General features: G+C 48.0%; 1 protein-coding gene across 2 annotated transcripts; it reads left to right on the top strand.

Moving 5' to 3' along the window:
- The first annotated feature begins 1,069 nt into the window (after nucleotides 1-1,069).
- LOC8029737 (reticulon-3) lies at nucleotides 1,070-42,203 on the top strand. Of its 2 annotated transcripts, XM_029985457.3 has the most exons (8): nucleotides 1,070-2,084; nucleotides 3,318-3,353; nucleotides 9,615-9,822; nucleotides 19,669-19,807; nucleotides 23,172-23,241; nucleotides 24,908-24,954; nucleotides 26,142-26,200; nucleotides 40,833-42,203. In XM_029985457.3, exons 1-8 carry the CDS (start codon nucleotides 1,520-1,522, stop codon nucleotides 40,876-40,878), a joined length of 1,170 nt encoding a protein of 389 aa, XP_029841317.2. In that variant the 5' UTR covers nucleotides 1,070-1,519; the 3' UTR covers nucleotides 40,879-42,203. The 2 variants fall into 2 exon arrangements, with proteins under 2 accessions (XP_029841317.2, XP_029841318.2); XM_029985458.3 differs by lacking the exon at nucleotides 3,318-3,353 and having other exon boundaries at nucleotides 1,149-2,084.
- The last annotated feature ends 19,495 nt before the right edge of the window (nucleotides 42,204-61,698 follow it).

The raw sequence follows: 61,698 nt of genomic DNA, 5'->3' as shown, positions 1-61,698 counted from the left end.
GGGACATTACAGGCAACTGATATCGCTTTTCAAGAGCGCCGATATCGTTCAAGCGTCTTGCGACTGCCGTTACCAGGGTTATTTTATTTCTCCGGTAAAACTCGTGGCGAGGTAATAATGTGTCTTAAGGATTACAAAATGTGTCAATATTTGTAAGGCGTGAGCCCCATAGTCGCTATCCTTTCGGCGCATTTGTATCGAGATCCGTGTGTGCCAGTCCTTTGATCATATTTTATGCGTGACGCGATAAGTTATCTAAACAAAAAAACAAAAAAAAAAAAACGATATTTTTCGTTTTCGTCTTTTTCGTGGTACTTCAGCATGCAACTAAAAAGGGCCAAGCTGTCATCGATCTACTTATCGAACTAGATGACGTGTTGATATAAAATTCTGTAGCAGGGCATTTTTTTATTCAATATTTTAATGAGTTTCAAGCGTAAATATAAATTTTGCAGGTTGAGCTGAACATGCCAGCACATAGCTGGCCTGCTCTTACACTATGCGACAGTGTAAAGGTCTGTTTTTCGTGACAACGGCTTGACGTCCCGCCTCTTTGCTGCCCTGCTGTACCGTGCAAGCAAACTCGGTGTGGAGACAGGTGTCGGGAATGACTAGCTTGCACGGAGTATAACGGGAATCTCCTGAGCTCAAACAAATATGATTGAACTAACCTCCAATGAAGTGGACACCGCAAACACGCGAGTTCGCAGATAGCTGCCAAGGCGTCCCGTCAGAGTTCTGGCGTCGCAGCGCTTGAATCCATTTTTCTTTCTTCTTGAGGTGCGCGGTAGCTTTCGGGAATCTAAAGAAGCTCACGTTCGGCGTGTTTTTTTTTTATGTTTGTACATCCAACAGCCGCGCAGAGGCATCGCAACAGTGCCGGACAGACGCGCCTAGCAATGCGAGCGAAGCCAGGCAGCGTGCGACGAGAGCCCGCAAAGATGGCGCCTTTCCCTTTCCCACTCTCACCTCTAGTTCGGGCATGCGCACAAAATTCTCCGAAAAAGGTCAATTCAACATGGTTGATTTGATTGCCTTTTTCTTTTTTTTTCCCCTGCCGCGTAAAGAAAATAAGAAAAGTAGGGATATTCGGGATCGGAGAAAATAGGCGGGGGACACGCCCTCAGCGTGAGCTCACGGCGGGTAGCGCATAGCCATAGCGGCCATAGTTCTCCCGGTTCTCCTCCGCGCGCGCGCGCGTAAGCCAGCCCCCCCCCCCCCAACGCCCCCTCCCTCCCCTCCCCTCCCCCCTTATCCGAGGCCGATCGTCTTCTACCGAAATCGTCGGCGTACGGGCAGGGCCTCCTAGACGAACCTTGGAACTAGAACCTAGAACCCCGAGAAAACCCGAGCCTCGCTTCGCCAGTTCCCACGTGACCCTCACCGAAGGCGGCAAAAAACAAAAGCGGCGCCGGCGTGAGTCACGGCCGAGTGGCCGAGTGCGGCGCTAGGAGAGGAGTGAGCCGTCATTGAGGCGGCGACTGCGGAACTCGGCAGAGCTTCTCCCGCACGGGCCGAGATGGACTTCCTCAGCGACGACAACCTAGCCCTGGGCGACCAGCAGGACGTGGTCAGGGCGTCGCGAGTCGGTGCCGGTGACGCCAAGGCGACCGCCGAGCACGCGAGCCCACGCTCCTTGCTGGACGACGAGGATTACGACCAAGCGTCCGATCTCTTATCGGGGCTCCAACGGCCGACCGCGCCGGCCCCGCCGGAGCGGTCCAGGGACCGTACCCCGACCCCCGATAGCAGCGGCAGCGCGAGTCCTCCGCCAGTGGGACCCAGCAGCGCATCGTCGAAGCCGGCGGTGGCACGCGACTTGGACGGCACTTCCTCCCTGGCCGACTTCCTCGGTGGTGACAGCGCGCCGCAGCCCAGCGCTCCGTCGGTGGACAAGGTCGCTCCAGCGCCGCCGCCAGCCGAAGAAGCCGCACCCGATTTAGAAGCTGCCAAAAAGAAGCCGCCGCCCAGACCGGACCAAAGCAGGGAACCCGCCGTTGAGCCCCGGGCTAGGCCTAAAGTCGAGATGGAGGCCGAGAAAGCGTCGTCCACCACGGGCGAAAAAGTGGGCTGCTGCTTCACAGGTGAGTCAGACGGTCGTGGTCACACCCACCGATTGTTTGGCCGGCTTTGGCGACCGTCGGGACGCTGTGTTGCGCAAACGGATTTTGAGGCTGGCAACGCGCAACGCTTCGACGTCGCTTTCTTTGACTTGCGTTCATAGTCGGCTCCCCACGCGAGGTCGTTACTGCCGCAATGCCCATTTCTCGTTTGCGATAAATCTTACTACCTCTGCGCTGCTGTAGAATTTGCTTGGAAGTCAGCAAGGTCGCTTTTGTTGCCTTTCTTCGTTCCGGCAGCGACCCGCCCGCCCGTCTTCCTCGCGTGGAGAACGAAGAACGAAAGTCGACGTAAACGCGAGACACAAAATAAGAAACAAATAGACCACAGTCGACGTAAAGAAAAACGACGTTTTTGCCCTTCGTCTTCCCTCGGACGGAGGTGAATGAACGGTTCTGTGAGTGGCAAGGGCGTTGAATAACCTTTTTGTGTGTTACGCCAAATCTTTGTTGTGCACGGACGCGTGCCCGTAATGCGGACATTGCGTCGTCTCAAACCGCATGAATTGCTCACGCTCACGCATGATTAGTTGGTCGGTTGCCCAAGCGGCACAGATGTCTCGTATGTGCAGCCAGAGATGTATTAATGGCTGATCCGATAGAGCGCTTCCCTTTGCATGCTGCATGCTGCTGTGCGCTCGTAGCGATACGGCAAGCGCAACAGCCTTCCTTTGAGGAGCTTCGTTGAGGGCCGCTGGTACTAGGTTCGAATCCCAGCAGTTACACAGCCACATTACTTGGGGACGCATTCCAACTGACCACGCTCACGTCGTCTGCTTCTGTTCGTGGTCCAAGGCAATGCAACATCAAGCGGGCTGCGATGGCGGTCCTACGCAAGGATACCATGCCCTCTGCGTGGCTATAGCAGTCCCACATTTTTTTTTTTTGTACCTTTACTTTGTTGTTTTTATTTCCTCGAAGCTACTAGGGCGAGCAGTTGACATTGACCTTGTCGTAAGGGGCCGCGGTGGGTTGGTCGTATAAGCTTTTCCTTCTGGAGCTAGGTCAGGGGCCCACTTCCAGTGTGTGGGCTTGTCTTTTATTGTATTTTCTTTTTACTGTTTTATTGGCGTAACTGGCCCCAAAACAAGTGTGAGAGCCTGCCTCGCGGTCAGCTTGATTGCAGTACTAATAAAGCTTGCGTGGTTGATGTGTGGCTGTACTAATCCGCTGCATCACTAACTTGCTTCTTTACAGGAGGCTGGTGGAATCCAGCATGCCTGCATCCAGCCGGTAAGCTTCAAATGCACGTTAATAGGATAAAAGGCACAACAGCAATAACATAGACCAAGGACACAGTTCCAGCGCCGCATGTGTGCTCTATGTCCTTCGTCTATTTTAACCCTGTTCTGGCTTTTTTTTATCTTTTTTTTTTGTACGAATTCGCACTTTCGCGTCCGTCGATCGGTGTAGCAGGCGGCACGTACTCTTACATTATATGCCTGGTTCAATTATGCGTTGGGGGGGGGGGGGTAATAGATGAAACAAAGGTGACACGATATATTAGCTTTGGAACGGCAAATAATACAGTTACCAAGGGTCCTGTTATGTCTTGTTAAGCTACGACAAAAGTTGTCTAATGAAACAGCGGCTAAAGTACAGGCGAGCTGGTGAAACTTACACATGATTGAAACCTGTGATTGTGGTTTGAAATACCGCAAGTCCTGAAGGAGGAACAAAAGGGGACAGACAACGTCTCAACAACGTTGTCTGTCCCTTTTTCTTCCTTCACGAGTTTCCGTTTTTCAACCCAGTCTCAGGTTTCAGTCTACATGCTAAAGTTGTTTGATCGCGGGTGGTCCGTCCCATAGAGTTATTATAATGTACGCTAGAGGTTCAAGTGGCGCTAGTGTGCTGACGCAAATCCGCAAATTGAAGCAGACAGCAACCAGTCGAAAATTGACTTCCGGTAATGCATTTCTATGGGAAAAAGTGAGTGCATTTTCTCCCTGCGCTCGATCATAAGAGCAAATATCCCAAATAATTCGTACGTACCAGGTAGTTTGGAACATTTCTCAGTCAGGCCGACGAAAGAATTGGTCAGTTACGGCGTTTTTCTCTCGAATTCATCGCACTAAAAACGGTGTTAAAATGGCTTCGTACGTGTATTTATGTGCACTGTCGGACACTGTTAGTGCGAACGCGGCGTCGGTGATTTCCAGCATGGGGGATATACATGCCAAACGAACGGACGACATCTGGAAAATGAAGAGCGGCGGCGAGAACTACGCAGCAACACCGGATCAGTAACGCGCAGTGCATGTACGATCCAAATAAATTGAAGGCCACGTAATCTATTCCGATTTTAAATAAGTGAGTACCGCTTTAATCTTTGTGTCCAGAGCGGAGCTGCGTGTTCTACGTTCAAAATATCACCCGCGCGCTAAACATCTTTGAGAACAAGTCCGTGATAAAAGCTGTCCGGCAAAGAAAACAATACGAAGAGACACCTTTCATATCCCATTGACTTTATTCTCTACGTTGAAGGTTTTTATCCGCTCATGCACGACGGGATCATTTTCATATGGTGACAGGACTGGCATATTACCAATATACAAGCGTCACTGGAATGCTGGCGAGCCTTGAACACACATTATATTCGTTTCGATCGTAATTTTGCTTTGAATCGTCGCTTGTTTTTATACACTTGCTGCGGAACACACGTTTGGGACTGAAATGCAGCGAAGTTAAACATCGCTCACTGATGAAGAAAAATGCGCTAACTAAAGCAATTACACTTTTACAATGTTAATTAAGACACATACTATACGGTACGACCGAAATAACCAAAGTGTTCCATGTTATTTTCTGGCGAAGAGGCAAAATGCACGCGCGTTTTCCCATAGCAATGCACAGGAGCACCGCAAAAGTAGACTGGTTGCTGTCTGCTTCAATTTGCGTCACGGAAGTCGCATAGACACTAGCGCCAGTTGAACCTCTAGCGTACATTATAATAACTCTATGGTCCGTCCGCGGGAAGTAGGCAGTTCTATTAGAAAATTGTGAATTCGTGTTGAATGTGATATTACGCAGTACAAGACAGGTCAAAATGCTGTCGCGTTTCAACAACTTCAACTTATTGTGTTGTTTAACGCGTTCTAACTCGCGTACCCCGACTACGCTCGCCGTGCCCTTTGAGCGATACGGTTAATCCGTGCCTGTACGCCGATTCGCCGTGGACATTTCACGCTGCAAATGGGATGCGGTCAGCTCGTGGCAAAGGGGCGTTGCGGAATAATTTCGTTCCGCGAATCTTTCCCCTTCACAGACAGAATCGTTAAAGTTTGACCGTTTCTCCTTTATCTGCGACTAGAAATAGATAAGAGGTCTATTTTTGCAGTCGGGAGTAGATACCGCACCATCAGTCTCCACCCCCGAGAATATTGTACGAGCGACCCGTCGTCTGCTACCGTAGCAACCGTCCGTTTGTCGCCGTGCTCGTGCGTTCGGGTGCTTTGTCCTGGCTGTTGGCGTCAGGCGCTGCCCCTCCGCTTCTTTCGGGCAAGACTGCTCATGCTGATGTTTGTGCTCGGGGACGCCTGACTAAAGGCCGTCGGAGTCTTGGCCACCGCATTGCCCCCCCAGTTTCCAAGCGGAAAAAAAGCGGCAGGGATTCCCCCTCGTCACGCATGCGCGTCCGCCGGTTCTGCCCTCTCCAGCGGCGGCGGTCGTCGTAGTCGAAAGCGGCCGTGTGCGTGCGGTGGTAGCGAGCGTTCGTGGGGCTTCGGCCGATGTGAGCGATTTTGGGCGATTATTCGGGCCAACTGCGCGGAATGGAGGCGGATAGCAGCAGCGGCGCTGGAAAAGCGGACCAGCAGCCTCCGGCGGCGTGCGGCTGCATCTTCAAACGTCTTTTCACCGTGCCACAAGGTGAGAGGAGGAGGCTGCCCGCCTGCCGAGGCAGTCTTGTTTTTCTCCGTCGCTTTTAGCGGGCGGTTAGGCCTAAAAGGGAGCGTTCAAGGTTGGCTGCCGTTCGTCCGTCAGTCGCTCCTCGCGTGTGCAGAAGAGAACGTCGTCGCCTAGGGAGGCCGCCCGAGAAAACAGCAACATGGGACGGAAACGCGATGTAGCCGCGTCTTCCGAGACGCCCGCCGCCGTGGAAAAGATGGACGAGTCACTGCGTAAGATCAACACTGCTCCCCTCTTCTAGCGAAAGTGTTCGAGTTTGCAACTCGAGCGAGCGCAGTATCCCCCACGAAGATTGTTTTGACGTCTGGCCCTTTCGGAGACGAAAGCTGTCCGAAGGTTCGGATGCACTTTCGACGAAAATATCGATTTGTATATCCGTCCGCATGTGTAGTGGTTCTTTTTTTCTTTTTCGTGCGAGGCGCTGGCCGCTGTGGAGCTGCTCGGAATCGATGGAAGCGTTTTGAGCGCCTCCCTTATGGTCGCGGGTCAGCCGTTCGCAGCCCCTCCGCGTGCAGTTTGACCCGTACTTTTTCCCCGTTCTGCCCATTGCGTTATTTGCGGCTTATTTCCCGGTCGCGTTTCTCGAAGGCGGCAACTCTGTGAAGAATGCGTGAAAGGCACCTAGCAGACGCTGCACGTGTGCCACGTTGGAGGTGATGTGGTCAGTCGGCTCGGTGCGTTGGCTCGCTGTGCCCTCAGTCTAGCCGACCAAGCAAATTTTTTAAACGCTAACTTTTTTTTTTTTTCTTCGGTTTTTATCGCCGGGTTACCGTTATATTTGGCTATGCAAGTGGGAGCTGCAACGCCTTTTCTTTGATTTTGGCAAACGACGCAGCTGGTTCAAGTGCGTTTGTCAGATGAAGTGGTTAACAGCTTTGCTTCGGAATGTTTGGATAGCCTACTTAGACTGACTGGATCTGCTTTGTTTATTGTATTAAATGGTGTGAGAGTTTTTTTGTTTTTTTTTCGGGGGAGAGGGGGGGGGGGGGGCGCATGTGCACAGTTGGTTTGGTGGGAAAGGGGGGTGTTTCCTTTTACCACCCGCGTTGTATCTGGGTCGCCTTGCTGGTTTCCTCTTGCAAGTGGAGCGACCCTGGGACAACCTCACCTGGGCTCCGAGGGTCGACCTCTGCAACACTGCTCGTTGCGAGAACAGCCTCTATCTAATGAGGGTAGGCAGGCTTGGGACAACTTGTGACAGAGCTTATGGAGGCAGCCGCGTGTGTGGGATATGATGCCGTACTCCCTGCTTTGGCGTTTCTTAAAGGGGCGATGTAACAATTTTTGTACTTTGCACAAATACCGCTTAGAATGGATTTCTGACGTTAATGACCTATGAAACACGCATTTGTTTTTCACCCCACGCAACAGAAGTCCCAGAAAAAAAAATAAAGAATTCACCCCCTCAACTCGCAGCCAGAACAAGCGGCCACGTGATCTGGAGCCGATTATATGCCGCCAATGTTGATCATAGCCACGCGCTGGGGTTGGCAAAGCACAGGACACGCGCTGAGTTCCAGACATTGTTATGGCTCGGCTATTGTCGTCGTTGCAGCAGTTGGATACGTGCCACTACCCGAATGCTTCTCGAGCTAGTAATTATCACGAGCCCAAATCGAGTGCCCACGCAATGCTCGGGTCCAATCTATGAACCGCATTCAAATATCGTAATTGGGGTGTACTGCGATCCCCACGTTACGTCATCAAAATTTGCAAAGGACAGATTGAATGAAAATGATTACTTTTGTCCTTGAAATTACACCGCAGCAAAGGAGTTTCTTGGACGGTGACATTGCGTGCGAGTATCCTCGAGTCCCACTAGTGCCAGTAAGCTCGTGTAAAGTGCAAAACATTCCAATGGAATATTGTTGCACCGCCCTTTAAAGTTTTGAACAAAAATATGCTGAAACTGAAGAGCAATGTTTTAAATTCAAATTTTGCATTGGAAGACGTGCAGCAGAGGCTGTTCTGTTTGACTGGTCAGTTTCTATGCTGAGCGCAAGTTTGTCTGCTGCTTGCTCAGAGGTTATGATCACGTCGGAATGCCAAGTTCTTATTGGCTGATTGGACAAAATAGTGGGTATGCCTCAAGGCATCTAGCATTGAGGTCTACCCACTATCCTTTCAATTAGAGCCAATCCGAGCTCGGCATCGTTGACGTCACCGTAACTCCTGCGCAAGAAGCAGATGACTTGCTGTCTGAATTGGCTTGTCAAATTTTGAGAGGAGAAACAATCGTCATATGGTGACCACATACATTAAAAGTTTGTACTCATTAATAACGGAAGTTTTGCATCTTTAGTTACATTCGCAAAAAAATTCAATAATAGACTGGAGGTTTTCACTACTGTAAAACCCTTTATTTTCGCGGCCCCTACTTTTCGTGAATCAGTCATGGAGGACATAATCATGGCCACCAAATTTCGGGACTTTAGACGCCTGAATTGAAAATCTTAAAAAATATAAACTTCGGCGTGCCCTTAAATTTCGCAAAATTTTCAATTTGTGAAAATTAAGGGCCTGCGAACACTAAGGGTTTTACACTATTCTCCCGAGTCAAAAAGTCTATAGAAAGTACTACTAAGAGTGCCAAGCCATTATGAAAGTTAGAAGCTGCATGCCAACTGGCAATAATAATCCCTGCAGAAGGGGAACAAAGACAAATCTCCAAACACAGCTATAGGTGACTGGGGCGCGACTGAAAGAATCCGCCTGGTCCGGGCATCGAATCCGGGACCTCTCCATTTCCAGTGGAGCACTCTACCAACTGAGGTAACCAGGGGTTGGATGCTGGTGGAGCAAACAGGTTCTATCAGCTGCCATACACCAACAAGGGTGAATGGCCTTCATTTTTAAGGTTATGATTAGGATGCACTTAATGCAAAGGTGCAAGCAAGCTGGTCAAGAGTGCAATAATAATTGTGCCAATCTTGTCTAGCTCGCTTGCACCTTTGCATTAATTGCATCTTAATCATGCCAACTGGGTTTTGAAAACTCTAGGAAAAGCTTTTCATTGTCCCTTTAAGGCCACTTCACACATACAGCCCTGCACTAAGCCACTGCTAATTCGTTGCTGGAAACGGTGCTGGCTTAAGCATTGATGTAGCACTTGCGCTCTAAGAGTGCCGATATACCGATAGCGAATTTCAGTGGCGCCCTTTTATGTATCGTACACGAGACTTGTGCGAGGGTGCATTGCAGTGCTCATATTTTTTGTTGCCTACTCTTGTTTGAGGCCAACATGTTTGATGGTGCGCGCAAATATCGCTGTCAAAACGCCGAGCTTGCCCGAATACCGTAGATCTCGCCTTTCTAGAACTAAGTGATCTCACCGCAACAGCAGACAGATGGCGCTCTTGGTCCCAAGAGCACTTCAATCACCAGCGCGCGATCTCTGGACGTTGCTCTTGTTGCGGCGAACTACTTGACGGTATTGCAAGGTTGGACAAGGAAACATCAGCACGGAGAAGGTGAAGTGCATTAAAAAATTGGCTCCGACTCTGTGCCCCACTACGCACACGAACCAGCCTTTAACGTGCCTCGCTGCCACAAGCGTGCCCTGAGCGTGCCGGTCCATTCTCGCAGTGGAGGAGCTGATCTACTGGCGCCAGGTGAAGAAGAGCGGCCTGGTGTTTGGGGCGGTGCTGGCGGTGCTGCTGTCGCTGACCTGCTTCTCCCTGATCAGCGTGGTGGCCTACCTGGCCCTGGGGGCCCTGACGGTGGCCATCGCCTTCCGGGTCTACCGCAACGTGCTCCAGGCCGTGCAGAAGTCCTCCGAGGGACATCCCTTCAAGTGAGCCTTCGGTCTCTATTCCAGGCTTGCTGTCTCTCTGTTTCCAAGGGACCGCAAGCATAGAATGCATCTTCGACCAGTGTGCTTAACACCTGATAATATTGTACAAGTGTCTCACTGTCCCAGCAAGTAAAGGTGAAAAAACAGTGAGTGCACAGGCGAGCTGGTGGATGTTGATCATAATGTAGAAAACCCGAGAGTGTGGTAAAAGCAGGGAAACTTGGTCGAAGAAGAAGGGCAGGGGAAGACATTCTTTTCCCCTGTCCTTCTTCTTCGACCAAGTTTCCCTGCTTTTACTACAGTCTCGGGTTTTCTACATCATGAAGTAAAGGTGGATACGTCAAATGGCTGTCCTGCTGTAGGTCGCTCCACCATAGGTCGGCATTTTAGGACCCACTGACTCACCATCACATCACCGAAATTGGCAGCCCATCAAAGTCATTCGCAATCACATCACAAAGTACACCGCCATTCAAAAGTCACAGCCCTTCACATCACAGAGTTCAACCGTGCCAAAGACTCATAGCCAATCACATCACGCCCCCTCAAACTCGCCCCCATCATGGTTACTCACAATCACGAGGAGGTCCCACTCACAGCCAGTCACTCACATCACGGCCCCTCAGAGTCGCCCCCTTCACGGCTACTCACACTCATGAAGAGGAGGCCCCACTCACGACCCCCCATCACGGCTACTCACACTCATGAGGAGCTCACACTCACGGCCAGCCACTCACATCACGGCCCCTCAGAGTCGCCTCCATCACGACTACTCACACTCATGAAGAGGAGGTCCCACTCATGACCCCATCACGGCTACCCACAGTCATGAGGAGGTCACACTCACGGCCAGCCACTCACATCACGGCCCCTTGGAGTCGCCCCCTTCACGGCTACTCACACTCATGAAGAGGAGGCCCCACTCACGACCCCATCACGGCTACTCACACTCATGAGGAGCTCACACTCACGGCCAGCCACTCACATCACGGCCACCCTGACGCTCACAATCACGGTCTCGCATCCCCTCATCGAGGGGCCTCCTCGCTACGAGCCGAGCCAGCCGAGCGGGCCGGCGCCTGCGGCTCTAATGTTTGTTTTGGTTTGTTTTTGTTTGTTCCCAGTTTTCCTTTTTAGTTTTTAACATTGAGCAAGGGGCATCCACGCCACGCAGGCACCACAGCACTACTAAAAAAACTATATATAAAAAAAAAAAAACTCCGAAAGTTTTTTTTTTCCCCTTTTATTTGCACCGAGCGCGAAACCCGCTTTCCCAAGGTCAACCAGATTGGGGACGACAACTTCCTGTTGTCCCCGGCCCCCCATGCCACGGGGAAAACCGCTCCGGGACTAGCAGGGAGCGTGTGTTGCAGCCAGCATGGTTGCAAGCGCTACGGACTCGAAAGTCGAGACCCGAAACTCTTGTCCGCCGTCTTGTTTCCGCCCATCGAACGTCGTTTCTGGGGTGCAGGCCGACCGCAAACTATACGCGTTGAAATTTTACGCGGTACGGACTATCCGCAGGCTTGTTTAGTATCACGAAACGAATTTTGTGAATGAAGGAGTATGTTAATATATATATATATATATATATATATATATATATATATATATATATATTTACACACAGCAAATCGCACCCCCCCCCCCCCTCCCTCTCAATCTTCTTTTTTACGTTTTGTTGAACGCTCATTCTCCCCCAAAAGGCAGCGCTAGAGGTCCGAACCAAGGTAACTAACCGTTATCTTCTTCAAACGTTATTTTTTCTAAAGTGGTCTTGGGAAACTGGGACCCATTTTTGCCCGTTTTCGCTAACTGGCGGCACAGAGCTCCATGTATCCGAGCCATATGCTGAGAAAGTTCGGCAGATGGGTGGAGCTTGTGATCCGCTAAATATAGCTAGAATAAGCCGACCTCGAGATAACACAATAGGGAGATTCGTTTTCGCTTCGCCACTTCGCTCTGAGCGAGCCCACTGAAATTTGAGGTTACAAGGAGCGTTATGGAAACATTTCTCGTTCATCGGTATTCTGTTACGCCTGTAATTCATCACTGTATTAAAAAGAATGAACGCTTTTTATCACTCTCCAAATAACAAGACTTACAAGAAAGCTTTTTTTTTTCGTTTGTTTGTTTTAAAACAAAAGCATGGTTTCTCAATCAAAAAGGGTCAGGCAATTTAGAGCACGTGTTCGCAGTCTCAGCATGGCAAACGCTTTCAGCGGTGTTGAATTGTAGCAGTAGTGGGAACATAGAAAATTAATTTTATAGAAAAAAAGTAGGAATGGAAGACGGTAATATTTTTGGAAATCGTTGCAGATAGGGAAGTCTGAGCAATTGACTGTGTTGAAAGACATGTCACAACGGACATGGAGTGGCCAATTTAGAGTGGGTCATGTTTCAACTGAAAGTATAAGTAATTTTTAACACAATATTTTATAAAAGAGAAAACACGATTAAAAGAGAGCATGACGTCAGCCCCGTAGCTTCCGCAAGCAATTATCTTGTGGAGGAGAGTCCTCTCCTGATATTTTTAATCTCTTCACTTGCGCTGACAGAGCTAGAAGTAGCGGGAATTCGAAATGCGTCGTCTGCTCGCGTTTCTGGTGAGAGTAGACTATCCCTCTATTATTTTTTTTTGGAGCGGGGGGGGGGGGGGGGGGGGGGTGGCAGGTGAGTAGAACTGAAGTACGGCGAGTGATGTACGAGTGCTTTGCAACACATTCCTTTCCACTCTGTCAGCAGTCCGTCCATCACGCTGCACAGAAAAGAAAATAAATTTTTACGGTGTGTTGCGGCTTTGGGCCACTAGGGCCACTGACTCGTGAGCAACGTTACTAAATCAAGCTCAGTTTCGCAGCTCCCTATTCTCGCCTGCAAAGGCGAGTGGCCCAGGTGGCGGTCACGAAAACTAGCGGCGCTGCAGTCGGATCTTGCTTCCTGGTCCCGCGCGTCGTCTACTACCACCGCGTTGAGAGCTTCCTTTTCTTTTTCTTTTCTTCCTTTTATTTTTCACTTACATGTGTATATTAGCAAAAAAAGAGAGAAAAAAAAAAAAGATGAAGTGGAAGTGTAACGCACCACAGAGATCAGAGTCAGCGCATTGTGAGTGTTCTTTGAGTGTTTGAAATTTATTTTTGTGTGCGTCTGTTTCCTTGCGCTGTGAAGTATTAGTATGAATTGCCAACTCGCTCAAGCTCGAGTATTGCTATTGAAGCTTCGCGGGCTAGACGATCCGGAAGCAAGACTCGACTGCAGCGCTGCTAGTTCTCGTGACCGCCACTGAGCCCACGTCGCAGGCGGAGCTGTGAAACTGAGCTTGCTCCAGTAACTTTGCTCAAAAAACATCCACGGGATACTGATGTCAGTGACTCGAAAGTGGAAATGTATGGAATTTGCTTGGGCATTTGCAGATTTTTTTTTTTAATTTTTAGTTTTAGTTTATGTAGTATATTTTTTGTATTTTTCTTTCGTCTGTGATTTATTTTTATATATGTACTCCTTATTATGCTCTGTTCTTTAAAAAAAATTCTAAAAAGTGCATTCTATCTCGCAATCATGGAATGCTCGAAGGAACTACGCAGAAGAGGAGGTGGAGGAAGAAGTATTAAATAGTTGATGGTCAGCTCTGTGTATGTCCTCTCCTGTCTGCGTGTAAGTGTTTAATGTTCAAGCTGTTTCCTCATAGACTGATTTGTACTCACCTCAGACGTGGGCCATTTATTTTTTTCTTCGCCGTGCCAAGAAATGATTCTTCCCTTTTGATTATTCAATATCAGTCACACATATGCGTTTAAATTAAAAGTACCGAAAGACTGAAACTCCAAATCAAATTAAATGCTGTTTTTCAGAATAATATTTGGCGGAAAGGGTTCATACAAATTGAGGCAGCAAGAAATTATGTGATTTAAATAAACTCCTTTTTTTCTTCACCCTGCTTGTAAGTGTGCTGGTTAAAGCCCTTGGATAGAGTTCCTCAATGATGCTGTGCTGGCGCAGCGCACAAGCAACATTGAGGCACTTTAACCCTTGATGTGCTTCATATGTCTTATATTCGAAAAAACAAAAGTGCCAATGAGCAGGTACACGCTTCGCGGGCTCTTAGAAACAAATGGCGGCGCAGCACTGAATTGTATTGGAATGAGCTATCGATCGAGCCACAATGTTTTCGTTCTAGCACGTACTGCCTTTACGTTTCTCGCACGTCTGAAGAACGATGTTTGTCGACTTTTAGGAATCACGAATCGTTATTTATCGAAGGATATAGGCGTATGTGTCGCTGCTTGTACTTCTGGCTCATGTGAGAACTGCATTCGTCCGCGTGCGCTGCCAATGCACAACTCAATCACGCGTCTCAAAGAAAAAAAAATAAAAAAATGACGTTTACGAGTTTGACGAAGGGCTTCTGGTACGCCCCAGCGGAGAGTTGAGGATTAATTTCGACCATCTGGGGATCTTTCGGAATGTCTCCGAATTAAGCCGATCTTACGTTGTGCGATTGTGCATGATATTTGTACTCGTGTGGCATAAAGCCAATAAAGACAGCACGCACTTTAAGTGCCATTCACGGTTTATTATTATTATTTTCTTGCCGCACGAGTGATGTTGCAATCGAAAATTGCAAGTACTATGTGTAAAGGGAATTAAAACCCAAATAATATGATAAGATTTCGCTTGCGATGTCTTAGCTCTAACGTTAAGCACCGTAGCTTCCATCGCACTTTTATGGCCGCACAAGCGACGACGCAACAAAAAAAGCTTACTTAAAATCGTACAACGTGTATCAAACATAAAGGCATGATTGTGCAAAAAAGACACGTGCAAAAAAAGCAACCCCAAATTGCGCGGAAGCCGGAACAGGCGAAAACGGTTTCATGCCACTTTTAAGATAGTAAAGTGTTCGATGCTAGCATATAAAACATATCGTTTTGTCAATAGCTTTTTAGAAGGGAGAAAATACAGCTAGGCGAGTTAGTTAGGAAACGATTGTGAACCCATTATCAGGTTCACAAGTGTGTCGTTAAAAGAATACAGTATGTAACATTTCTGTGCGATAAATATCAGCCTGCAGATCGTCTCGTGCAGACGACCAAGTTTCATCCAAAGCAACTAGCTCGCGCTTTTAGCATTCCCGGTTAACAGTAGTCCATGCTAAGGTTAGACGAAGTATAGCAGCAGGTGTTGAGCGCGGACATCGTTTTATCCGTGGACACGTGCTTGGAAACGTGTTCACCGCGTTCCTTGCTTCTAGCTTTACTGCCGACGGAAACCAAAATAAAGATTAGAGTTACGTCCAAAGTCATTTTACCCCAAGGTTTCGAGTTACGTCCGACGGAATTCGAAATCAAAATTAAAGTTAAAGTAAAAATTAAAGTAGACGGAAATAAAAGTTTAAGTTATGTCCTGTGTAACCTACGCAACCTTATTGAATGTTACACTTTATGGCCTATACATGATGTAAACGAAAACATATCGTGAATTATTACTACGTTACGTCCGATGCAGCATTCGTTAATTGGTTAAAAGCGCTTGGTCCTATCTCGTCTTCCTCGTGTCCTCGTTTTTTAGGCCCTTCACAAGTTAAACATCGACCAACTAGCCCACCTATCCGTTTACCGTAACTTTAATTTTTTTTCGGGCTCCGTCGGACGTAAGTTCACTCTTTATTTCGAATTCGGTCGGACGTAATTTTAATTTTTATTTCGTGTTCGGTCGGACGTAACTTTAATTTTTATTTCGGGCTCCGCAGGACCTAACGCTAGACACTGCGGTAAGCGCGACCTTTCAAGTGCCACCCCCCCCCCCCCCTGCCAGCTTGTGGCAGTGGAAGTAAATATTCTCGCCCGCTATCTTCGATGACTCCATTTCTATAGGTATACAAGCCCCGCTACCGCCGATTTTTGCCCAGCCCGATGTGCGTGATGCACACAGCACTTCAAACGTTCCAAAGGCTGCGCGAACACAACTCGACAATAAACGTGCTTTCAATCAATCACCATGAAATTGCTGGCAAACAAACTTCAGCTCCTTGCACTGCGAACGCCACCTCCCCAGCCCACGACTCTCCTCTTTTACGCGCGGAAGGCGCCGTAATCCATGCCGAGCCGACTACACAAAAACCTCTCTGCAGCTTTGCTTCTGCGACGCCCCCTCAAGCTCATCCATCTGCTCAAGCACGGAAACGCAATGAAAACACAACCAAACACAACAGTCGCACGTTTACAAAAAAAGAAAAAAAGAAACACTTCACCACCCACGCGGTCCGCACCACCCTTGCCATCAATATCCCTCCCCTCCCTCCCTCCCTCCCTCCCCCCCCCCCCCCCCTTTCGCGGCGTTTTACTCAGCTCTCCAAAGTCAAGCCGCACAACTTTCGCAAGAAACGCCAACAGCCAAACTCATTTCAGCGTCTGAATGAACTCATGAACTCACTCACGATCACGAATGTTTTAGAGTTCACAGATTCACTCCCCATCAGATCACGAACCCATCACGCTCACGATACTACTCACAATCCCATCACAAACTCATCACGCTCACGAAGTCATTCACCACCCCATCATGAACTCATCACGCTCACGAAGTCACTCACCGTCTCGTCATGAACTCATCACGCTCATGAAGTCGCTCACGATCACATCATGAGCTGATCCGAGTTCACGAAGTCACTCACAATCACATCATGAACTCTTCAAACTTCACGAACTCGCTCACAGCCACTCACAGTCACGCGGTGAGTGTGAGTGAGCGTGAGTGAGCGAGTTCATGAGTGAGTTTGCCGAGGTATGCGCTCCACAGCTTGACAGTCCACGAGAGCTTTTGCAGTCAGAAGTTGGGTTGCTGCGACGACACTCTTATTCGCTCATACTTTCTGCCAGAGCTTCTGCTAAACTGCCAGGGTCGCCCGACGGGGACGTTCCGGCTCCTACGGCATGGTTTGTTGCTACTTTGGGACCATTTATGCCGGAGTCCCACTAGAGTTCCACCAACTCCAGATCTGGGACCCGATATCCGCAGAGATCGCTCGCATCCCGAGAGGGGCGCGGGAATCTGCTCTGTACGCTCTTGCTCTTTGTCACGGGAAGGGGCTATTAGAGCTTCCTCTCTGGAAAAATTCGGGGATGTAGAATTCCAGCCCTAGACGTGACGGTGGCCATATCATTTAGACCTAATGCACCGGCTTAAATTCTGTTTTGATGTGGCTAATCAATGTTTTGCTTCTGTAAATTGGGCCACCACACTCTTTTAATCTTTATTTGTGTTTTTTTTTTTTTTTTTTTTTTTTTACGAAGAGATGTTTTGGATATTTTATGGATTCTCGATGTTGGCAAGGATAGAATCTAGTTGGTCCCCACCTACGGCTTGGGTGTGAGGTTCGATTTTGAGCTCCTAAATTTTGAAAAACTCGTCTTGGAATGGACAACTTTTTACCAGTCGAGATTTTGGGGGAAATTTGGACTTGCCCTTGGAAACTGCTTGTAACAAGGGCCATTAAACTCTGCCTGCACGACGTGGCTCTTTAGCTGGGTGCAACAGTGAAGAAAGTCACATCTGTCCTCCAGGAATGACGTGCGCACACGGCGGATTCGTTACTCGTGCTGGTGGGCACAGCCCTTAGCTTCCCTAGGGTACTTCTGTCTGGAGCTTGCTGCCAAGTTGATGTCTTGCCAGCCCTGTTCTTGACACCTTGTGACATACTACAGCTACTGTATGACCTCTCGTAGTGCAGTTCATATTGATGTAAAAGAAAGCTTCAGTACATCTGGTCCTTCACCATTTCGGTATATGAACTTCAGAAAAAACGTCCGTAAAACAAAAAGATGGAGAACCCAAACTAGGTCTTGAGAAAATGGCTTTTCCCGATGTCTGGAAAATATCGCTCGGGTGGAATCGGTAAATGTGAAAAACACTCGAGCACTCCTAATCTCTCGCAAACTTCCAGTAGACACGTACAAACTTCAAATGCCTTTGTTTCTTTTTATACCTTCTTCGGTAGTGCCAATGTCTTGCGGGTGTTTTCTGAGGTTTGTTTCCGGCAGTAATAAAATCTTCTGTACTTTTTTGAATTGTAAGGAATGGAGATGTCTGGCAATACTTGTTTCATAGCTTTTCAGATTAAGTATTGTGCGCAATTGTTTGCATTCTCATATAATGAACAACCATATTTTCTATGCTGCGATTAAAATAGTTTCCTAAATTTTTACATAATTTATTCAATAGATATCCCCGCCCAAGTTGAATTCTTTTCAACAGGGTCCCATTAAAATTTCTTTAACTTTGTCAAGCTAACGACCCGAAACAAATGACATATTTACATATCAATCGCTCGTATCTTGTGTTCTGGTAAAAATATTTTTCCGACCACGGTTTGGAATTTCCATGATTGGATAAATATCCTTCCTTAGATGAAGCGGTAGGTTCTAAAGGCCCTCATCCCTCCTACACCGTCTGATTCTTGAGCCACACACACGGGCGCTTTTAGGCATAAGCACCGCTAAAGCTAACTTGTTTTTTTCTCTCGTTTTATTCTGCTTGTCTTACTGAATCCCTATTCATCAACAAACATAAATTACTCGGGACTACTTTATTTCTGATGCAGCATTTGGCTGGGGCTTGCGTTTAGTCGTTGAGGTTCACATTCAGCACGAGCAAGAGAACAGTTATATTTTGGACTCTGGTAACCGCAAAAAAAATTTAGTGCGCAGTCAAGCTGGTTGAAGTTTATCATAATAGTTTAACACGAAAGAGACTGGGGCAGAAGGAGGAAATATTTTTTTCCCTTCTTGCCCCTGTCTCAGGTTAAAAAGCATCGTGGAAAAAATAAATATGTGAGGAAATTTATTAACACGCGCCACGAAATGTGGCTCTGCTAACACATTTAATATCCTGTCCTGTAACAAAGCATATTATACAGCTGCAAATTGTATTGCGACAAAGAAGCTCAAATGATTTTCACTCCCAGTTATATATTTCAAGTTTTAATGACACGTATGTTAATAAATGTGTCTACGTTGAAAACATAAAATCGACTGCAGCAGAACTCAATGCATCAAAAGGAAAGAAGCGGTAAATCTTTTACGGCTTCTTGTTTCCTGTCAATTCTTATTTTTACCAACATTTTTACCAACACAAATTTCAAACTGTATGTTTTCGGTTTTGACCATTGTGAGTTGCAGCCTATTCGGTCTGTGTGGTCGTCTAAAAAAAAAAAAAAGGAGCTTTTTGCATTAATTTTTTTTTGCATTCACACAGAACAATGTGAAAATAATTATAATAATTTATTTTTCAAGTTTTGGTGAGCAATTTTCTCTGGCGGTATTTTGACACCTAGGGAAGAGACAACGGCGCACGCCTGTTAGTTCTCCTGCAAGAACGACGGTTGCTTCCCACAGTGCTTGGATAGAAAATGGTGTACCATCGCGATTCGCGCATTTACCAGCGACCTCCACGCTTCCCCGTGCCCCGTTGTTCAGCAGCACCAGGAGTTGCATAGTGAATTCTACCACAGTGTGAAATGCTGGACATTTTGGAGATTTTGATATTTCTCGTGGGACGCGGGACACGAGCCCTCAATGTGGGACAGTCCCGCGAGTCAAACAACCACCTTTAGTAAGAAGAAACAAGTATTTAATAAGGAGGGTCCAGCTCAGCCGGAACTGGGCTTGCGTGCTCGAAATCCATGCTTCTGAACATGCACCGTGGCCGACGATGCACGGCGGTATCTCCGCTTGGGCACATTTCCAATTTCGGCCACCCGGTGGCAACACAGCTTCCGCTTGAAATGAATAGGTAGTCCCTGGTTAGTGCCCTGGAGAGGTGTCCTTAGCCCCTGTCGTCTTCCTCCAGGGAGTACCTGGACAAGGACCTGAGCGTGCCCAAGGAGAAGGTGCACGAGGCGGCGGACGTCCTGGCCAAGCACGCCGACCAGGTGGTGGCGCGCCTGCGCAGCCTCTTTCTGGTCGAGGACCTCGTCGACTCCCTCAAGGTGCGCCCACCGCAGAGCCCTACGGTCGGGGTAGAGCCGCTAGACGAGACACTTCGACCACGTTGGTACATAGGATCGTGCTGCCAGTGGTCACTAGCTTTTACCAGCGTCTGTGGCCAGGTAGAGCAGTTCCCATTTAACCGTTTGTTACGGTACGGCAGCCCCAGGAGGCGTGGCCCGCTTCTTCGTCACTGACAGGGTGACAACAGCACAAAAGAGCTTCAGGCGTCTCGCCTCCTGCACCAGCTTCCTACCTTGAACAAGGCTTGGGCGTCTGGAGCATGCGCGCAGCCATAGCGCAGCGGAAGGCACGGAGCGCATGCTGGGGGCTGGCCGTTGGAGAGGCACGCCTTGCCCGTCTCACTCTCTTAGTGGCTCTATAGGTTACCAGCTCGCAGATACACGATAGTCTTTTTTGCAGTCACTACGGGACGAATAATCTGGGAACTGCTTTCTAAAACAGTTTGCAACGGAGCGAAGGGATGTTGCAATGATCTAGCTCTGCCTCTTCTGCTCACAAGGTTGCATTTTAGAACCGTAGCTGTCGCAAGCGGAGCCCACGAGCCACTGGCACAAAGACAAACGGTTAAAGCACACGTTCAGTGCTTAGTCAGGTTGGTGCGACCGGATGTATTGCTTGCGCCTTGCTTCTAGAGGGCGTTACGGGATTCATTTTGAGGAGAAAGCTCTGAAGGCGAGCAAAGCTACAGCTAATAAACTCTGCCTCAGATACTGCTCTTTAATGGCTGTCGCTACAGTCTGCCCCGAAGAAGCGGCAGAGTAGGCCCCGAAATGCTGGGTCCCTATTGTTGGACGTCTTCCCTTTAGGATAGGCTGTGGCTGTGTTCCTAGTTACTGCTTTAATGTATCGGTCACATTCCTAACAATTAGAGTGCGGAAGAGGTGGTCAGTCAAACCTTGAAAAAATAAAATTAAAATAAGTACAGTAGAGGCTTGCTTATTGATCAGTTTTTTGTGGTATTTCTAAAATGGATATATTAAGAAAAATTGGTTCCTTCTAACTGTTAACCCTTTCGGAACGGCTTTTTTTTTTCTAAAAACTTGCTAAAAATCTTGAAATTTTTTACTTCTGCAAATGGTTCAGAAAGGTTTATAAACCAGAGCCACGTGTCAAATTTTCGTGAAAAAGGCATGGTTTATTATTAGCATTGCAGAATAACAAAAGGTGGGCTTCACTGCACAACAAAAAATGTGCATAACAAAACGGGGAATAAAAACTGTCTCACAGTTTTCCACAAAAACGGGCAGCTTCTGTGCAAGAAAGAACTAGAGCTTCATAGAAAATTCCAAGTCTGCGCTTGTGTGAAACACACGGAAACATGGTATTGCGCACAAGGCTACGCTGCAATCAGGGCACCGTGTCCTTGTTTCTTCTTCGTGCAAATGACACACCGTCTCGTCGGGTTCGTCTTTTTTTCTGTTGGCGGCAAGTAGTCGGGAAATGTCGTGCTGTAAGCCTTGTCAAGGAGTGGTCAGAGGTCCTACCTCTTCTCTGTGGGCCCACGTTGTCACAGTTTTGCTATATCAGTCACTCCACTAAGCTCAGTCTAAACTCGAGATGGCTGATAGAATTTCCGCTCTTCGTGTGTAATGGAAATGCATTATAAATTACCATGTCCACTAAATGGCGAAACAACTTCTTGTAAAAGGTCTTTCGGCCATCTCGTGCCCTCGGGTAGTAAGAGAGGTTTTGGTCGCTTTTATCCACCCCGCCCATGGTGTTGTTGTAGTCCATGACGATGATCGGCTTTGAAACCACTTCCCCTTTCCGATCGGTGACATCAGTGCTCCCTGCTGAATGTGCAGTGCTCAGGAAAGTCACAAGCTTCTTGTCTTTCCACTGGACACATAGACACTTGCCTCTTTGAAACGCCTCTATCTCACCTTTCCGAAGTCGTTTTGTGTCAAAGTTCGGCATCTCCTTTCGACAAGGTCTGGCTGTGCCGTAGACATCAGTCTTGCGTGCGATGAGCTTGTCAACAAGCTCTGGGGAGTTGTAGTAATTGTCTACTGTAACACAATATCCTTCGTCCAACAGCGGACCCATGAGTGATGTGACCACACGCGTTCCCATGGCTTCGTCTTCGTTACCACCAACAGATCCTTTTCCAGTGTACAACATAATATTCCAAGTGTATCCACTGGAGGCTTCACATAAAACGAAGAACTTTAGGCCAAAAGGAGCACGTTTCAAGGGCATAAATTGTTTCCAGGAAAGTCTTCCTTTGAAACGGAGCAGGCTTCCATCGACGGACACGTCCCGCTCTGGCGTGTAGAGTGCCTGAAATTTGTCAACGAGCCTAGTCGGGACAGGCCATAGCTTCCGAAGTTTCGGATGAGGGTGCTTATCGTCCGGTGACTCGTCCGTGAAGTGCAGAGACTTCATCAGGAGGAAGAACCTATCTCTGCTCATTGTGTCGCCAAAAATTGGTGTGTGGAGGATCTCTCGCGTCGACCTGTAAAATTTCACTTCAGGCTTGTCGATCACTCCTTGCAAAATGATTAGTGCAAGAAACACCAGCAGCTCTCTTCTATCGGTTAACTTCCAAGCTTTTCTGTGACCAGCCGTGCGCTGGTGCGACCGAAGAAACTGCGTTGCGCGACGATGAGATCAACGAGCTCTTCATGAAAAAACTGAAGGAAATACTCCACAACTCCGCCACCCTCGTCTAGTTGGACGTTGATAAGAGGAGAGCCAGTGAAAGGAAATCGAGGCGGTGCACGAGGGATATTATTCCTGTCAATTTTTGACCAAACACGTGAAGAGTTTGTCGTCGGTGCTCTCGTCTTCACTTTCATCGGAAGTGAGGTAGTCTATCCAAGACTCACCGGAGTCCAGTTCCACATCGCTTCCACTTGAAGAATTTTTTTCTTTTTTTTTTTGCCCCACGTGAGGAATCGTCGACTCATCCTACGTGGGCCGCCATTTTTAAAGCACAGGGTAGCCAGCGCAACAACAAAAGCCCCTGTCAAAAAAAATTCTTTCTACGGGCTCCTTACGCCATCTGGTGCCTTTTCCAGCAAGTGCAGAGCAACGGACGAGCTCAAGACGTCTTTAGGATCATATCACCAGCGAAACTATTTTGGATGAGCTGGGCTCGTCTTCCGTATTTTTTGCAAGTAAATGCCTGACGAGCTGAGCTCGTCTCCCGTATGGAAAGGGTTAACGTGGGCGAGTAGCTGCTCTTGCCCTGCAAAAAGCAGCATGTGCATCTTCAAAATTGAGTTGGTGCGTGTGCTTTCTTTGCCCGATGGGAGGGACAGGTGTGTGCAGAGGGGTCGAGAACTGCAGAGTGTGTGTGTGCATGTCTCGTGTGTGACCTCTCCCGTTCTCTGTCCCAAGCTGGCCCTCCTGCTCTGGGTGCTGACCTACGTGGGGTCTTGGTTCAACGGAATGACCCTCATCATCCTGGGTGAGTGAACCTCCTCGGCCACCTTGGCCAAGAACAGATCAACTTCCTGCAGCGATTTGTTCACTTTGGGTGCCGTATCGTTTAGACTAGAGTGTGCCATACTCCTGCCATCTCTATGTTGTGTCGATAGGCCATCTATCGCCCGTGATTGATGGCTGCCACGTGCACCAAGGTTTGAATTTGTCACGCAGGAACATCTTGCAGCATCTCGTGGATAGCCGAAGAACTATAGCTTCATTTCATTTTGAACTTTCTCCCAAGCTGGTGAGATGTCGGAAACAAATCTCCACACGGCTGTGCTACTTGTCAAACACGGTGCCCTGCTGACATTGGGACCACCACAAAGACGGCCTGAATCACTTTTGCCAACTGCTTTTGCCTATTGGTTTTTGAATGGCAGCAGCAGTGAGGACTGTGGATGATGTGGGATTGTTTTATTTGAGCATTTACAGCAGCATTTTATGTCCGAGGCAGAGTATCGATGGGTGCTCGTTGGAGAGCGTTGTTCTAGCTCTCTGGACTGTCGTGAGCCAGGGCAGGCATTTTATCTGTGCCGCAAGCAATGAAAACAAAGGCAGTGGAGAAGTTAGAGTCCTGCTATCACCAAGCGAGGTTTTGTGCAGAAGCAAGGTTTCTGGACGACATGCACCTCCGCATGCAACAACATGTCTGAATGGCATGACGCCACAAACACACTTGTCGAAGGACCAAAAAGAAAGGCAGTTTCAGCTAGAGCTTTTTCCGAAGTGATAGTGCTGTGTATAAGACACTTTGTATATTTAGCATTTTTTAAAGTCATTGTATGGTTTGATATAGCTGCAAATGGATAGACTATTGTTCCTATTTTTGCACAAATTCAAAGTCCAGTATTTAAACTAACAAACTTTATTTTTGGCATTAGGGTAAACATTCTGCTGTGCTAAGGAGGAGCTTATGGGTTACATTTTGATGTATCAAAATTAGCCATATACTGACTGGTTTTTTAAAAAAAAGTTGTGTCCATTCCTCAAAAAGTTATACTTTTCCCGTGGTACGCATAGAGCTGAAGGGACCATGACGTGGCATTGGGGAGCACTTTACAAGTATTGTGTGTCTTGTGGCAAGAGCAGACTAAAGATCTTGAGCTGGTATCCTTCTTTGCACTGAATTGTAATCTGGGAAATTGAAGGGATTCGTTTACAATCGTGGACGACGCTTGCACGAATTAATGCGGTGTCTGCTGCAAATGCCGATGTGTCGATTCAATGTTAGGAGGACCCCGTCAGCTTTTCTATGTTAGCATATGAGACTTTGGTCTGGATTTTGCTCTTATTGCCGCGTGCCGTGGGTGTAGCTCGGTCGTGCGTAAGCAACTTCCTTCTTTTAGGCAGGGTTGAGGGAGCGTCCGCCCTTGGGTCATAGTTTACCGGTTATTTCTGGTATAAAAGCTAGAGTGTCTCTAAGCAATCAGTCTCTGCTTGCTGGGGAAGCTGAAGCTCCTCCCCTCCGTTCTCGCCTCTTGGGCAGACGCTTGGCAAATGTCTTTAAATGGCGACGGCCTGACGTGCATGTTCTCCGCCTTTATGACCCGGCATTTCTCCTCTTCGTTTCTGGGTGGGGGCTGCGACAGTGCGACGTGCAGTGTCCAAACCGCGCGAGGCCAATGCCGTTGAATCTTTTTCCGCAGCGTACGTGGCACTGTTCACCTTACCCAAGGTCTACGAGACATACAAGGTGAGCGACTCTCTGCGTTGGCTGCAGCTTGGAAGGCACGCACCCAGTTCCAGAGACATGCAGTCTGGTTGTTGCTGTTACGAGTTGTGCGCGGTACAGACTCGCTTAGTCGGGCTTTGTGGCACCTAGTTCCGCCATCTGTGGAGGTTGGCATTCCATACTGGGCCAATAAAGAATTAGAAAAATTCCAAGACTTTGCATTATGGTTGTACTTCTAGCTTCTCCCGACTTGCGTATATCTTCATTTGACTCGGTTCCAGTTACGACCTTGAATAATCTTGGATTTAATTTTTAGGTGGGTCAGTTGGCTTACTTTTATTTTGGGGGCATGCAAAGGGCTGAATATTTTTGTCTAGTGTAGCCAGTTGTTTGTACTTTTCCGTGGCCTAAGGGAGTGGCATTTGCTTACGTGCAATTTCTTGCTTGTCTTTTTTTTATCGTTATCTGCAGCTCCGCCGAGTCTACAAAACTCTGAAATTATTTACTTCTGCGTCGCACTTCAATATAAAGCGCAAAATGAGTCACGTTTTTTTCTTTGCACACAGACTTTTCTACACAAGTCATGACCTGAATATATAAAAGTTAAAAAAATCGAGCAAACAATCGTACACGTGGAAAGAGGAAAAAGGCCCTTTCCAGCAGGGTGGGCTTTTTTTTGGTGGTTTTTGAAATTGCTTGGAGACGACACTTGACATTCAAAGGTCGCGTATGCATTGAAAGAACGCGGAAAAAATGACGGCCATGGGAAACATCCACTTTCGATGCGGTGGAGACCTTGGGTAAACTGCGTAATCCGTGTTTGCCAGGCTCCTAAAATCGAGGAAAGTGTTGGACGGTGTTTGAAAGTTTGGTCGCTTTCGTTCATTAACTCCCTGGGGTGAGCGACAGTCGTTGCGAAGACGTCCGAACGATTCTGTGCCTCAAGTCGAATCTGTTGGTCGTTGATGAAACGACCGCCACATTTCTTGGAAGGCTTAGAATTCTTGGACTGGCTGCAGCAATCTTTTTGGGGCTTTTTTGGTTGCGCACCGAGGGTCTGCCCGCTTCTCAACATTCACCCAGTTTGCTTTTAAGTTTGGGTAGACTGCTACCTCTCTGCATGTTACGGCAGGTGTGGGGAAAAGGTTTGCGAATGTGCCTCAAAACCCCAACTGAGAGGTACTTATGGATGCTTTGTGGTCTTTCAGACCGAGATCGACCAATACCTCTCGGTGGCCAGGACGCACGTGGGCAACGTGCTGGGAAGGTGAGTCGGCACTTTTTCGTGGTGTGAGGGAGGGCAGTTTGCTTGGATGTAAGGGAGCTCTAGTGCAGTTTCAGACTTTGTCTTTTTTTTTTCTTTATTTGCTTCAATATGATCTGCACCTGCAAGGTGTAAAAATCCTCAAATTGTTCACTTATGTGCAGTGTTGGTGGTAACGCGTTGCAAGTAAAAGCGTTACCAGTAAGACGTTACATTTCTCGATAACATAGTAACACACTCGTTTCTTTTTCAAAACAGTAATGGGTAACATACTTGCGTTACTTATTTCGAGTGGGTAATATAGTCACGTTACTCGTTACAACTTCTTCCCACAGCCTGAAAAAGAAAAGTAGTTAATTTTTTTTTCTTGTATCTATACTTGGTTTCAGCATAAACAAAAAAGGCAGAGTGACTTGCATTTTTGATGCTTCATAGATCCCAGTAGCTCGTACAGTCGGTTGCATCTGGACTTGAGCTGAAACGAAGTATAGGCGCCAAGTCATTACAGTGCAGTCCACTTATAACGATATTGAGAAAACCGCAAAATCCAATCGTTATAGCCGATTATCGTTATATCTGGACCGACAAAAAAAAAACACAAAGAGAAGTTACTTACGGGCGATGAGTGAATCAGGTCGTACAACGCGAGCCGAGGCAAAGAAAACCGAAGGCTTTATTAAAAGGTACGAAAATGACTATAAAATAATTTAAGCATGCTTAAAAAAGTCGGAAATTTGCGCTTGCTTGAGCTGAAGTTTGACAATTGCCGTGTGCATTGCTTCCAGTTGTTGCGCGTACGCTGGCGGCAGTCCTTTTGCGTGCACAAAACCGACCAGCGACTGGATGGAGAGCAGGGCATTTTGTGAAGACATTGGAGGCGGGGTGTTCTCGTCGCCGCCGTCGTCGTCACTACTTTCGCAGTCGCTCGATGTGATTTTTCGTCGCGATTGCTGTCCAGCGAGGCAGCCTCCCCGACGACGTTTTTATAAACGATGCCGTGGCGATCCTTGAACCGCTGAATCCATCCTCCGCCGGGTTCGAAGTTTTCCCGTCCCAGAAGGGAAGCAAATTTCTTCGCCTTTGCGGCAAGAATAGGTCCACTTATGGGCACGTTCCGGTTGCGAGTGGTCAAGAACCACTGGTACAGGGAGTCTTCAACGTCGCCGTACAAAGGATCCCTAACCCGCTTTCGCTGGTCGTCGTGACCGCTGGTGCCAGCCTTCTTCAAGACATCTCCAGCCTTGATGATTGTAGAAATCGTTGATTGAGACAGCTCGTATCTTTTTGCGAGGCTACCAACCTTGAATCCTTGTCGGAAATCCCGGTGAATTCGCTGCTTCACCTCCAGAGATATCGCTTTGCGCTTAGTCGGCGCCATTTTTACCTCACGAACGTACGAACGTGCGGAAACGGGGGAAAACTAGGAAGCGTTGCGCGGCGGCGGCCAAGCAAGCTCTTTCTCTCCTCCCTTCAGCGATTGCGATGACGATAGCACTGAGTTCCGAAGGATGAGGCTGAACTTTTTAAATCGGGCGGCGCCTCGCGTCACCTAGCGGATCTTTCCACGCCGACCGGTTTTTGATATTTTTACTAGTTTTCATGTCGTTCGCTTCAAGTATTTTAATTTTTCTCAAATTTCCAGGCAAATTTTTCGTGATAAGCACCTTCCGGGCGGCCAGAATTCTATCGTTGTATCCGATATGTCGCCGATAATTCTATCGTTATATATGGTTTATTTTTACATAGGGGCGATGGGAGAATTGACAAATCTAAAAAATTTGATCGCTATAAGCGATATATCGTTATATCTGGTATCGTTATAAGTGGATTACACTGTACTTATATTGTTGCGATAATTAATGTAGCAAAAAAATAATGTGGTTACCGTCTATTTATAAATAAAAGGTAATGCAAGAGTAACGTGCGTTCTTAATGGTAACACATTTCCTTTATTTCGAGGTAACATAGGTCGATAATGCACTTGTTTATTTTGCCAGTAACATATATCGTTACCTTTCTTCGGTAACGCCTGAACACCGCTTATGCCTCCCAATTCAATATAAAATGCAAAATCAATTTTTTTGTTGTTGTTTTTTTGCACCAAGAATCAAACATTTGTTGCATCCTTTTTTCACAGCCCAAAGAAAGGAAAAGGTGCAATACTATCATGCGCGTTTTATATCGAAGCGTAGCACATACATGACTATTTTATGGATTTGTGATACTTGCGAAATAAATCGTGATATAGCCCAATAAAAAAAGAAATGCAGAAACGAGTTGTTTTTGTGCACCCTAGGCGGTGGAGGCCAGTTCAAATTTGTTTGAACATCTGGTGCATAAGCCAATAACTCCTGTGCATTTGTACAACGTAATGGTCACTTCATAGTACAAGTGCACCAATGGAGTTGCTAAGAAGCAAATCAAATCTTGAATGAAGCGCAGGTTGACACATTCTCATTTGCATATTGTGGCCCTTTTTAAAACAAATTTAATTTAGAGTGTATGTTAACAGGGTGCCTAGTGACCAGGAAAACAGGGAATTATCAGGGAAATTTTAATTATCGGGGAATTGTCAAGGATATTGTCAAAAAACGAGCCCAGTCAGGAAAAATGAGCCGGAAACGCCATCGAGTGCCCTGAGCAAAGACTTGGGGACAGAAAAAAATGGCGATAAATTCAGCTCTGTTCACCCGATGTAGAGTGTGCTACCCGATGCAGAGGCAACTGCCGACAAATCTAGTCCAAGCCTTGGATTAGGTTGGATTGAGGGTGCTGCACTAGGGCTAGATCCAGTTAAAGCTACTAGATTTAGTAACAAATGGGAAAACCGCAGACCCCAATCCAATTCAAGCCTTAAGTCAAAAAAGTATCCGAAAGTGTGCATCTGGCAGCCATGCTGCCAATCAATTACTGACATGTGTAGCTGAGCGTCGTGTTTTCATTGTGCTTTTGGAAGTGCCCTTTCACTGACTATGTCGGCAGCAAGGAAGTGCTCGTTTAATCCGAACTGGACGAACCCGAATATTTCGGAAGATGCAAGTTGGATTAAGGATTAAGCCTGTGCACTGTGATGTGATTGCTGCGCCAAACTCTGCCAAGGGGCTAACCGTGTTACATCCTGCTACATTTTGCCAAAATATGGGTAATGTGCACCAAGCCTGCGCCAAAGGGCCAAAAACTAAGTACCGTAACTGAGCATGCATGAGCAAGGTGGCGCAAGCGGCCACCCGACTCAAAATACCCTGCATTAATCGTTCATGGTTTTTTGCATGGTTTTTTCCGCCATGCCGTCTCTTCTTTCACGCTCTCGTCGTCTCGTAAGCGTAAATCTCGTCTTGCTTTTTTTTTTTTCTTAACAATAGATGCCGGCGTGTGTGTGTGTCCTGCGAAGCTAGCGTGCTGGGTACCAGCCATGACGTGACGCTGTGAAACGAAACTATGTTTTGGCACGGCGGGACTCACTTTTTTAGCTGAAGCTCTCGCTCCTGAAATCAACGGCCACACGACGCTGCAGATATGGAGCTTCCTAAACTGAAACATAAGGACCGCCGCATGTTCATCAACATGAATTTTCTTGTTTAAAACATACGCTGCTACGAAAATCCCTCTCTAACTCAAAGATTGCTGTGTCGAAGTATTGATTACCTAGGTTTCTCTCGGTAGGCTTTCTTTTATTTTTGTCATTTTTCATGCTCAAGAATTAAAATTTTGGACAAAGGATCGAAACTTAAAAAACTGTATTTGTGTTTATGTGGCTTTTTTGTCATGAAAGATGGTATAACATAGAAATATAGCTCCATAGTTATCTGCTCTGAACTGTCCTAATGCAATGTAACACATGAAAACGACAAATTTATAAGTAATTTCAAAACGATAGTTTTCCTACGCAGACACGCCCACTTTCGTCTTTGAACGTTTGCAATTTTTTTTGTACTTCACCCAGGTTAACAAAAATTGGCAGAAATGTTCTCAACATCAACAGAAACAAGCCCTGTAAATATAATTTAAATCGGACAAGTGGTTCAAAAATTTACTTTTTTGGGTAGTGTCCCCCCTTTCACTTTTTAGGAGCTTTCGAGGGGGACCCCGCAGGGGGCACCTGTGAAAACAGGTGTTTGGAGAGTGGCGTCTCCACGGACCCCGAGCCATGCGGGTTCACCCGCCCACGTCTGGCTGTGCGTGGCTTTCCCGTGTCCGGGGAAAAGGGCATCCTGGTGGTTGAGTCGAACCCGGGTTAGGTTTGGACCCTTCGGGGCCCCCCGGGTGAGGCAATACACCACTTTGGCCCCCGCTTCCCGTAGACGGGTGTCCTGGCTTGGCCCGACCAGGATGATTCAGTCAGTCGCCACTTCTACTATCCCCTCCCCTCTTTTACCTTTGTCTTCTCCTTCTTTTCACTCTTCTCATTTTCTCTTCTTTCCTTTTTTCATTTCCTTTGGCGGCAAGGGCTAACCTTGGGTGGCGACAGACTCCTCGTCCAAAACCACACTTGGTTATAGTACCTGGGCAGTGCTAATAGTCTAACGGTTCCAGCAAAGCCCTTTTTGTTATGGTCCGTTAACTATTCCCTTGTTGGGCTCCGTGGTGGGCGGCACACCACAGGTTCTGAACACTTTCCGCCTCTTATGGCTCCCTCTCTCTCTAAACCCGGTTCCAGGCAGGCATCCAAACGGCCCTGTCCGGAACAAGTCATCGCCAAAGCACCAGAAACAGAACACTTTGTTAAGTTTTTTGTAGTCCACTCTGAAGACAATCAACGCCCTGCCGCCAAGCTGTCTCCGTTCATTGTTGCCAAGGTTCTTGAGCATTTGATCGGACACTCCTACCAAGCAAAAAAGTTGCATTCTGGGGACCTCCTTGTTGAGGTCACCACACAAGAGCAAAGTGTGGCCATTCAGAAGATGAAGAGCATCGTGGAGACCTCAGTCACGGTAACACCGCACAGGACTTTGAACACTGTGCGTGGTGTCATCTCCGAAGAGGACCTGCTAGATGTAAGTGAGGATGAGATCCTTGAAGGCCTACGAAACTCGGGTGTCATTGCAGTAAAGCGGATTATACTTCGCCGCGAGGGTCAGGAGATTCCCTCAAAGCATCTTATTCTTTCTTTTGAACGGCACTGTTTCCCAGCAACAGTAAAGGCAGGCTATCTGAACTGCCGTGTCCGTCCTTATGTGCCGAACCCCCAAAGGTGTTTCAGGTGCCAAAGGTTCGGGCATGGGTCCAGGAGCTGCCGTGGAAGAGAGATCTGCGCCAAGTGTGGCAGCAACGAACATGTCGCAGACGTCTGTGAAAGCACTGTGTGCTGCTCCAACTGCAAAGGCACCCATGCAGCGTACTCCCGTGCCTGTCCCCTGTGGAAGCAGGAAAAGGAGATACTGAGTTTAAAGGCTAAAGAGAACATTACATACCTTGAGGCCAAGAAACGCTGGTCATTCCTTGCACAAGGCTCATATGCCGACGTGGCGCGCCGGGGTCCTGCGCCGCGTATGGAGTCGAGGGCAACCCAGGTCTTGCTCGAAGACCTGGCTGCTGCCCTCAGGACCCCAAAGCCTACCCAGGGGCAGCAGGCTCCCTCTCTTCGCGGAGAGGGTTCGCGGGCTGCTCCCACATCCGAAGACAGGCCAGCGCCTGCTGCGCCTGTACAGTCTGCACGGTCTCCTACCAGGGAGAAAAAGCGAAGCCCTCGGCCTCACTCCCTGGAGAGACCGCCTGCAACCAAGGAGCTGCATGGCCCTCATGCAGCTTCTGTAACACAGAAGGAGGTGGAGAAGATGGATGGGGTTGAATCCCTCCCCAGTACATCTGCCACCCTCCCGTCAGGTTCTGGTCGTGGCCGCAGGTTGGGATCTCGCAGCTCCGACCCTCCCAAGTCGGCAGGCAAGCCTGCTTGCGGAGCTCAGGAGAGCGGTGCTCCTGCCCTATCCACCTCCCCATCTACCCCTGAGTCTGACCAGGAGGAGATGGAGTGGCAGAATCCGAAAACCAAGCAAAAAACTAAAAAACCTGTGATACCTCCAAAGGGATGATTTTTTTTTTTTTTTACTGTTCATCCGTGTGCTCATAATTTCATATCTTAATAATGGTTTCAGTGCTAATGCAGTGGAACTGTCGAGGGCTACTACATAACCTGGATGATGTGGAGTTTTTGCTGGAGGAACACAAGCCACGTGTGCTTTGCTTACAGGAGACTCATTTAAATCCCAGCCATACCAACTTCCTCAGACGGTACCAGGTATTCCGAAAGGATCGTCCGTGCTCTGTCAGTTCTTCTGGAGGAGTTGCGGTGGTTCTCCCGAGAGAAGTGCCCTGCGTACAGGTCCCACTGTCTACCCCACTGGAAGCAGTCTCTGTACGGTTCATGCTTCACAAAGCTCTGACAGTGTGCTCTTTGTATCTACCACCATCCTTTACTTTGAAATCCTCAGATTTTAATTCATTTTTAGACCAGCTTCCTGAGCCATTCCTTTTGATGGGTGATTTTAATTGTCACAACCCTCTATGGGGGAGTACACGTCGCGACATCCGAGGAAAAATTATTGAGTCTGTTATTCTCTCGAACACTTTGTCTTTTTAACACTGGTGAGCCTACCTTTTTTAGCTGTCAACACCTTTCTTCATCATGCATTGATCTCTCCATTGGGACCGCCACACTTTTCCCTAACTTCTCATGGCATGTGCATCCTAACCCATATGGTAGCGACCATTTCCCCATTATTTTAAAGTGCACTGCTCCTTCATGCTCTCTCATGACACGTTCACCACGCTGGAAAGTAGACCAGGCAGACTGGGCCATGTTTGAAAGTGCATCTGAGATCAACCCTGACACTTTAGTTGGCTTGGATGTAAATGATGCCTGCAAATGCCTTACTGCCTCTATAATTGAGGCAGCTCATAAAGCTATTCCGCAGTCTTCTACACGCCTTCCAGCTAAGCCAAAACCTTGGTGGACTAAGGAGTGCAGTGAGACTCGAAAAAAACAAAATTGTTCATGGGATGTGCTACGCCGGTACCCGACCCCTCCAAATGTTTTAGCCTTCAAACAGGCTCGGGCGAAGGCTCGATATGTCTGTCGTCAATCAAAAAAGACGACATGGAAGAAATACACCTCCTCCGTTAATAGTCGCACCAGTGTAAAAGTTGTCTGGGGAAAAGTGCACAAGATTAATGGGGATTATCGAGCCTTCTCCATACCACTTTTTGTTCTGCCAGGTGGTGTACTGCCTAGTCTTGAGCAGCAGGCCAATATTCTAGGGGAGCACTTCGCATCTGTATCAGGTTCATCGCACTACTCGGCTGCATTTTTAAAGCATAAAAGTGTTATAGAGAAGAAGAGAATAAATTGCTCTGGAGGACTACGAGAACCCTATAATAGACCTTTTACTTTTCGAGAGTTACAGGCAGCATTAAATAAAAGTAAAAATACGTCCCCGGGACCAGATCGAATTCACTACTGTATGCTCAAGCATTTGCATTCCAATACCCTGCAGGCGCTTTTAAGCTTTTTTTAACCAGATCTGGAGAGAAGGGGTCTTCCCAGATTCTTGGAAAAGAGCTGAGGTTATCCCGCTCCTCAAGCAAGGAAAAGATCCTTCATTACCCTCAAGTTACCGGCCCATAGCCCTCACAAGTTCCTTAGGGAAAACCTTCGAACGAATGGTAAACTCAAGATTGGTCCATTTTTTAGAGGAAAATCACCTCCTCGACAAGTTTCCGTGCCCACAGATCAACGGTGGACCACCTCGTACGACTTGAGAAAACTATTCGTGAGGCTTTTGTTAATAGACAGCATTGTGTTTCTGTCTTCTTTGATATAGAGAAGGCTTATGACACAACATGGAGGTATGGAATTTTGAACGATCTTGCCTCGTACGGAATTCGTGGCCGAATGCTCTCACTCATCAAAAGCTTTTTGGAAGACAGATACTTTTGTGTCAAGCTTGGTACAACCTTCTCTCGTAGTTTCGTCCAAGAGAATGGAGTTCCACAAGGTGGTGTTCTTAGCGTAACACTATTTTTAATAAAAATGAACTCTATTGGAAAGTCTATCCCACAATCACTTTCCTATTCTCTTTACGTGGATGACTTGCAGATCTCTTGCTGTTCATGTGACATTTCGGTCTGCGAGAGACAACTTCAGCTGGGAATTAATAGTCTGATGAGGTGGGCTGATGCCAATGGGTTTAGTTTTTCACCAGAGAAGTCAGTATGTGTCAACTTTTCTTTACGTAGGGGCATGATCCTAGAGCCTAGTCTGACCTTAAGGGGGCAGGCAATTCCTGTTCGTAATGAACACAAGTTTCTAGGAGTGATATTTGATAAAAAGTTGAATTTCCGTAGTCATGTACTTTACCTGAAACAGAAATGCTCAAGGTCAATGAACCTCCTAAAGGTGCTTTCACATAAGTCTTGGGGTAGCGATCGGGAATGTCTCCTTCGTCTCTATCGCTGCTTGGTTCTTTCAAAATTGGATTATGGATGCGTAGTGTATGGATCCGCACGTCAATCTACTCTTCAGGTGTTGGACCCGATCCACCATCAAGGTCTGAGGCTTTCCACTGGTGCTTTTCGGACGTCCCCTATTCCTAGCCTATATGCTGAGAGTAATGAAGATTCACTTGAGAAAAGACGGTTTTATTTAGGCTTCCAGTATGCATTAAGAATTCGCTCTGTCCCTTCTCATCCGATCCAGGAAGCAATTCAGGATTCTCGCTATGAAACTACATTCCAGAACAAAGCATCTGTCGTACTCCCTTTTACGCAGAGAATTAAAACATATTCACAGGCTTACAACCTTGACAGTTTCAGCCTAGTTGCCCAACTTCCACTGGCGGTGGCTCCTTGGGAGTGCGTAGCACCCATAATCAATTTTACTCTGATCAAATATAATAAGCGGCAAACTCCTGTTGCTGCCCTGCAGCAGGAGTTTTCCCAGGTTGCTTATACGTACAGTGACTGTAGGAGTTTCTTCACAGATGGTACTAGGAGTGACTCTGCTGTTGGTTGTGCTGTTATAAGCGAGACATGGAAGGTTGTAAGGTGTCTTGATGCCAGAGCCTCAATATTTACTGCAGAATTATATGCTTTAATTTTAGCTGTTGAATTCATTATAAAAAACGCTATCCAGCATTCTGTTATCTACTCTGATTCTCTCAGCGCTTTAAAGGCACTTGCTTCTTTGGAAGTACCAAAGAATACCTTCGTTACTAGGCTCCGGAACATTGTGCACACTGCAGCAAAATCAGATTTACACATCAATTTCTGTTGGGTGCCTAGTCACGTCGGTATTCAGGGAAATGAGGATGCTGATAGAGCTGCCAGTACGTGCATTGAGAGGCAAGTGGATATCAAGGACGTTCCGTACACTGATTACAAACACGGTCTTAAAAAAGCAATCCAGAAAAAGTGGCAGTTAGAATGGGACACGGAAATACACAACAAGCTTCATTGTGTGAAACCTACTCTGCGGGAATGGGCAAGTTGCCGACACAGGGAGCGCTTCTTTGAGGTTGTGCTCTGTCGTCTGAGACTGGGACACACCCATCTCACGCATGGGTACCTTCTACGGGCAGAGGCAGCTCCGAAATGTGAACACTGTAACGAGTCTTTGAGCGTCTTGCATATTCTTATCGTATGTCCCAAGTACCATCACGAACGCACCATTTTTTTCTCTACCTTTTTCCGGAATCGCGTCCCGTTCCACCCGGCATTATTATTGGGTGACGAACCTCTTGTGCTGCACCGTCAAGTTTTTAAGTTTTTAGATCGCATTGGCATCCTACATCGGCTATGAAATTTAGTTTGCTTTCTTTTCTATTACGTTTACCTGAAAATTAGTGGTGGCAGAGAGCCGGCGATCTTGTATCGTCGGCACATTTTCCATACTTCCTTGCGTGAATGAAATTCCTTTAGAGTGCCTCTGGTTAGTGGAGCATTGGTTAAAATTTCTGGAGGCCTTAATAGGCCTGTATCTTGTAAGGTTTTAATCATTCATTTTCTATAGTTTTAAGATGGAACTACCTACTATAGGTCTTTTCAGTATTGGCTTTAACTTACCTTGTGTTTGGCACACTATGGCCTTAGTTGCCGCTGTGCCATTAAACACCTAAGTTTCTTCTTTTTTCGAGAGGGACCCCGGTACGTAAAAAATCTGCCGTGAAAGAAAGTTGAAGAGAAGTGAGCTAAAGCAAAGAAGGGAATGTCTGCACACTGAACCCGCACAGCGCGCTTGTTTGTCTCGAGTTCAGTCGTTGCGCAAAGCGCTCCAAGAACTTAGTGACCCTGGCTCGCGATGTCTTGCATCGATGCGCTCAGTTTCTTTTTTTCTGTGTGTTTAGCTTGTACCTTGCTTGCCGGCCTTGCAAGCATGCGGCCCTGGACTCTTTTTTGTCGCATGCTGGGCAGTTACATTTTGCATAGACTTTTGGCAACCAGTTGGCGACGGAGCGGAGGGGCATGGTTTCGGTTTCGATCGAACAGCCGTTTCGCTTGCGCGATGAAGCACGTGCACCTGCAAGCCTGCCGGAGTTGCCCTCACGTGCATGCGAACATAATTGCACGACAGAGGCACCAGCCGGGACGCTTGCAATTCATTGTTTTACATTTAATTACTTTTGACAAAAATCTGGCACGTCGCGAATCAGTAAAACGGTGGCAAGTGGTTTTTCGGAATTGCTTGGCAATGCCTACAGCATTGTACACTTGTGGGATGTCTTAATGTCTCCTTGGAGACATTGAAAGTGGACATTCATTACTAGCCTAAGCCAAAGCAAAGCTGGCTCGAGCCTTGCAGAATGTTTCAAGAAGCAAAAATAACTGTGTCATGTCATTGGCATTTCAGTTACATCTTGAAAGACTCCCAGGTAGCCGAACTTGACCATAATTGGTTTATTTCGGCGAGCAAGATTCCCTTCGCATGTCCAGCATTTAAAATAAATATTTTTATTTTTATTAGAATATCTGCTCTGAAAGCCACTTCTGCTGCTATGAAACACTGTTTTAGCAGCTCCAAAAGCCACTTTTGCTGCTCCAAAACACTGTTTTGGCTGCTCCGAAAGGTGCTCCGAAACTGCTTAGGCCAGTCACATCACTGCATGCAAAATAATCCTCTAAGTGCCTTGTATTGTAATGGTCTTATACATTTAATTGCCTCTACAGTGGTCAGGGAATTTCACCTGCAATTGTCAGGGAAAACGTGGATAAGTCGGGGAATTTCAAAATAATAATTTGCTAGACACCCTGGTTAGATATAATGAAAACTTCTTGTGTATTTAGTTTGAATAAACTGAATAAAAAATGTTAATGGGCCATGATATGCAAATGTGAATGTTTTTATGCTATGCATGGAAAACTTTTCAATTGAAGGCATCTCAAAACGTCTCGTTAAAACTTCGACCCGTACTAATCAAGACCTTCTCGAGACATTCATTTGGGGTTTTTCGCATTAGGGTCCATTCACATATTGCTCCATATAAAGCTTTACATAATTAATAAATAAATCGTTTTAAAAAAGAAGAAAGTTTTTTTCTCTACAACACAGTAATTAAACTGGCTGCTGCATCTTGAATGGGATAAAACAGTGCAAAAAAGACGAAGGACCAGTAAAAGGAAACGCACAGATACAGCGTTGACTTACAGCTGAAATATTTACTGCTGCGCCATTCAGCAAGTAAACTTGAAAGGAGAAAAACATAAAAGCAATCGGCCCGATAACACGTCATCCTTCACTCAAGCCGATACGTGGCTACACGTATTTGCCCGCCTTTCTGATAAAATTCACCTCATCACTAACCAGGGCAAGTGACGCAACACTAATGCACATGCCCGCGTCATGGTTGGCAATAAAAAAAGCTTCGTCAATCTCCCGAGCATACTTAGTTTTATGTCGGGCTAAAATCCTAATTTCCTTAAACATTGAAGAGCACGCACATCTGTCACAGTGGACCGCTAGGTTGCCAGACGGGGAGGAGCGTAAGGACAGAGAATGTTTCCTCGCCCGGTCGTTAACACATCTCCCCGTCTGCCCAATGTACACTTTTCCACAGGACAACGGAATAAGGTACACCACCCCACATGCGCAGGCGACAAAGGGATTGCGGTGCTTAACTTGACATTGCGCACCCACCTCGATTCACGGCTGCACACAGCTGCCCCAACTTAGCTGGAGCCGAAAACACAACTGGCACGTTGTACCTACTGGCAACCTTCTTGACACCATGGGACACCTTGTGCATATACAGCAAGACCACAGGTCTTACCGTTGGTTTTGGTCTTGCCTCAGTACTACCAGGCCCTCTAAACACCTTAACCAAGGATTCCACAACGCCCATGACAACTCCCAAAGGAAAACCAGCATTTGACAACCGTGTGACTTGCATAAAAAAAGCTCTCACCACACCTATGGTGGCATGACTTAAACAAAGCGGTGCGGAGACTGGACTGTGCAATGGCTCTTTTCACTGTCTTAGAGTGTGCGGATTCATATACTAAGAGCCCCTTTTTAGACCTAGGCTCATAGGCCCAACACAAATGCGAGGGCTCACATCGAAGATTGAGATCTAAAATCTTATCGTTGCCTTTGTGCTGAAAGGCAACGATAACACAGACATCGAAAGTGTGAGTGCCTCGATATTACATGTGTTTACAGATTGTTCTCCAGGACTAAAGTTTAAGGTTGAGACCACTTCTGAGGGTGCGCTACAATTTTTAGATCTCAATCTTCACGTTAAAAGCTCGTTCCTTTGCAATCTGAAGAATCCTCAAATGGAATGCATAAAGTCAAACCCTGTTCTGTGTGCTTTGTACCCTGAAAACACTGTAAATGTGAAGGGTAGTGCACGAGTGAAGTGCAGCTAGTTGAACCGAGAAGTTTTCAATGCACGACTGCATTCTTATCAAAGAAAACTGGGATTTGGCGAGCGTCCATTGCGTGCTGTGGTATGCTAGTTGTGACGCAACAAATGAAACGCAGGAACTGAGCCACTGTAAGAAATATGTAGTGCTTTGAAGTCAAGATTGACGACTTTTTTACAAACGCCTTATCGTGAATCTGGCCATGTTCGTCAATTACTTCGGCCATAGTGCAAGAGCGGGTCGACAACCTGGATGAGCAGTGTCCTGATTTGCGAAAAACGGATGAAGTCGGAAGTTTACTGCTGAATGTTTTATCTTCGCAAACACAAACTATTGATAATCTAAGAAAGGAAGCGACATTGTCTACTTGTTTTCTTTAAACACATTAAGTACGTGAGAAATATTTCGACAACCCATCCTGTATATCGGTGGTTCTCAACCATTGATGTTTTGTGGGCCCACGTGGTGAGTGGAAGGGAAATGTTTCTTGCAATAATGATTTTATAAGTGGATATAACTAGGGAGTAGTGTGAAGTAGATTTCTCTTATGGAGATACACGCGAGAAAACTAATCGAAAAATTGGAACATTGCTTCTCAACCTGATAACAATAAACTTTTATTGCCAGGCTTGACTGATAAGGCAGTTTCGCGGGCCCCTAGAATGGCTTTGCAGACCCCAAAGGGTAGTGGACCCCCATTCGAGAACTACTGGTATATATAATCAAAAGCCACTGTTTTTGATTTCTTAGGAAGGCAAAGCACGACGCTTTGCATAGTAGTAGATGGTTCCCGAGCAAACCTCGGTTGTCACAAGTAATTGGCCTTTGAACCCTCGTGCTGTCCTAGAGTCACCTACACGCTCAGTCTGCATCAGTACTGTTTCATGTACCCCCTCTAACCTCTTCACATGTACCCGACACGCCGAATTCGAAAGTTGTCAAAACATGTCGAAGAATTGACTGCAGAAGTAAAATAATGGGATGCAGTTAGATGGCAAATATATAAGCATCAGACGACGCTTTACGGGGAACTGCGGGCGTTGTCACCCCTCTATTGACGGCACATTGGGTCGCCCTACGAGATGCTCCCTCCCCTCGGTGTCTTCGCAAAAAAAAGAAAAGAACGGCGAGGCAACATTTCGGAAAAGTGCGACGGGCCGTGGGGGGGGGCTGGGGGGACGGACAATTGACTCGAGTGTCGACCGTGGTTCTTGTTGAACGCGGTGTTGCGTACAGACGTTCGGTCGACAGGTTGAAATACTGCCACAAACGTTTTGGAAGGTTCAAATGAGGAGGTCAGAACGAGCACGGGCTCGAACAAAAGCTTCCCGTCCATCGCATGCGTGGACTGGCAACGCCGGTCCATTTGTACTACCATGGCCTCTTATAGGGGAAAAGCCTGCCCTTTGGGTGACAGCAAAATGGCTAGCCAAGTTGCGGCAAAGGAGGGAGGGGCGGCAGTATAAAAGTAGTGAATCTTCGAAGGCGGCACCACACCGGTGTCGTGGGGCAAACCGCTCCTCTTTTCTTATATCTTGTGACTGGAACGAGAGAAAAACAAGTCTGCTTACCCTCTTCCCTAGTGGGAGCATGAGGATGCGCTGAGGGACTGGGAGTTTTTTTGAAAGACGAATTGGGAAAGTTTTGGAAAGTGTTTGCTGGTCTTCAAGGGCTCCACCACCTTCGTATCCTCTTTCTGTCCATATTCTGTGGTTCCTCCCCCCTCATTAGGAAAGTGTCAACTGAACCGTACTAATGGCCGATCCCAATTTCTCTGACCCAGCATCAAGTCGAAGATCCCCATTGGCCAGAGGCCCAAGGAAGACTGAGAAGCCTCCTTCTGTGCCACAGGCAGCCCCTGCTGTGTCATCTCTTCTTTACCTGAGTTTTTTTTTTTCCTTAGAGGGGTTTTTTTTTTGCTTTTTTTTATGTTAAACATTGGTGTAGTCTTGCTCTGAGGTTGGGGGAGGGGGAATGCCTCTAAGGCGGGAGTGCTTTGTGAAGGACCCTCGGACAACCATAACTGCCCGGAAGGGGGAGAGATATGTCCACTCTCTCCCCTTAACATGATTTGTTTTTAGCCAGATTCCACGTTGCCAGGTGGGAGAAGAGCTATGCTTTCGTGTGTTTTCCCGTCTGGCCACTGGTTGCTCATTGTAATTTTTTTTTTTTTTTGCGTGGGCCCATTTTGAAACATAATTTCTACAGCCGCTTTCTTTTCTTCCCTGTAATCTGTAACTCATTGAGCCCCTTTATGTGTCGAGTGCATGAATTTGTGAGTGGGTTTTTTTGTTTCTCTGAGCTGTATACTTAAAGAAAACAAAAGAGGTCAAGTCCAGCCTTGTTTTTATTTGTTAGAATTTTCTTTTGCTCAATAATTGCTATATTCTTATTTTGGGCAGCGAATGCAGTGGCACTTTACGCAACATTCATTGTGGCTCGATTGAAAGTGCTCCCAGCGACTTGTGATGTGACGGCCTAACCACTATTTCCTTACCGTAGCTCTCTCAAAACTAATATCTCCCCTTTTCTCTGGAGTGGCAGCCGCAAAACTTGCCGAACCGTACATAGACCCGCTTCAGCCGACGATTTGAACGTTCTCGAGACTTTGGCCTGGACTTGACCTTCGCGCACACTTTCTGGAATCTGCGAGCCAGAAAGACGGGCCCGCCGAGAGCACTAGCTAGTTGCGCGAGAGTTCCCTTGCTTGCTTTTCTCCAACCTGTTGCGGTTGCAAGGTACGCACCGAGAGATTGTTGTCGCAAGTCTGGAGGGCCCTGGAGCACCCAGCGTCTCGCATGCTGCCCGCAAGGCACCTGGAGCGGAGTGCTTGCAGCTGCCGCAGCTGCACTAGCAGCAGCAACCGCGGAAGCGGCGCGTTCGTGTTGCCGCCGCGGATGCGCAACTGTTGCTTTGAGTGTTTTGATAATGCTTTTTCTAACCACTGCAGTAGAAGTCGGGGTGTTGTCATTTTGGGCCCGTCAGAGCGTGGCACGTGTTGTCAGTTTGGCCCGTCAGGGGGCAGATATTTATTACACTCGAGGACGTTGACCCGTGCACTTTTCTACAGTTGTCTCCGGAAAGTGTGGTTTGCTCGTCCAGTCTCTGTAGTTTCGTTCTCTCCGTTGAAACTACAATAAAGCATTCCCCTGTATGGATGGTGTTTGGCCCGTTCTTTCCAGATACAATGGCGTCTGCGACGAGAAGCGCCGCTGCGGTCGGCCTCCCACGATTGGTCAAGAGCTTTGCAAGTCTTTCATAGGATGTAATTTTGATGTACTGCACGAAAACACCCGTTTTCAAGAGCCCTGTGTGCAAACACCCCGCCCTTTGCGCCCCATTTTCGAAAGCCCCAGTTTGAGAAACCCACGATGCATATGTCTCAAGCTTGTGTAACTTGTGCACGTGGGCTTGTAGCATAGTCATGACATACCCGGGTAAAGAATAACTGGATAGTTTTCCATCCTTCAGGCGTGCCCTATACACATTCAAATCTTAAGATGCTAAGAGCGAAAACGAAAGATCATTCACTGGCAAAACATTTAAAGGCAGCGTTTATCGAGCATTGAATCGAAGCTTTCGTCTGCTCTGAAACGTGCAGATTCAGTTCCAACGAAGTAGTAGGTTCTCTCAAAACTTAACCCGCAGCTCGTGGTCCCATACTATCGACATTAAATTTCATTCTAAAAAATATGTTTATCGATGTAGATAGTCTGTAATTCTGGGTCTGCTTCCTCTATGGCAGCGGAGTGAGTCACTGAAGAGGCCTTTTGTAGACCCTCCACATTTTGGGTTAAAACATGGAATAGTGCTGGGCAATCGTGCTTCACCCGTGATTATTGCTTGCATCGACGGAAATAAGGTAAACGTCAGTCCAGCGGCGGTGGTGTTGCAGTTACACCGACTACAGGCTTCCATTATGCTCTACACACGGCATTGATCTTGTAATCCGAAAGTGAGAAGTAGCCAAGATCACGAGTGATGTCATGGTGAAATTTCGGGGTCAAATAGAACTATACCTGTTTTCACGTCAAGAACCATAGAAAAAAAAGTCCGGCTTCTCGCGGATGATTACTAATTTTCACCTTTAGGTGGAGATTTAAGATATATTTATTAGCATTTTAGAGTGGAAACACGTTATCTTATGAAGGACTACACGTTTTAAACTCCAAAAGCATCGCTTGTGCCTCCGACAACCAAATCTCGCGAGAACTATTTCGCGCGGCGTATGAACAATGCGCAAAACTTATTGTTTTCTTGAGGTGAAAACGGGTATACGCCTCGCAAGTGGGCTCATTTTCGTCTTCTGCGCATGAGAAAGGAAGTAGCGGTGACGTCAGAACGCCGAGTCCTGATTGGCTGATCGCGACCCCCTATTGAGCGTCGTCTGCTCCTTTGCAACGTCGTCTGCTCGCAGCATCGTCTGCGTCTGTCTTACCTTTCCTGCGACTTTCGGAGCGAACTCGACTTCGCCTTTAAGGAAAGCAGACGAAATAACTCGAGCAGTACGTTGTTTTCGTCTAACAACTAGCAGACGCGCATCAAGGAGGGAAGTCAAAGGACTCACTGGCGAGGTGCCCCGGGGCGCCGAGGTTTGTTTGCTTAGTGTCCGCAAGTTCCCCCCCAAATACTTTTTACCTCCATTCGTGTGAGGCGAGACCCCTCACTCTTTAACGGCGCCGGCGGGTTGGCGCAGTTAACGTCGTCTGCTTTACGTCTGCTAGTCAAAGCGATGGCTGCTTTACCTTTCCTGCGTCTGTCGGAGATTCGCCGCTTTTTCACCGGCGAGAGTCACCGTTGCCTCGGGAAACAAGGAGATAACAAGAGGAAGAAATTGACCTCTTAATCTAAAATTGAGGTCAGCGATCAAAGTATAACACGGGAAGGGTTCACAAGGGTCGCGCGGGCATATTCTATTCAGCACGTCAGCCGGTCGTGGGCAGACGGTCGCCGAGTCGCGGAGTGCCTGCTAGGCCTAACTGCCCAGCTCGTTTGGTCGCGTTCGGTGGAATCGTCGCCGTCGGAGCTTTTCCCCGGTGTCTGTGGATCCAGCGTTCTTGTTCGTCGTGCTCTGTTTCAAGTAATTTTTACTTTTTTTTTTTTGCTGCTTGAAGTCAGGACGCGTGAGAAGCTCACGTAGAAAAATAAACGTCCGTGGGTCGTCGCGACCGCGACGCTGTCGGCCATGCTGACTTGATCGTAAGAAGTGCGTAAGACAGCTTCGGAGCTATCGTAGGATTTCGCCGTAACCTGCGCAAAACTTACGAAAATTTTGTTTCTTGAATACGAATTTGTTCTTAAGTTTTGTCTTACGAACATTTTTGGCGTAAGATCGTTTCGTGAATCTGGCCTCTGCACTTCCGAAAGTCGCAGGAAACGTAAGACAGACGCAGACGACGTTGCGAGCAGACGACGTTGCAAAGAAGCAGACGACGCTCAGATAGGGGGCTCGATCAGCCAATCGGGGCTCGGCGTTCTGACGTCACCGCTACCCCCTGCGCAAGGAGCAGACGAACTTGCCCTCCGCATAGTTCTAGAATTTCACACAAGGTGACTTCGTTCAACCAACTGTGAACAGTCATTGCCTGCTTTCTCGAATTTGCTCCGATTTTTTATTTTGCCTCGGCGGCCGCGTTTTACGCTAGTGAGTGTTACCTCGTGCATTGCCATTGCAATCATGGGTGGTGTACGGTAGACCCCAATCTCAAAAGCCCCGCGTCAAATGCCCTGCCGTAAGCCCCGTTTCTTTTTCCCCAGTTTGGAAATCCCCATTCTCAAAAGACCGTAACACGAAAGCCACCAATCTCAAAAGCCCCGCGTCAAATGCCCCCTGTGTCAACAGCCCATGTATTCTATGCGTCACCGCACACTGGCCAAAGGACAGCGGCTCGTTCATCAAACAAGCCGCTTCTAGTTTTTTCTTTTTTTTTTTTTTGCTCGTTTAATGAACGAAAACTAGGCTAGGTGCAGCTAGGGTGCCTACATGTTTCCGCTCCGCTTTAGGGTGGCGCCAACTTCTTGTTACCCTTTCCCAGATCCTCTCCCACCGCCATTTTGACCCACTTCTTATTTGGCTAAACGTGCACAACGTTGAGTTTTCGTAGTTTCGACACACCGGCAACACTGTGAGGCCACTTCCGTTTCCGTTCATAAGAGGAGTCGGACGAGTCGGAGGCTCAGCGGGATGGCGGTCGTCGTGGCTGTCGCTCTCTTTATTCGGGTGTTTCATACTTTGAAGTTGCGAGCAGGAAGTGTGCGTTGCGTTTATCGAAACGCGAGTCCCTTCGACAAAATGGAACGCAACAGACCGGCATCGCACGCCGAAACCTCGCCGTCGGAACGAGAGCGGTGGGCGCTCCCTAGCCCTAACGAGGATTAGCGGAGTAGCGCGAGCGCACGACTGGCGAGTGTGACAAAATGGTCGACGAAACAGCGGAGGCTGCCTTGGTAACGAGGTAGGCAACACTGGTTTGTCGGCAACAGGTATCACAAACGTTGTCGCCACCCTAAACAGCGGAGCGGCGGAAACATGTAGGCACCCTAGGTGCAGCGGTTCTTTGGTAGAAACACTACTCGTATTGCAGTGATGTGATTGCTGCGCAAACCGCGCCAAGAGGCTAACCCTGCGACATCCTGCTACATTTTGCCAAAATATGGGTAATCTGCGCCAAGCCTGCGCCAAAGGACCAATTTCGGTCGCTTTTCAAAACCGAAACTAAACTAAGAGCGTAAGTGAGCAGGCGTGAGCTAGGTGGCGCAAGCGGCCGCCCGACAGAAAGCACCCTGCATCCATCCGCTAACCCCCTCCCCCGTCCCCCCTCCCCCTCCTGCATGCAGTGTTGCCAGGTCTACTGATTTATCAGTAGATCTACTGATTTCGTTCCGGGTCTACTGATTCACTGAAAAACAAGAAAATCTACTGACTTTTTTTTAGTAAACATATTAAAAATTTATTACATGGCCCCTTCAGTTCCCATTGTCGCCCATCAAAGGAAACTCATAATGTCCCAGAATTAAAAACGAAGCACTGGCTAGATGGCCCAGAAGCCCGTCCTATTCGAGTGACGTAGCCGTATATTCATCCATCTATTCACCCAGAGCAGGTTCGGCAGGTTGGGCAGGTTCGACGGTGACATCCGGGCCAGAGCCATATATGGAGAGAGTTTGGCTAGCCTATGATCCTGCCGTAACGTCCCTCTCCCGAGTGAGCCAATCAGCCCGCGGCGCAGAGCGAGAGGTGTTTGCGCATGCGCCTGAACTCTCGGCTGCTCCTATACAATCTACTAGAATAGCTTCGAGTTGAGCGGAGAGAGCCGCAATTTTCATGCATTCGTTCGGCGGAATGCATGGGATCGACATCCAAATTTCAGTTATTTTTTTTCATTTGGCAGGCTGTGGCAAGAAAATGATATAATCCTATTCCTCGGTGGCTTAAAAAGCTAACGAATGAAGTTTCTCCACGTTTGAACGCAAACTTTGGGTCAGGCGAAAAAGAAATAAGCCCGTAGCAGAAGACGCGTAGCCTCAACAGTGCTCCGGACCAACAGCGTTGCTTCAAAAACCTTCCACAGCCCAGCAAGGAAAGATGGCAGCATGCAGAGGACTTCCATTGGACATGTTCGCGCGCACTTGCCGGAGCGTCTTGTTTCGGTTTCGTTTCAATAATAGCGACAGGTGAACGTCGCACTGTCACCTTCATCTGTGATCCCAAAGGTGCCCTCAATCTCGATTTCAAAGAATAATCCTCGAAACAGTCAATAATGACTAAAACAAAAACATTTATGGAGCCATTTTAATTTGTCCTTCATATAAAGTTACTCGAGAACTGGTCTTGTTTTTTTCTTTCATTTTTACTTGTGTTTATTACCATGTTATTTGTTACTCTGTACTATTTCTTCAAAGTGTGTATTAATGGAGATAGCAAAACATGGTAAAACACATATTTCTTGGAATCTACTGATTTTTGTGCAAATCTACTGACTTTTTGGGGATCAATCTGCTGACTTTTTTTTTCTCCATCTGGCAACACTGCCTGCATGGTTTTTGCCTCCGTCTCGCGCCTCGTCGCCTCTGGAATCTCGTCTCGCGTATTTGTTTTAACTTTTTCAACAATAGACGCGGGCGTGTGCGGACGCTCTGACGCTAGTGTGCCGGGTGCCAGACGTGCCATCATGCTGTGAAACAAAACCACGTTTTTGCGCGACGAGAGTTGCTTTGGAAGCTGAAACGCCGATCGCGCGACGTCGGGTGTTGCCGTCCCCACGTCGCTGCAGATATGGCGCTTTCTAAACTTGTTCATCGACGTTCCTCTCCTTGTTTAAATCATACTCTGCTACAAAAATCCCTCTTTGACCTTCTCATGCAGCACGTCCACATATGAAAACAGATGTTTCTAGTTTTTTTTTTTTTTTTTTTTTTTTTTTTTTTTTTCAACAGCATATGTTTTCGTGCCTTGCCTTCCTGCATGGTGTCCTCAAATGGGGACAGAAAAAGCTTTCCTAGACGGCCGACAGATGGCAGCACTTGCCGGATCTCGCACAGAGGGCATCGTACCTGGTCTTCATTGATGGAAAAGTCATATGCAACAGTTCTTAAGAGTAATTATTTTTTACTAGCAAAACTTTGTATGAAAATTGCAAGGAAAATTGTTTTCAGATTGTTCTAGACACACTTTATGTATTAGCAATGAAGTTTTGAGATAGTTTCTCCCGATTTTTCCTTAGGGACACCATGCGGGAACACTGCTTTGCTCGCATTTCGCTTCGCGGGCTTTCCGGCATTTGCGCGCGAAAAACTTTGAGCAACGCTTGCATATTTTTTTTTACTAACTCTTCAGTGTCATTAGCTGAATGAAAAGGTCTCGGCAGAAGTCCTCTCCTCTGCAGCCGGTGAAAAAACGGGCCAAGCATGACTTGCCACTTGAGAAGAGGCTTGACGGTGGTGCGCTTTACCCTAGAAAAATGACTCTGAAGAATGCGGAGCGCTGTCGCAGTAAGAACTATCGCAGCAAGACGCGGTACACCTGTGGGCGTTGCGATGTTCCTCTCTGCCCTGAGTGCTTTGAAGAGTTTCAAGCCTCGTGAGATGTTCACTTTCGTTTTTTTAGCTGAGAGCTACTTTAGCATTGTGGAACAGAAATGAAACAGTGTTAACGTGTTCTAGCCCGAATATACTCATTATTTTCATTAAAATGACCATTGCACAAATATCAGAAATTGAATCACTTGACCACTGGAATGCACGTTGTCCTCAAATGAGGACATGAAAGTTCTGCCATTGTAAATAGGGTTGAATTTTTTTTTGAAAATTCCCATTAGATTCCAATTGGAATTTCCAATTGGTACTAGCTAGGTTTTGGGACAACCAATTGGTCACTGCAATGGGAACCAATTGGAACCCATTAAAATTCCAACTGGAAAATTTTTTCCAATTGGTGAGACCCATTGGCCAGTGTGCTTCCAATTGGAACCCACTAAAACCAATTGGTTCCGATTAAAACCAGTTAGAATTCCAATTGGATCTAATTGGAATTTTCAGCTGTTTACATCATTGGCGATTCACGTGAATGCCACAACACGGTATAAAAATTTTCTGACATAGTGATTATAATTCATGCATGAGAGGGTTAAAGGGATACTACAACGAAAGTTCGGTGCTTATCTCTTGGTCTGTTCGTGTTCAAGGGAGCACTATCACATCAGACACATCAATCTCTTGCTGAAAAAGGCACGAAAAGGAATTTTAAAATGAATTAAACGATTAGCAAAAGGCACCTGGTGGTTGTCGCCATAGCCTCCTCTATACGGAGAAAGCCTGGCGCGTCGCGTGAAAAGACGGCCGCCGTAAATGGGAAAGGAGGGGCGGAGAGACGGGAGCGGAGAGAACCTTGCCCGCTAGCGCCAGAAAAGAGCGAGCGGCCAAACGCAGAAACAATCTTTTTTTTTTTTTTTCTCTCTCTTGTCGCTATCGTGGAGAGGAGAAACTCAACGTCCATCCTTTCCCGTTTCTCCCTGCGCCCTTTCGAATCGCCGCGCCCGTTTCTCCCGGAGTACGAAAACGACGGTGACGAAAACACAAAAACAAGCGTGGTTCGGGGAGCGGCCGCTCATGACCCAAGCGCTCGCTGTCTAGGTCTGCCCTTTCTGCTCTGCGCTACCATATTGGTCACCGTTCGGCGCGCTCCTCCTCTCCTTTTTCCTGCGGCCGCGCGCCCTATTGCTCCGTCGTCGATGTGCCAGGCTTTCTCCGTATAGAGGAGGCTATGTTGTCGCTAACGCCTCGTTTGTAATGCCCGCCTAGGAACTTTGACATATAGTGAAGACAACTGTCTCGCCCGCGGCCACCACGAAAGAAAAGGGGAAGGAGGAGTTCCCCTCCCCCCGAGAATATCCTTTGTGTCTCTCGCTATTGTCCCTCCACAAGATTATAGAAGATTAACCTGTCGCTCAAAATTCGTACAAAAGCAGCCGCTTCGGTGGCTGGAACCGTTAGGACATCTTTTCGACATCAGCCTCGCCGAAGATTTGCTCTTTCCGAAACGGAACTACGTCACGATTGCGGCGAATGTAACGTGTAACGTGCTCTCCGCTGGCTGCTCTCCGAGCGCTTGCCAGAGTGGGCCGTTTATAACTCAAAATACAGCAATCAGGCTCATAATACAAACGTGCAATTATCATTTACGGATATTATGGATGATATTCAACCTATTTCTGAACACGGCAGGCGTTTCTCAAATTTCGTTGAAATGTCCCTTTAATTCAAAGACTGCTTGTCGAAATAATGATTACCTAGGTTTCTCTCGGTGGGCTTTCTTTCCAGAGAGACCGCAATACGTGAAAAATTTGGTACAAAAGAAAGTTGGTGAAGAAAAGTGAGCTAAAGCAAAGAAGACATTGTCTGCACGCTGAACCCGCACATCGCACTTGTTTGTCTCGAGTTCAGTTGTTGCACAAAACGCCCCAAGAAATTTCTGACCCTGGCTGGCGATGTCTTGCATCGATGCGCTCAGGTTCTTTTCTCCTCTGTGTTTAGCTTGTACCTCACCTGCCAGTCTGGCAAGCACGCGCCGCTGGAGCGTTGTTTTGTCGTAATGATGGACAGTTACATTTTGCATACTATTTTGGGAACCAGTTGGCGACGGAGCGGAGTGGCATTGTTTCGATTTCGATTGAACAGTTGTTGATTCCGCTTGCGCGACGAAGCACGTACCACTGCAAGCCCGCTGATGTTGCCCTCACGTGCATGTGAACATGGCTGCATGACAAGGAGCCAGCCGGGACTTTTGCAATTCATTGTTTTACGTTTGCTTACTTTTGATGAAAATCTGGCACGTTGGGAACCAGTAAAACGGTGGCAAGCGTTCTTTTCGGAATCGATCGGCAGCGCCTTCAACACTGTACACTTGTGGGATATCTCAGCAGTAAAAACACAAAAAGCGAGTTCCGTCACAACACAGCACAAAGTGCCCTTCGTTTGTCCAGCACTTAAAGCAAAAATTATTTTTTCTAAGAATTTTTGCTTTAGAAGCCATTTTTGCTGCTCCGAAACACTGTTTTGGCTGCTCCATAAGCCACGTTTGCTGCTCCAAAGCACTGTTCTGGCTGCTCCAAAGGCCACCTTTGCTGCTCCAAAACACTGTTTTGGCTGCTCCAAGAGGTGCTCCAAAATGACTTAGGCCAATCACATCACTGGTATTGTTATAATTCGCCGCTAGAGCAACCTATTTATTTACAAAGTCTGCGTACAACACGTGTATGGTTACAGGGACACTTAGATTCCACAAAAACGTTAAATCTTCTGAAGAAAGCCATCCAGGTTGAGGGCACCGTCCGGCAGTCGTTCCTCTAGATATTTGACGCTCTCGTCCTTGTCGTTCCACCTCTTGAGTCGTTTCCTCGCCTGGCCACCGTTGGAAAGCTGGAGCAGGGACACCCGACTGGTAAAAAGTAGGGTGTCGCCAACGAGGTAGAGGGGCTTAGAGTGATAAACCGGAAGTTCGGAAGTGGCACCCCCCCGGTTGCCGCCATATTTTACGCAAATGTGACCACTCGTCACGTGACCTCCCAAGAGCCGTGACGTCACAGGTAAGATGGCAGCGCCCAGAGCTGGCGAATGCGAGTTTGTTCGGTGCGCGGTAGCCGTGATGTGCAGCTGCTTTCCGACGACTTCGGGCTTCTTCGTGCTCGCTGACGCAGGTATAATGTGAAAATATGAAGGAATGAGACTTTATACCGTTTTTGCGCAAGATCGCTCTGGATCATCTGGATATTAACGCCTGTGAGACAGCATCAGCTCTGCATTGCCGTACCGGTGCTCGGATTCCGGGATGTGTCCGAGGACCGATAGAACTTTGAGTGCTTTTAACATTAAATTTTCGCATTCTCTTAGCTTTGTTTGAACGTTGAAATATCTGAGAATCTACGCGAAATGTATACGTCGCGTTAGGGCCTAAGGGAAGTTGTTTCAGCCCTCCGTAACCGAACAACCATAGCAACTTTTAGCGAGGAAGCTCCTGCGATTCTTTTGTGCTAATCCACGATTCTACATTCGATCGCTTTTCTTCCTTTTTTTTTTGTGTGTGAGTGCCAAGTGCACCCTTATTTTCAGCTACGATGATGGCGTTTTATGGAGTATGGGGAAGAATAAATCGTTGCAGGCACCTGCTTCAAAGCTATTCAACTTGCTATAAGAACAACTGTTTTGGTGCATGCATAGATTAACTGCGCATTTTTTCTGTTTTGTAGGATTTATTGCAGCTATACTCTTTTCCATCAAGAGTGCATTGTATTAGTCGGTCAATTATTTAATTGTTCTAATTACCAGGATAAGATGATTCATACTTGTGTTCATCCCTTGCTGGAGAGCAGTCTTGTTGAAAAATGTTGACTACCATTCCTTTCGGTCTCTTCAATAGACACTTTTTAAAAGTGTGGGCTGTCTATACTTCGCATCACCGTAACTTGGAAAAGGCCAACCGCCACAGCCCCCTCGAGCCAATCAGAGAGACGGAGCGAAGGTGTGTGACAAATCTGTGCAGACGAGCACTCTGGTGATATGTTGTCATGTGCCTCTCTCCAATGTGTGTATTGACTCACCGAGACCGTAGCCTTTGCCGTCTGCCAAATTCTGATGAAACAAATTACAGTAGCTACTACTGTAATTACCCCAAGCTTTTAGACTTTGGGCATTTGTTCGACAAGAATGTTATGTCCGCCATCCCTGTGAATTCGGCTCAGCACGTATTGGACTCGAATGCTGCATTAGCATTCGACGTGAACTGGGGCCCATTCGTGTGCTTTACGCCGAAAAAAATGGTGACAGTTGTGTTGCTTGATAAGGTTCTGCAAAGGGTCTATTGTGTCATACATAGAGGAAGTGTCATGCTATATAACAATGCATCAACACATACTATTAAACTATATGCTCAGAGGTGTGTTTGTTTTTCCAATTAACAAGTTACAGCAGTGTGCTTTAATGCTGTTATCATGTGTGTAGTTTTAAGTATCCTCTCTGCAATGCCTACGAAGGCCCCTGGAAGGAATAAATTAATAAATAACATTTTCACATCACTGGAGTTGGTTTTCGGATGCACCACATGTTCAGGAAAGGTTGAACGAGTGCAGCCCCTTGCAAGAAGTCTGCCAGTCTGGTATGACCCCTTAATTAATATTGAAGGGTCAGAGATTCGAGTGTCCTCAAAAGGACCTGCGCCTGTGGTGAACACAATTCTTTGTGCGTAAACTCTCAAGGCATGAAGGCAAGCGGAAATATGTTTATCTGGTTAGTGTATCAAATATGTTTATTTCCACTTGATTACATAATTATTGATTCTTAGGAAATGGTTCCATAACGAGTTCTTTCTGCGACAGTCTCGTGTCAGGCGTTCAGTCGTAGTACCTGTGGACCTTGTTGTCGGATGACGCTCCTGGCACGTCGGTGTTCAGTTTGGTCGAGTGGCAACTTTGACCGACCGATGCTGTCTTGTAATCATACGTCATGTGCGGCCACTGACGTCTGATGCAGTGAAGCTGCAGGGCTGGCTTCTAATCCGAAAATTTTCCTGGTAGTTTTCGGCATCAATGCAGCAAGCTCGGGCATGTATTGCTTACGTGGCTGTGCCTTTTGCTGTACCGTTGACTTGATAGCTGGCAACAATTTTTGTTTGCTATCCAAGTCTGGTGATGCTTGCAGTTCACTTTTGAGAGCAACCAACCATTCTATTCCTTCAAGTCACTCAGGGGCATTCTCCCTCAAAATTGGAAATTGTGTGCTTCGTGGAGTGGACACAGAAAATTGATGTCAGCAAATTTTTAGGTATTGTCCTTGGACGACAACCGACACCAAATCCACTGTCACTGCACCGCCGCTCACCTGCTTTGTCGTGCTTACCTCTTGTTGAGGTAATGGACATGAGGAGCTTCGGGGTAATCAGGGATTCAGTCTTCGATTCAGCACCTTCGGTATCAGGGACAAAGGTCGCCGAAGGTAATTCTTAATCTCCCGTGGTCGCTCCTCGAGACGTAATCGAGGGTCGTTTAGCACGAACCCTCGCAGACCAATTCATTGGTACGGGCTGCTTTGGTAGACATGGTCGGCTTCATACAGTGGTAGCAAAGTGGTTTTCGGTCGCACATTCGCATCACCTACGTTTTCCTCGGTGTACTTTGTTGAGCACAGACCTACACACGATGTCGGGAATGATTCGGCGTTAGAGTGTCTCATTGAATTGGCATTGAATACTAAGGGGCAGCCGGTGGCGGTCGTCGTGCCATTGTGGCGTAAGTTGCCCTTCGTTTGTGAGATGCCGCTTCGCTCGCAGAAGTCTCGGTTGAAATACCTGTCAAACTTGTTCCGAAACAATCTCGGCAATCAAAATAAAAGCCGGGCAACTGATGGCAGGAAGTAGCTTCCTGATCTCCTCCCAGACAACGTCGTGGATGATGTCGTGGATGCCTGGGAGGCTGGCGTCGAAGTAGTAGCTGGACAACTCGAGTGTCGAGACGCCGGGAAGTTGTTCATAGTGGCAGGCTCGGGCATGCAGTGCACATTCCATGTTGGAAGCCTCGGTGATATGAACACTTCGACTGTTGTTGGGGGTTGCGGACAAGGCTGCCGAAGGTGTTGTCCCTCACGTGAGGGGCATGGGATTCTTAGGTTCTTGTCTTCTGTAGCATCAAGGTCGGCGTGGGCGTGGGCGCTCGATCAAGCGCAAAACATCCTCCACGAGTGCGGTGGCGCTCTCGTTGGGGCAGTGTCCTGGACAGAATCAAGAATGCGGCTCTCTCTCGTTGATGGTGGCTGACGAATGCGCGCTTCAGCTCGATCTTGCAAACTTCCCATGGCGTTAAGGAGGATCCATGGTTCTCAGACCAGCGCAGAACCTATACTTCCACGAGAAGTATAGGTTCTGCAGGAGCTGGTTGTCAGTCCACCCAATGTGGCGGGCGACACTGTCATATTGTTCAATCCAGTCCTTGACGTCTTCATACAGCTTGCGTGAAAAAGCGTCGGAGTGTGATTTGCGACAGGCATGCAAACAATGGTGGGAGGGGACACGGTTTGCTGCTACAGGTTTGTCATTGTTGGCTTCGTCAGCTTCGGATTTTCTGACAGGAGTCCGAATTCCGGTGGTTTTTCCTGGTAGCAGCAACTGGCTCGGATTTCAGGTGCTTCGTGGTGTATTTCCGAGGTTACTCCTTGTGGTATTCGGTCGTCTTGCAGTTGTTCTGCCAGGCTCGGGTCAGGACTTTGCTTACGGCTCGACGGGGGTATAAGACGCAGGATAGTCCGCCAGCCGTGTCCCATTATCGAGTAACTCGGCTGAAGAGCCGCCGGGTTCACACAGAGTGAAGGGCTATGGGTGCCCAGCACCTCCACCAGAACATACGATTACAGCTGAGCATGACCTGCAGTGTCCCAGAATAGTGAATATTGATAGAAGATAGGACTGGAACAAGGATCCGTGACAGTATAACAAAACTCGCAGAAGAGAATCTATCCTGACCACTGAAGAAGCTGCATTGCTTTAGTGGCATTCTGTCCGAATAAATCCTCTCCTTCGGGGTTTGGCGACTGCCGTGGACGAACTGAACTGAAATGGATGTGGGACCACTTTTCTGGTAATAAGCCACTGCAGACTGTTGCCACAAAGCGGCGTGAGCTGGGTACGTAGCACGCTCGATGAAATGTCCGGACAGCTTGCAATTCGCGTAACGAGTGTGGATGAAACGAGTGTGGATGAAACGTTTGTGTTGACGAAACGTGCGACAGACCAGCGGGATCAATACCAACTGCAACACCTGTGCTCCGTGAAAGTGCACGTCTACGCCGGAACAATTTCGGAAGCAGCACAGCATCACATAAAGCATGGCACAGGAACTACCAGCTTGAAGGCAGCTCTTCGGTGCGCCGCACACCTGTGCTCCGTGAAAGTGCACTTCTACGCCAGAACAATTTGTAAGCAGCACAGCATCATTCAGCACGGCACGGGAACTACCAGCTTCAAGGCAGCCTTCCGGTGCGCCGCACAACCGAAGTGAGCCCTCGGTCATTTGATCGAAGCAGCACCACGATTGCACACCGCCAAGCACGACTCACGCAATTTCCGTCGCTAAACTGTGTATCCAAATATATTGCACACGCTTCACTGCAAACCTCGAAGATTCCGATGGTCAACGAGAGCACAGAAACGTCGCCTTAAATTTTATCCTAGCGGTATCCGAATCATTCCGAGGTCCGAGCAACGTAGGTCAGATTGTCTCTTCCGTGGCAATATCGCCGTCGGTCACCAGCGAAATGCACACCGTTCCTCCGTATTTTCACGTTATACCTACGTCAAACACCACGCTGAACTCTGAGCTCGCTTTCTACCGGCTTCATATGACGGCTTCCGCGTCTGAAATCAACTCGCCGAGACGAACGACAACCAACAAAGCATCCGACAAGCTCCGGCCCAGCTGGGGCCAGCCGCTGCATGGGCGCTGCCATCTTTCCTGTGACGTCACGTATTTGGTTTGGTCATGTGACGTGTGGTCAAATTTGCGTACAATGGCAGCCGCCTTATGGGGGTCAATTTCGAGTGCAGACCGGAACCCCGGTTTATCGCTCTAAGCCCCTCTACCTCGTTGGGTGTCGCGAACTTTTGTCGAACCGGATTTTTAGGTCGAACTTTCGGGGTTCGACGAACCTTCGACCTTTTCACCAGATTCGACCGCTTCGACTTTGTGGACAGTGTGGCGAGACCTTGATACAAGCATGTCTATGTTTGGAGAATGTTTTTTTACGCAAAGGGTTATTTTATTTTATGAAGAGTTGCAATTAAAAGAAACCAATCCTAATCACTGAAGAAGTTAATAACTTTTTTTGTACTGTATTAACTGAAATAACCAATCAGCGCTGCCCTTAATTCCTCCCTTAGCCATCACCATCCAATCCGAAGCCAACTGACCAGTCTGTCGCGCATGCGTACACGAGTCGAACCTCAATACAAGGTTCGTCGAAATTTCCATGAAAAGATCGAAAAAGTCGAACCTGGTCGAACTCTAACCTCGGCCGGTTCGCGACACCCTTAGTAAAAAGCTTAGAAATTCCAGATATGATCGCCACGCCAACATTTGGATGAACTAAAACACCCTGTATTCCGAAGGACACTTTCTCCCTCTGTCAGGACTGTTACGCTGCAGTTGATGGCACTATAATTTTGACAGCGCCAAACAGTTGTTCTGTTCTTGTTTGGCGGTGCGAAACATACTTGTATCCGTCTAGATAAAGCGCATCCTTGCCCTTCTGCTTTCGAAGTACCTCCATGGTAGCCGACGGTCTGAGAGGCTTGCTAACGAAACGTGCCCTTAGATAAGTAATCGTAAATAAACAGCGCGCAAAAATACCGAAAAGGACAAAGGGAAGATGCTAACGACGAAAGCATTGGATTCAATGCTAAACATTTATTCAAAAAACAACGAAGTAAACCGCACTATCACTGGAGCACGTGCCAAGAGAAACATTTTTTTTTGCTTAGAAGAAACGATGTTTGGCTGACATTTGCAGCTTGTTCCTCTTTTATTATTGCTTACGCTTCCAATAATTCCCCGGTGGTTTTCTCTGTGCCCCTCCCGATGAGGCTTGAATTCGGGCTGCCATTTACAAGCAGCACAAGGTAGAGGCGCGGCCGGGCTGAAAGCGCGCGCTCTCTTTCTCTTACGGCCTTTGCAATTGGGACATTCGCCACCTCCTGCCGCAATTCGCGGGGGCCGCTGTCACCTCACCCCTGGTAGGGTGCCTAGAAAAAACGATGTTTGGCTGACATTTGCAGCTTGTTCCTCTTTTATTATTGCTTACGCTTCCACTAATTCCCTGGTGGTTTTCTCTGTGCCCCTCCCGATGAGGCTTGAATTCGGGCTGCCATTTACAAGCAGCACAAGGTAGAGGCGCGGCCGGGCTGAAAGCGCGCGCTCTCTTTCTCTTACGGCCTTTGCAATTGGGACATTCACCACCTCCCGCCGCAATTCGCGGGGGGCGCTGTCACCTCACCCCTGGTAGGGTGCCTAGAAAAAACGATGTTTGGCTGACATTTGCAGCTTGTTCCTCTTTTATTATTGCTTACGCTTCCACTAATTCCCTGGTGGTTTTCTCTGTGCCCCTCCCGATGAGGCTTGAATTCGGGCTGCCATTTACAAGCAGCACAAGGTAGAGGCGCGGCCGGGCTGAAAGCGCGCGCTCTCTTTCTCTTACGGCCTTTGCAATTGGGACATTCGCCACCTCCTGCCGCAATTCGCGGGGGCCGCTGTCACCTCACCCCTGGTAGGGTGCCTAGAAAAAACGATGTTTGGCTGACATTTGCAGCTTGTTCCTCTTTTATTATTGCTTACGCTTCCACTAATTCCCTGGTGGTTTTCTCTGTGCCCCTCCCGATGAGGCTTGAATTCGGGCTGCCATTTACAAGCAGCACAAGGTAGAGGCGCGGCCGGGCTGAAAGCGCGCGCTCTCTTTCTCTTACGGCCTTTGCAATTGGGACATTCGCCACCTCCTGCCGCAATTCGCGGGGGCCGCTGTCACCTCACCCCTGGTAGGGTGCCTAGAAAAAACGATGTTTGGCTGACATTTGCAGCTTGTTCCTCTTTTATTATTGCTTACGCTTCCACTAATTCCCTGGTGGTTTTCTCTGTGCCCCTCCCGATGAGGCTTGAATTCGGGCTGCCATTTACAAGCAGCACAAGGTAGAGGCGCGGCCGGGCTGAAAGCGCGCGCTCTCTTTCTCTTACGGCCTTTGCAATTGGGACATTCACCACCTCCCGCCGCAATTCGCGGGGGGCGCTGTCACCTCACCCCTGGTAGGGTGCCTAGAAAAAACGATGTTTGGCTGACATTTGCAGCTTGTTCCTCTTTTATTATTGCTTACGCTTCCACTAATTCCCTGGTGGTTTTCTCTGTGCCCCTCCCGATGAGGCTTGAATTCGGGCTGCCATTTACAAGCAGCACAAGGTAGAGGCGCGGCCGGGCTGAAAGCGCGCGCTCTCTTTCTCTTACGGCCTTTGCAATTGGGACATTCGCCACCTCCCGCCGCAATTCGCGGGGGGCGCTGTCACCTCACCCCTGGTAGGGTGCCTAGAAAAAACGATGTTTGGCTGACACATGCACCTTGTTCCTCTTTTATTATTGCTTACGCTTCCCATAATTCCCTGGTGGTTTTCTCTGTGCCCCTCCCGATGAGGCTTGAATTCGGGCTGCCATTTACAAGCAGCACAAGGTAGAGGCGCGGCCGGGCTGAAAGCGCGCGCTCTCTTTCTCTTACGGCCTTTGCAATTGGGACATTCGCCACCTCCCGCCGCAATTCGCGGGGGGCGCTGTCACCTCACCCCTGGTAGGGTGCCTAGAAAAAACGATGTTTGGCTGACACATGCACCTTGTTCCTCTTTTATTATTGCTTACGATTCCTATAATTCCCTGGTGGTTTTCTCTGTGCCCCTCCCGATGAGGCTTGAATTCGGGCTGCCATTTACAAGCAGCACAAGGTAGAGGCGCGGCCGGGCTGAAAGCGCGCGCTCTCTTTCTCTTACGGCCTTTGCAATTGGGACATTCGCCACCTCCCTCCGCAATTCGCGGGGGGCGCTGTCACCTCACCCCTGGTAGGGTGCCTAGAAAAAACGATGTTTGGCTGACACATGCACCTTGTTCCTCTTTTATTATTGCTTACGCTTCCCATAATTCCCTGGTGGTTTTCTCTGTGCCCCTCCCGATGAGGCTTGAATTCGGGCTGCCATTTACAAGCAGCACAAGGTAGAGGCGCGGCCGGGCTGAAAGCGCGCGCTCTCTTTCTCTTACGGCCTTTGCAATTGGGACATTCGCCACCTCCCGCCGCAATTCGCGGGGGCCGCTGTCACCTCACCCCTGGTAGGGTGCCTAGAAAAAACGATGTTTGGCTGACATTTGCAGCTTGTTCCTCTTTTATTATTGCTTACGCTTCCCATAATTCCCCGGTGGTTTTCTCTGTGCCCCTCCCGATGAGGCTTGAATTCGGGCTGCCATTTACAAGCAGCACAAGGTAGAGGCGTGGCCGGGCTGAAAGCGCGCGCTCTCTTTCTCTTACGGCCTTTGCAATTGGGACATTCGCCACCTCCCGCCGACATTCGCGGGGGGCGCTGTCACCTCACCCCTGGTAGGGTGCCTAGAAAAAACGATGTTTGGCTGACATTTGCAGCTTGTTCCTCCTTTATTATTGCTTACGCTTCCAATAATTCCCTGGTGGTTTTCTCTCTGCCCCTCCCGATGAGGCTTGAATTCGGGCTGCCATTTACAAGCAGCACAAGGTAGAGGCGCGGCCGGGCTGAAAGCGCGCGCTCTCTTTCTCTTACGGCCCGCCGCAATTCGCGGGGGGCGCTGTCACCTCACCCCTGGTAGGGTGCCTAGAAAAAACGATGTTTGGCTGACATTTGCAGCTTGTTCCTCTTTTATTATTGCTTACGCTTCCCATAATTCCCCGGTGGTTTTCTCTGTGCCCCTCCCGATGAGGCTTGAATTCGGGCTGCCATTTACAAGCAGCACAAGGTAGAGGCGCGGCCGGTCTGAAAGCGCGCGCTCTCTTTCTCTTACGGCCTTTGCAATTGGGACATTCGCCACCTCCCGCCGACATTCGCGGGGGGCGCTGTCACCTCACCCCTGGTAGGGTGCCTAGAAAAAACGATGTTTGGCTGACATTTGCAGCTTGTTCCTCTTTTATTATTGCTTACGCTTCCACTAATTCCCTGGTGGTTTTCTCTGTGCCCCTCCCGATGAGGCTTGAATTCGGGCTGCCATTTACAAGCAGCAAAAGGTAGAGGCGCGGCCGGGTTGAAAGCGCGCGCTCTCTTTCTCTTACGGCCTTTGCAATTGGGACATTCGCCACCTCCCGCCGACATTCGCGGGGGGCGCTGTCACCTCACCCCTGGTAGGGTGCCTAGAAAAAACGATGTTTGGCTGACACATGCACCTTGTTCCTCTTTTATTATTGCTTACGCTTCCCATAATTCCCCGGTGGTTTTCTCTGTGCCCCTCCCGATGAGGCTTGAATTCGTGCTGCCATTTACAAGCAGCACAAGGTAGAGGCGCGGCCGGTCTGAAAGCGCGCGCTCTCTTTCTTTTACGGCCTTTGCAATTGGGACATTCGCCACCTCCCGCCGACATTCGCGGGGGGCGCTGTCACCTCACCCCTGGTAGGGTGCCTAGAAAAAACGATGTTTGGCTGACATTTGCAGCTTGTTCCTCTTTTATTATTGCTTACGCTTCCACTAATTCCCTGGTGGTTTTCTCTGTGCCCCTCCCGATGAGGCTTGAATTCGGGCTGCCATTTACAAGCAGCAAAAGGTAGAGGCGCGGCCGGGTTGAAAGCGCGCGCTCTCTTTCTCTTACGGCCTTTGCAATTGGGACATTCGCCACCTCCCGCCGACATTCGCGGGGGGCGCTGTCACCTCACCCCTGGTAGGGTGCCTAGAAAAAACGATGTTTGGCTGACATTTGCAGCTTGTTCCTCTTTTATTATTGCTTACGCTTCCACTAATTCCCTGGTGGTTTTCTCTGTGCCCCTCCCGATGAGGCTTGAATTCGGGCTGCCATTTACAAGCAGCAAAAGGTAGAGGCGCGGCCGGTCTGAAAGCGCGCGCTCTCTTTCTTTTACGGCCTTTGCAATTGGGACATTCGCCACCTCCCGCCGACATTCGCGGGGGGCGCTGTCACCTCACCCCTGGTAGGGTGCCTAGAAAAAACGATGTTTGGCTGACATTTGCAGCTTGTTCCTCTTTTCTTATTGCTTACGCTTCCCATAATTCCCCGGTGGTTTTCTCTGTGCCCCTCCCGATGAGGCTTGAATTCGGGCTGCCATTTACAAGCAGCAAAAGGTAGAGGCGCGGCCGGGCTGAAAGCGCGCGCTCTCTTTCTTTTACGGCCTTTGCAATTGGGACATTCGCCACCTCCCGCCGACATTCCCGGGGGGCGCTGTCACCTCACCCCTGGTAGGGTGCCTAGAAAAAACGATGTTTGGCTGACATTTGCAGCTTGTTCCTCCTTTATTATTGCTTACGCTTCCAATAATTCCCTGGTGGTTTTCTCTCTGCCCCTCCCGATGAGGCTTGAATTCGTGCTGCCATTTACAAGCAGCACAAGGTAGAGGCGCGGCCGGT

This window comes from Ixodes scapularis, unplaced genomic scaffold, assembly GCF_016920785.2.
Source record: "Ixodes scapularis isolate PalLabHiFi unplaced genomic scaffold, ASM1692078v2 PGA_scaffold10__122_contigs__length_95168666, whole genome shotgun sequence".
NCBI classification, from domain to species: domain Eukaryota; kingdom Metazoa; phylum Arthropoda; class Arachnida; order Ixodida; family Ixodidae; genus Ixodes; species Ixodes scapularis.
Note: the sequence above shows the minus strand (reverse complement) of the source record. Positions and strands in the feature narration are given on the sequence as shown.

Bases quoted from the DNA above. Each gene is read 5' to 3' on its own strand.
- LOC8029737 (XM_029985457.3), top strand. From the start codon at position 1,520: ATGGACTTCCTCAGCGACGACAACCTAGCCCTGGGCGACCAGCAGGAC. The intron at 9,823-19,668 runs GTGAGCCTTCGG...GTCTTCCTCCAG, and splicing joins TCCGAGGGACATCCCTTCAA to GGAGTACCTGGACAAGGACC. The intron at 23,242-24,907 runs GTGAGTGAACCT...CTTTTTCCGCAG, and splicing joins AATGACCCTCATCATCCTGG to CGTACGTGGCACTGTTCACC.